This window comes from Macaca mulatta, chromosome 9 (assembly GCF_049350105.2).
Source record: "Macaca mulatta isolate MMU2019108-1 chromosome 9, T2T-MMU8v2.0, whole genome shotgun sequence".
Lineage (NCBI taxonomy): Eukaryota > Metazoa > Chordata > Mammalia > Primates > Cercopithecidae > Macaca > Macaca mulatta.
This window is the reverse complement of record NC_133414.1, coordinates 15,123,701-15,195,789: the sequence shown is the minus strand read 5'-3', so window position 1 is coordinate 15,195,789 and position 72,089 is coordinate 15,123,701. Positions and strand designations below refer to the sequence as shown.

Sequence of the window (72,089 nt, the reverse complement as noted above, 5' to 3'; positions counted from 1 at the left end):
GGGAACCAGAGGCAAGTCTGGGATCATTCAAATGTGGAAGCTCTTCCAGGAGCTGGGAGTGAAACGTCTCAGGAGCGGACACCACTCTCCTGGTACTGGCACCTCAGAAATGTGGGGACTCCACAGAGCTCGGATTCAAACGTCTGAGGAGGGGCACCGGCTGATGGTGCTGTGATCTTCGAGTGGAGCGATGACGCTGTTCTACGAGTGTGGAAAACTGCACCCTGGAACCCACTATTCCTCCAGGAGTGAAGAGCCACTGCTTAGCTTCTGGAGAACCACGGCTGTGCCATCGTTGTTAGAAACAGAAAGCAAACAGAAAGGGGGAGCTCCCTTCTTCCCGCCTCCAGGTTCCAGTCTCTCGTGTCCAATCCTGGTGGACCCTAACAAAAAGCTCTCCAGCAAAGGACAGATGTGGTTTGCAGAGTCTCATGACAAAGCAGAGTGTGAAGATATGTTTGGAGCTGAGACAACAGCCTCACAACCAGCACCCCTACTGACCAGAAATTGGGCCCTTATCCTCTCTGAGTCCTGGCTAGAAATTCCTAATTAAGGGATGAACAGGCTCTAAAATCTCAAAGAGACCTCTAAAATCTACTGCTATACTATTTAAAACAAACTAATTTGTAGCTTTTTAATTTTTAAAAAACTCTACTAAGGACAAAAACACAAGCACTTTTTTTTTGGCCCATGTTAGCGTAACGTGAGTTGCTATCTCAGAAGGAATTGTAGTAATAACACAAGTCAAAGCATATCAAACTGCTTTTCCCAAAATGATGAAATCACAGTCATGTATTTTCTCAAGTATCTTTCACATCTGTAACAGATATTCAGAAGACAGTTTAATTCTCTCAAAGTCTCTTCTTATTCTGATGGAGATTTAGAGAGAACGCAAAAGGAATCAGAGCTAAATGCTTTTGTCCAATAAATTGAGTGATTCAGAATCTTGATGACAGAGCAGAAGAACTCCTTTTGGCATCTGCTCTAGTCCCTGGTTGTCCTTGAGGTGCTTTTAACATCAGTTCCATCTGTGGCTTTTCTGTAACTGAAATCACAATGTACCAACATCCACAGAACCAATTCAAGTAAATGCTATCATACCTATTTTATCTTAGGAGATGTGGCAAAGTCCGATTTTATTCCAGTCGAAATGAACAAAGACCTCAGCACCATGGCACACTTGCCACAAGTCACTTTTGAAAGTGACTTTGAAAGTCAGTAAGTTTGACTTACTGATTTTGAAAGTCAGTAAGTTTGAGTAATGCATATATTGCTTAGGGACTGAGTTCAGCAAAATATAAGGGAAATCCAACTGTAGGAGCTTACCCAATACTGTTCTCATATAACATGAGGCCCAGAGGAAGGCAGCTGTGATGGTTAATTTTGTGTCAACTTGACTGGGGAATATGGTACCCAAATATTTGGTGAAACCTCCCAAACGTATCTGGGAGGGTGTTTTTGGATGAGATTAACATTTGAATTGGTAGACTGAGTAAACAGACGGCCCTCCTCGTGCACACCGGCATCATTCAATCCATTGATGGCCTGAATAGATAAAAAAGGTGGGGTAAAGGAGAATTAGCTCTCTCTACACTCCAGTCCGCCTGCAGACTGGAATTACACCATCAGATCTCCTGGTTCTCAGGCCTTTGGACTTAGACTAGAACTTACACCATTGACTCTCTTGGTTCTCAGGCCTTTGGATTCAGATGGGAGCTACACCACAAGCTTTCCTGGGTCTCCAGCTTGCAGGGTGCAGATCACTGGACTTCTCAGCCTCCATAACTATATCAACCAATTCCTTATAATAAATCTCTCTCCCTTCCCCACAACAACTTTCTTTCTCCCTCTCTATCACCTATCTCTGTTTTTCTGTAGAACCTTAAAAGAGCAGTTCACGTTTTATACAAAAAGATTTCATGATGCCATTAAAAAAAAAAAAAAAAAAAACAAGCTTTATCTTCTGCTCTGCCATCTTTAGCACATCTTCACTGTCAAGATTGCAGGATGGCCAGCAAGCATCTACGCATCATGATCACAGGCAAAGGACAAAATATGTATGTCAACTAAGTCTTTCTCTTAGAAAAGCAACAGGTTTCCAGGAAGTCCCACTCACCCACTGACTTGTATCTGTATCTTCTTGGCAGGACCACGTCACATGACCAACCCTAACTGCAAAAGGTCCTGGGAGGACAAGTTGTTTTAACTGTGCATATTACAGTTCTAAACAAATTAGGGCTCTGTTAGTAGAGAAGGAGAGAGAATGAAAGTTGGGTAAGCAACTAGTAGTGTCTACACCACACATATAGAACATGAACTTGCACAACAAAAGAAGCAAAACAAAAGTAGCCATGTCTCAAACGAAATAATCCAATACAACATTTAACAAAAAAAGAGCAAACATTCACATAATTTCCTCTTCTCACAAATCTTACACTCTTAAACATGCCACTATGATGACATCATTAAACAAGAGAACAAGAGAAAGAATTGTTATTTAAGCTTGACATATGATTTGATTTTTAAAATCTATCAGGCAAAGATAGTTGGCAAAGGTTATGTCAGTATCTGAGTCAGTCATAAGATTATTTCTCCAATGCATAAAAAGTAACCTGGCACAAAGGGAGGCCACCGAGGGAGAGGTTTATTTGCAATACAGATATCTAGCCAGAATACAGAAAGTATTCAAATCAGAAAGTATCATACCAGTGAGAAAAAAGCAGGCAATTCAGTAGGGGAAAAATGGACAAAAGTTAAGTATTGAACAGGAACTTCACAAAAGATAATATCCAAATGGCCATTAAGCATATAAAGAAGGTACTCGACTATATTAGTCATTAGAGAAATGCAAATTAAGCCACAATGTGACAGCATTCTGACTACCAGAAGGGCTAAAATGAAAATGACAGAGGATATATCAAGTGTGGCAAGGAGGCAGAGTAACTGCAACTCTCAAATCTTGCTGTGGGACTACGTATACTGGTATAAGCCCTTTGGAAAACTCTTTGACAGTAACTCTAATGGCCAAGTTTATACATACCCTATGTCCCAGAAATTTCATACCTTGGTATATATTCTTGTGAACAGAAATATAGAAATTTATATTCACCAAGAAACACATATAAAACATACATGCAAAAACCAGAAACAACTCATGTGTCCATCAACAGTAGAATAAATTGTGAGAGACCATAACTACACATAGTGGGGATGAATAAGTATCAGAACCCCTACGCTGGGTCAAAGAAGTCAAGCACATACTGTTTGATTCCATTTATAGACAGGCAAATTTTTTTTTTTTTTTTTTTTTTTGAGACGGAGTCTCGCTCTGCCGCCCAGGCTGGAGTGCAGTGGCCAGATCTCGGCTCACTGCAAGCTCCGCCTCCCGGGTTTACGCCATTCTCCTGCCTCAGCCTCCCGAGTAGCTGGGACTACAGGCGCCCGCCACCTCACCCGGCTAGTTTTTTTTTTGTATTTTTTAGTAGAGACGGGGAGACAGGCAAATTTTTAAACACAGGCAAACGAGGTTCTTTTTTTGGAATGATGAAAGTATCCTAAGACTGTGGTGATGGTTGTATAACTCTGAATATACTAAAAACTTTTGTACACATTAAATGGGTACAACTAATGGTATGGGACTTACATGTCTGTAAAGATTTTTTTTTAAATTATGATGTTAGAAATTAGGACCATGGCTATGACTAGAAGAGGGCATGAAGAGATTTCTGGGGAGTTAATAACAGTTACCTTTTCTGATTTGGGTGCTAGTTACTTTGTTTACTTTGTGAAAAACCTATCATGATGTGGTACTCTAGTGATTTTCTGTATGTATGTTATACTGCCAATAAGAAAATTTACATTCAAAGAAATGTAATTTACCACTGAGTCTTAGGAAATAATTTTCAAAGGGCCAAACCACTGTCCTCTCAACAGACACTTGATGCGTAACACTAGACTCCTTGCAACTCTTCTTGCCCCAAACCTATCTCATACTTAATTAATTACTTAATTATTTTTGGGACAGGGTCTCAGTCTGTCACTCAGGCTGGAACGCAGCGGTGTGATCACTGCTCACTACAGCCTCGACCTCCTGGGCTCACACAATTCTTCCACTTCAACCCAAGTAGCCGGGACAACACGTGCGCGCCACCACACCCGGCTAATTTTTGTATTTTTTGTAGAGATGAGGTCTCACCCTGTTGCCCAGGCTGGCCTCAAACTCTTGAGCTCAAGCGATCTGCCCACCTTGGCTTCGCAGAGTGCTGACATTATAGGTGTGAGCCACCACACCCAGCCAAACCTATCTTGCACTTTAACTGACCTCCCATTTATTTTGTAATACCTCGTTTAATCTTGCTTTATCCAACAATGTGCAACCAACCCAAGGTGATCACCTATACATACTGCCAATTTTCTAACAGATGGCTTACGAGTTGCTTTTCTCGATTCTTCCATGGACGTCTCCTCATTTTAAACTTAAGAATTACATATTACTGCAGAAGTATTGAGCATTTTGAAGTACTTAAGGTTCTATAATCTGCTAAATTTCACACTAACCTTGAGAGTGTTATCTCCATATTAAAAAAAAATAAAAAAAGAACTATAGTCCTTTTGTCCCAGATTCATCTAACAGGTCATTTCCTTCTTTAATTCTACTGATAATTGCTTTAATCAGTGGTTTTTCAAACAACTCCATTAAAAAGTGGGCAAAGGACACGAACAGACACTTCACAAAAGAAGACATACATGCAGCCAACAAACGTAAGAAAAAAAGCTCAACATCACCGATTATTACAGAAACGCAAATCAAAACCACAATGAGCTACCATCTCACACCAGTCAGAATGGCTATCATCAAAGAATTAAAAAGTGATAGACGCTGGCGAGGTTGCAGAGAAGAAAGGAACGCTTTTATACTATTGGTGGGAGTGTAAATTAGTTTAACCATTGTGGAAGACAGTGTGGCAATTCTTCAAAGACCTAGAGACAGAAATACCATTCAATCCAACAACCCCATTCCTGGTTATACAACCAAAAGAATATAAATCACTCTATTATAAAAACACATGCACGTGTATGTTCACTGCAACACAATTCACAATAGCAAAGACATGGAATCAACCCAAATGCCCACCAATGATAGACTGGATAAAGAAAATGGGGTGCATATACACCATGGAATACTACACAGCCGTAAAAAGGAATGAGATCATGTCCTTTGCAGGGACTTGGATGGAACTGGAGGCCATTATCAAACTAACACAGAAACAGCAAAGCAAATACCACGTGTTCTCACCTGTAAGTAGGAGCTGAACAATGAGAACACATGGACACTCAGGGGAAACAACACACACTGGGGCCTGTTGGAGGATGGCAGGTGGGAGGAGGGAGAGGATCAGGAAGAATAGCTAGTGGATGCCGGGCTTCATACCTGGGTAATGGGATGATCTGTGCAGCAAACCACCATGGAATATGTTTACCTATGTAATAAACCCACACATCCTGCGCATGTACCCCTGAAATTAACATAAAAGTTTGAAATTTAAAAAAAAAAGATCAGTGGTTTTCAAACTGCTGACCACCATACATGAATGACCTGTCAACCAATTCTGAGGATAACCACCAGCATATTTTTTAAAAGAAACACAACAGATTAGAAAACATAAGAATGTGCCTTGCACAAGGTACGGCCGGAGGCTTTGTTTCAGGTAGATGGGCCTGTGTACATGTAATACTGGGTCTCCACACACTTGTTTTGACTTGTGGTCCAAAAGTTTCAAATTCTACATCTTTTACACTTCTACTTCCTAGGATGGCCAAACTTAGAAACGCAGGCTCAGACTGCAACGCTCATGGGTCCTAACATCGCCTAAGTCTGAAAGGAAAAGCAGTTGACAGCAAGGGCAATTTAGTTTTGGCAAGTTGTAAAACTGGGAGTTGAGAAAGGCCAGGACAGCGGTTGCAGGAGTGACTCTTGACTGTCCCGGCCTGAAGCTCAGCGAATGAGTCTGAGATCACCAAAAGGCAGCTTGAAACTTCTCAGCTGCTCTCGTCAGTAAAATTATGTGTTAAACTCGAACACTGTGAGAAAAAGTTGAGGAAGTTGGTGCTTACAGACAGGGAAGAAGAGACTCAGAAGGAAGTGGCCAGTGAGAGTGACCATTAGAGGCAACACGAGGATTCGTTTAAGCAAGCTGTATAAAGTTTACAATGGGGGAAAATAAATAATCAGTGCTTTCATGATAAATTGTTCTGGTCAACGTAAAAATACATTGTTTAAATGAGCACGTTTCTAATATTCTGAATGGGGTCAGCTCACACCACAGCTGCACGGCTGGCCACACTGCCCTCCCTAGCTATTCTACACCACCAGAAATTATTTTTAAATTTCAAATGATTTTAAGGTTACTGTTAACCATTAAAGGACTAGCGTGTGGTTATGGTTCAGCCAATGGAACTGCAGAGTCTGTGATGAAAACCAGTTGCCATAACAGTGTTCCCATAGCAACCCTCTGGGGACTGGCGCTGGCTCTTGCGCTCTGGACAGCTGGAAGCTCTTACATCAATACACCGTGAGAAAGTGCTTTTCGGCTCAAGACTCCCAATATGACACCATACCATAGATTGCTATGGGATAAACTTATTCTTTAGGGACTTCATGGGAGTACACCGAGGGAAGGAGGAGGCACAATCCATTAAGTTATGTTCTACCAGATATGTACACAAAGGAAAGAGGCAGAGCTCTGCTTAATGCTCCCTTTCATTGAAACTGCCCCACTTCGTTCTACCATCCTTCTGTGTGAAGCATTAACCTCACGGGGTGGGGTGGGCTGGGGTGGGGTGGAGATGCGAAGGCAGGCACATGTGGCTGAAAAGGAGCCAATGAGATGAATCCCTGAACTCAAATCTATCAAAGACATGGAAACACTAGTGTTTTCCAACCTGCTTTCTTTCCGGATACATAATAATTACTTTCTAACAAAAAGATGGTTGCATTTCCAAGTTATTTACTGAGATCAAACCCTAGAGCGCTCTAAAGTGCTGGTAGGTCAGGAAATCACCAGAAGGCAGAGATTAGCATTAAAAGTCATACTGCTATCAAGCCTGTTTCCGAGTCCTCTGAGTTCTCACCGAGCGCTCTGGCCCCAAGGCAGATCACTAAGTTCCATTCTCAGCGACAGCTGCCTGCCTAGCTCTGGTCTCTCAGGACCGCTCCCATCCTCCTACGAGATCTGGACAGTCCTCTGTTTCTTTCTACGTGTCAATTATCTTTGGCCTCAGCTTTACTTTCCTAATTGTCCCCCAAAGACTGAAATCACAGCCACAGCCTCCAGATTGCTCCAGGCTCTGTGTTGCAACACTGAAAACTACTGCTCTGCCTTTGCAATTGGCAATGACCCTCCTAGGAAATGCACTATTTACTTCTGAGGGGAACTCAGTGTTTTATTAATTTTGAATTCAGAGACATAACTCTGAATGGATAGGAGTCTGGGGAGGAAGAATGGGAGAAATTTATCTAAGGACTGTGATTGATTTTAAAAGGTATGTCTTTATTGTTTTATAAACAACTACAAACAGAAATATGTAGTGTCTGCTGAGCCAAATTTTCACGATTTGGAAACTGGGGAAGGGCATTTTTCTATATATCCTCATGTTATTTGCAGTCATCTGAAGATCTTTAATTTCAGGGGAATGGAAAACTTCTCTGAGGGGATCTACATCTTTGAATGTGCTTCCCTCCATGGCAGCCCAAAATGGTCAGTCACAGCCCTGTGGAACAGGTTCCTTTTTTCTCTAAACCATCTAACCACACTGACCAATTTTAGGAGGTACTGGTGTCACATGACGGTTTCTTCTTTATGTGGAACATTAACTGCAAAACGGAAAACAACAAGAAATTAATGAACTACTCTACTATGTGACCTGACAGTGAATACAGAAAAAGTAATTTGGGGAGTACTTATTCAACAATATTTATAAATAGGTCCTATATAAGACCACAAGACGAAAATCTAGATTGCTGTCATATCTTACGAAAGTCTGCCTCTCACTTGTACTGGTAAGTTACACTAAGCTCTAACTGATCTTTTTTTTTGGGGGGGGGGAGGGGGGACAGAGTCTCGCTCTGTCGCCCAGGCTGGAGTGCACTGGCGCAATCTCGGCTCACTGCAAGCTCTGCCTCCTGGGTCCACACCATTCTCCTGCCTCCTGAGTAGCTGGGACTCCAGGTGCCCGCCACCACGCCTGGCTCATTTTTGGTATTTTTAGTAGAGACAGGGTTTCACAGTGTTAGCCAGGATGGTCTCAATCTCCTCACCTTGTGATCTGCCTGCCTCCCACAGTGCTGGGATTACAGGCGTGAGCCACCACGCAGGGCCAGCTCTAACTGATTTAACAAGAAAAGGTTTCCAAATGAGGGAGTGGGAGGCAGGGAACCCCAATTCAATTCCAGACAATGGACCTCAGCCACCACCATGCACGTAACCAGCAGAAACGATCCTGTCTAGGCACAGCAGAAGACCACAAGTGGCCAAAACTGGCTTTTGAACCTTCCCAAGAGGGGCCAGAATAGACCGCTGTGAATCTACACCCACCTACTTGGCAGCATCTAGTCCCAACACATCCCCGGCCCTTCTCAATGCAGAACTGGCTGAAAGCAGGAACAGCCACAGGGTTCAGACACAGTAAATACTTAATCTACGTTTCCATGATTACTGCTGTTGCTGCTAACACCATCACTATTACTGTTATTGTTTTGTGAGTACACATTGCCCCTAAACACAAGGCTCCCAAAAGGGACTCTGGCTCCCCTTTAGTGATAACAGTGACACAACTAATATTTATGAGCTCTTATTATTTGCCAGTATGCTGAGCATTCTGCTTGAACAAAACAGTGATGCTACGAAGCATGAACCTATTATTACCAACTACCATCAAAGACGAGGAAGCTGAGGCTTAGAAAGATCTAGTTGCTTGCTAACATCATATAGCGAGCAGGTGCTGAGCTGAGACCTGAAGCTGGAAGTTCTGACTTTGAAGCCCCCGCTCTTACCTCCATCCAGCACCACCACTCCACCTGCTCCGGAAGCATCCACTCACCCATGCTGCCACGTGAATGGAGGCCTCTCAGGTTCTAAAGCATAGTAACAGGTCACAGTGATATCCGAGTATGACATTGTACAACATTAGAACGAGCCCTCACTGTGGAAAACCAAGGCCAGCACAGACTCTGGGGTGGGGACATCAGTACCAGCACCTTCCTCCTCTGATGGCGGGTGTGACTGGAAACATAGTCCGCCCAGGTCTACCAGCATCATCACAATTTCCCCACTCTCCCAGGCACCACAAACCACTGTCCCAACTTAACCTTGATGCACTGGGGTTATTTCGTTTTGAACTTAGTTTGCTATGATACGCCATCTCTGTTTCTTCAAACTTCTATTTCCTGTTAATTGCATCTGTCCTGAGAGATGACAAATACTAAAATTTATACTCTTAGAAGACAAAAGCAAGCTCTGAAATGTAAGAAAAACAACATTTGGATTTTACAGAATCCCAGACGGCCGAATAGGAACAGCTCCAGCCTCCAGCTCCCAGCGTGAGTGACACAGAAGACAGGTGATTTCTGCATTTTCATCTGAGGTACTGGGTTCATCTCACTGGGGCATGTCGGACAGTTGGCGCTGGTCCACAGGTGCAGCCCAAGCAGTGACAGCTGAAGCAGGGCGAGGCATTGCCTCACCTGGGAAGCGCAAGAGGGAAGGGAATTCCTTTTCCTAGCCAAGGAAATTGAGACACACAGCACCTGGAAAATCGGGTAACTCCCACCCTAATACTGCACTTTACCAAGGGTCTTAGCAAAGGGCACACCAGGAGATTATATCCCACACCTGGCCCAGAGGGTCCCACGCCCACGGAGCCTAATTCATTGCTAGCACAGCAGTCTGAGATTCTAACTGCAAGGCAGCAGCGAGGCTGGGGGAGGGGCGCCCACCATTGCAGAGGCTTAAGTAGGTAAACAAAGCCACCAGGAAGCTCGAATTGGGTGCAGCCCACCACAGCTCAAGGAGGCCGGCCTGCCTTTGTAGACTCCTCCTCTGGAGACAGGGCATAGCTAAACAGAAAGCAGCAGAAACCTTGGCAGAGGTAAATGCCCCAGTCTGACAGCTTTGAAGAGAGCAGTAGATCTTCCAGCACGGGGGCTGAGATCTGAGAACAGACACACGCCTGCTCAAGTGGGTCCCTAACCCCTGAGTAGCCTAACTGGGAGACATCCCCCACTATGTACAGACCAACACCTCACACCTCACACGGCAGGGCACACCCCTGAGACAAAGCTTCCGGAGCAAGAATCAGACAGCAACACTCCCTGTTCAGCAGTATTCTATCTTCTGCAGCCTCCACTGCTGATACCCAGGCAAACAGGGTCTGGAGTGGACCTCAAGCAAACTCCAACAGACCTACAGCTGAGGGTCCTGACTGTTAGAAGGAAAACTAACAAACAGAAAGGACACCCACACCAAAACCCCATCAGTACGTCACCATCATCAAAGACCAAAGGCAGATAAAACCACAAAGATGAGGAAAAAGCAGTGCAGAAAAGCTGGAAATTCAAAAAATCAGAGCGCATCTCCCCCTCCAAAGGAACGCAGCTCATTGCCAGCAACGGAACAAAGTTGGATGGAGAATGACTGTGACCAGTTGAGAGAAGAAGGCTTCAGTCGATCAAACTTCTCAGAGCTAAAGGAGGAACTACATAACCAGTGCAAAGAAACTAAAAACCTTGAAAAAAGAATGGATGAATGGATAACTAGAATAATCAATGCAGAGAAGACCTTAAAAGAACTGATAGAGATGAAAACCATGACACGAGAAGTACATGACAAATGCACAAGCTTCAGTAACCGACTCGATCAACTGGAAGAAAGAATATCAGTAATTGAAGATCAAATGAATGAAATGAAGCGAGAAGTGTAGAGAAAAAAGAATAACAAGAAATGAACAAAGCCTCCAAGAAATATGGGATTATGTGAAAAGACCAAATCCACATCTGATTGGTGTGCCTGAAAGTGACGGGGAAAATGGAACCAAGTTGGAAAACACTCTGCAGGATATCATCCAGGAGAACTTCCCCAACCTAGTAAGGCGGGCCAACATTCAAATTCAGGAAATACCAAGAACGCCACAAAGATACTCCTCGAGAAGAGCAATCCAAGACACATAATTGTCAGATTCACCAAAGTTGAAATGAAGGAAAAACTGTTAAGGGCAGCCAGAGAGAAAGGTCAGGTTACCCACAAAGGGAAGCCCATCAGACTAACAGCAGATCTCTCGGCAGACACTCTCCAAGCCAGAAGAGAGTGGGGGCCAATATTCAACATTCTTAAAGAAAAGAATTTTCAACCCAGAATTTCATATCCAGCCAAACTAAGTTTCATAAGTGAAGGAGAAATAAAATCCTTTACAGATAAGCAAATGCTTAAAGATTTTGTCACCACCAGGCCTGCCTTACAAGAGATCCTGAAGGAAGCACTAAACATGGAAAGGAACAACAGGTAACAGCCATTGCAAAAACATGTCAAAATGTAAAGTCCATCGATGCTAGGAAGAAACTGCATCAACTAGCGAGCAAAATAACCAGCTAATATCATAATGGCAGGATCAAGTTCACACACAACAATATTAACCTTAAATGTAAATGGACTAAATGGTCCAATTAAAAGACACAGACTGGCAAATTGGATAAAGAGTCAAGACCCACCAGTTTGCTGTATTCAGAGACCCATCTCACATGCAGATACACACATAGGCTCAAAATAAAGGGATGGAGGAAGATCTACCAAGCAAATGGAAAACAGAAAAAAGCAGGGTTGCAATCCTAGTCTCTGATAAAACAGACTTTAAACCATCAAAGATCAAAAGAGACAAAGAAGGCCATTACATAATGGTAAAGGGATCAATTCATCAGGAAGAGCTAACTATCCTAAATATATATGCACCCAATACAGGAGCACCCAGATTCATAAAGCAAGTCCTTAGAGACTTACAAAGAGACTTAGACTCCCATACAATAATAACGGGAGACTTTAACACCCCACTGTCAACATTAGACAGATCAACGAGACAGAAAGTTAACAAGGATATCCAGGAATTGAACTCAGCTCTGCACCAAGCAGACCTAATAGACGTCTACAGAACTCTCCACCCCAAAGCAACAGAATATACATTCTTCTCAGCACCACATCGAACCTATTCCAAAATTGACCACATAGTTGGAAGTAAAGCACTCCTCAGCAAATGTAAAAGAACAGAAATTATAACAAACTGTCTCTCAGACCACAGTGTAATCAAACTAGAACTCAAGACTAAGAAACTCAATCAAAACTGCTCAACTACATGGAACCTGAACAACCTGCTCCTGAATGACTACTGGGTACATAACGAAATGAAGGCAGAAATAAAGATGTTCTTTGAAACCAATGAGAACAAAGATACAACACACCAGAATCTCTGGGACACATTTAAAGCAGTGTGTAGAGGGAAATTTATAGCACTAAATGCCCACAAGAGAAAGTAGGAAAGATCTAAAATTGACACTCTAACATCACAATTAAAAGAACTAGAGAAGCAAGAGCCAACACATTCAAAAGCTAGCAGAAGGCAAGAAATAACTAAGATCAGAGCAGAACTGAAGGAGATAGAGACACAAAAAACCCTCCAAAAAATCAATGAATCCGGGAGCTGGTTTTTTGAAAAGATCAACAAAATCGATAGACTGCTAGCAAGACTAATAAAGAAGAAAAGAGAGAAGAATCAAACAGACGCAATAAAAAATGATAAAGGGGATATCACCACCGACCCCACAGAAATACAAACTACCATCAGAGAATACTATAAACACCTCTACACAAATAAACTACAAACCTAGAAGAAATGGATAACTTCCTGGACACTTACACTCTCCCAAGACTAAACCAGGAAGAAGTTGAATCCCTGAATAGACCAATAGCAGGCTCTGAAATTGAGGCAATAATTAATAGCCTACCAACCAAAAAAAGTCCAGGACCAGATAGATTCACAGCCGAATTCTACCAGAGGTACAAGGAGGAGTTGGTACCATTCCTTCTGAAACTATTCCAGTCAATAGAAAAAGAGGGAATCCTCCCTAACTCATTTTACGAGGCCAACATGATCCTGATACCAAAGCCTGACAGAGATACAACAAAAAAAGAATTTTAGAGCAATATTCCTGATGAACATCGATGCAAAAATCCTCAATAAAATACTGGCAAACCAAATCCAGCAGCACATCAAAAAGCTTATCCACCATGATCAAGTGGGCTTCATCCCTGGGATGCAAGGCTGGTTCAACATATGCAAATCAATAAACGTAATCCAGCATATAAACAGAACCAAAGACAAAAATCACATGATTATCTCAATAGATGCAGAAAAGGCCTTTGACAAAATTCAACAGCCCTTCATGCTAAAAACTCTCAATAAATTCGGTATTGATGGAAAGTATCTCAAAATCATAAGAGCTATTTATGACAAACCCACAGCCAATATCATACTGAATGGGCAAAAACTGGAAGCATTCCCTTTGAAAACTGGCACAAGACAGGGATGCCCTCTCTCACCACTCCTATTCAACATAGTGTTGGAAGTTCTGACTAGGGCAATCAGGCAAGAGAAAGAAATAAAGTGTATTCAGTTAGGAAAAGAAGAAGTCAAATTGTCCCTGTTTGCAGATGACATGATTGTATATTTAGAAAACCCCATTGTCTCAGCCCAAAATCTCCTTAAGCTGATAAGCAACTTTAGCAAAGTCTCAGGATACAAAATCAACGTGCAAAAATCACAAGCATTCTTATACACCAGTAACAGACAGAGAGCCAAATCATGAATGAACTCCCATTCACAATAGCTTCAAAGAGAATAAAATACCTAGGAATCCAACTAACAAGGGATGTAAAGGACCTCTTCAAGGAGAACTGCAAACCACTGCTCAGCGAAATAAAAGAGGACACAAACAAATGGAAGAACATACCATGCTTGTGGATAGGAAGAATCAATATTGTGAAAATGGCCATACTGCCCAAGGTAATTTATAGATTCAATGCCATCCCCATTAAGCTACCAATGACTTTCTTCACAGAATTGGAAAAAACTGCTTTAAAGTTCATATGGAACCAAAAAAGACCCTGCATTGCCAAGACAATCCTAAGCCAAAAGAACAAGGCTGGAGGCATCACACTACCTGACTTAAAACTACTACAGTAACCTCAAACTACTACTACAAGGCTACAGTAACCAAAACAGCATGGTACTGGTACCAAAAGAGAGATATAGACCAATGGAACAGAACAGAGCCCTCAGAAATAATACCACACATCTACAGCCATCTGATCTTTGACAAACCTGACAAAAACAAGAAATGGGGAAAGGATTCTCTATTTAATAAATGGTACTGGGAAAATTGGCTAGGCATAAGTAGAAAGCTGAAACTGGATCCTTGCCTTACTCCTTATACGAAAAGTAATTCAAGAGGGATTAGAGACTTAAATGTTAGATCTAAAACCATAAAAACCCTAGAAGAAAACCTAGGTAATGCCATTCAGGACATAGGCATGGGCAAGGACTTCAGGTCTAAAACACCAAAAGCAATGGCAACAAAAGCCAAAATTGACAAATGGGATCTCATTAAAGAGCTTCTGCACAGCAAAAGAAACTACAGTCAGAGTGAACAAGCAACCTACAGAATGGGAGAACATTTTTTCAATCTACTCATCTGACAAAGGGCCAATATCCAGAACCTATAAAGAACTCAATCAAATTTACAAGAAAAAAACAAACAACCATATCAAAAAGTGGGCAAAGGATACAAACAGACACTTCTCAAAAGAAGACATTCATACAGTCAACAGACACATGAAAAAATGCTCATCATCACTCGCCATCAGAGAAATGCAAATCAAAACCACAATGAGATACCATCTCACACCAGTTAGAATGGCGATCATTAAAAAGTCAGGAAACAACAGGTGCTGGAGAGGATGTGGAGAAATAAGAACACTTTTACACTGTTGGTGGGACTGTAAACTAGTTCAACCATTGTGGAAAACAGTGTGGCGATTCCTCAAGGATCTAGAACTAGAAATACCATTTGACCCAGCCATCCCACTACTGGGGATATACCCAAAGGATTATAAGTCATGCTCCTATAAAGACACATGCACACGTATGTTTATTGTGGCACTATTCACAATAGCAAAGACTTGGAATCAACCCAAATGTCCATCAGTGACAGACTGGATTAAGAAAATGTGGCACATATACACCATGGAATACTATGCAGCCATAAAAAAGGATGAGTTCGTGTCCTTTGTAGGGACATGGATGCAGTCAGAAACCATCATTCTCCACAAACTATCTCAAGAACAGAAAACCAAATACCGCATGTTCTCACTCATAGGTGGGAATTGAACAATGAGATCACTTAGACACAGGAAGGGGATCACCACACACCGGGTCCTATTGTGGGAGGGGGAGGAGGGATAGCATTAGGAGATATACCTAATGTAAATGACAGGTTAATGGGTGCAGCACACCAACATGGCACATGTATACATATTTAACAAACTTGCACGTTGTGCACATGTACCCTAGAACGTAAAGTATAAAAAAAAAAAAAAAAAAAAAAAGAAACAACATTCGAATTATACCAGTAATAATATTTACATTCAAATTCTATTGCAAGACAGCAAAAGTTCAGCAACATTTAAGGACTATAAAGTTTCATTCAATGGTCCCATGTTTTTGAAATATATAAAAATATTTTATATAAATATTACACAAAAGACATATGAAAATTATAGTATTTTACTGAAATAATTAAGTCCATCTTCAAATGTTTCTTTTTAATCTAACCACAACTTTTGGGTCAACTGAAAAAAAGGTCATTTTAAACCCCCTTCTGTTGTCTACAGATTTAAATTGTGAGGAAAAGTCTTTAAAACTTAATTTTGGACTAATTAAATGAAAGCAAGAAAGAAAAATCAGCTTGCAGTCAGTTATGAAATGAAGGCCAACACAGTTCTTAAAACCAATCAAGAGTTACATCAAGGAGAACTCAGAGATTGGAAACTCCAGTTTTCTTCTTTCCTCATTCCTGTTGGTAATTCCAGAAGTCCACAGCCTGCTTCTGTACGTTTCTTACTGTTATTAACACACCATGCACAGATCTCACAGTGCATTGTACTCCACACATTTGGATGGGTCTGTAGGAAAGTGTTTCTGGCAAATGGTCATTAACCTCTTCAATCCCTAAGAAAGTAAGGAAAACAAAGGTTGGTTATGACATGGTTAAATTATTCTTACCTGCCTTCCTCTGAACTCACATCAGTTTGTCAATGCCCCCATTAAAGCACAGCAGACCAAAGCAATTTCACTCAGATGTACGCCTAGAGAAATTTTTCCTGTGCACCTGCAGATCTGCACAAGAATGTTCATCAGAGAACTGTTCATAGTAACAAAACCGAAAAACTGGAAACTCAAATTTCTGCCCATAGAAGGACATATGAAAAATATTTTAGTGTGCTCACAAATGGGATATCTTACAGCAGTAAAAATGAATTAACTCTAGCTACATGTAACAATTCAGCCAGTCTCAACCAGGTTCCAATAGAGAATTAAGCTCTAACTGCCCAGCCTAAGGCATCCATTCTATGTAATGAGATAACTTCTCCCTTATGCATCTAAACTTTGGGAGACTATTTATGTATCATGTTTGGAGGACTCAGAAAATACACTCAAATTATTTTGTGTGTTCTGTGGTCAAGATGAGGGGCTCTGGCTGGGAAAGGCTGATGCATATGAATCTTAGAAGCAATGTTGAAAGTAAAAAGCAAGGGGCATGAAGTGTTACTACCTTCAGTGACACCCTTCTCATAAAATTCCAAAACAAGTAAAAATATGTATTGCTTAGAAATACACACGTAACATGGTAGAACCGTTTTTCAACAAGAAAAGAAATGACAAACTTAAGTGCAAGGTAGCGGTTACTTCCGGAGTATGGAAGGAAAATACCGTTTCAATGGTTTTCAGAATGTTCTAGTTCTTAAACTGGGAATAAGGCTTTTAGACATTCATTTTATTACTTACTTCATAACTCGTGTTTTACATGTATTCTTTTGTATGCACCAAATATTACACAATAAAATCATTTTAATTATGTCAGTAAAAACTGAGTACATTCCAAGTGTGACCTGGCCATTCTTGCAGGATTCACTAGAAGCAGTGACTGCACTACTTTTGTTGTGTATCTTGGCAACTGTAACCAAGACCCTTGGCTGTTTTTATACAACTACAAGACACACACCTAATTCCCACTGATCTCACAAAATTCAAGTACCTTCTGTCTCTACAGCAGTTTGGCCAGTTCTCCAGTGATATTTTAAGCTGATGACAACAACTGTCACTATTCAATTTCATCCTGTCTCTTTCAACTCATGCTTCGGTCTGTGATCTTTTAAAATCCTTGGTCAGTTAGCTTTAGTTATTCTTCTTAGCTTTCTCATCCACCACTCAGTAAACATGTCCTCTAAGTCATTATCCAAATATTCAATACCCTGTACAAACAGGCCAGGGCAAGGGCAGGGACCTGAGACACCCCGCGACCGAGCTCTCTCCAAAACGATCTTGGGAACAGTCTGTAACCAGCAATGAATCCTATTTACTGTGCCATCCATTAACACACACATTTCCTTGTTTACAAGAAAAGACTTTGCCAAAGGTCTTACTCAAATCTATGTAACTTAACACCTGTTAAGCTCAGTAAAATCACCAAAACAAACACCACCACAAAAATCCCTGCAAAATCTCATTGGTCCCATAGTAAGCAGACAACATAAATATTAATCATAGTCAGAATCCATGTGTTATGTGTCCATGGATTCAATCAACCCTGGCTAAAAAATATTCGGAAAAAAACGGCAGCAAAAAAATAAAAAATAATACAAATAAATATCATATAATAACTATTTAAATAGCATTTACATTGTGTTAGGTATTGTAAGTAATCTAGAGATGATTTAAAGTACACAGGAGGATGTACGTAGATTATACGCAAATACTACGTCATTTTCTATCAGGGACTTGAGCATCCAGATTTTGGTATCTGCAAGGTCCTGGAACCAATCCCTGAGGATATTAAGGGACAACTGACATACTTCTATGAATGGAGCCATAATCTAACAGATTCCACATCAAAGAAACAGGACTGTGAAGTATATAAAGTCCTTGGTAGATTCAAGGATTGCCCATATTATGAGATTTAGGAATTAGGGGTGTGGAGGGAGGTTATCTTTTAACTGATTCACAAGAAGGGTTTTTGCACACGTAATTCACTTTGCTCTTTTGTTGTTGTTGTTGTTGTTGTTGTTGTTCCCTATGTAATCAGGTATTTGCTTTGGGATAAAGACCATTCCGTCACATAGTCCAGCTTCTCCTGCTACAAATTCTAATCATGTGTCTGCAGAACTGTGATTGGTAGCCATGGAAATACAGGTGATAGCACTAATTTGGCATCTTAAGGTTCCTGAAGGCATAGGTGAGGAGAAGGGCAAAGTCAGGCAAGAGAACACCCTGATGAAATACAAAGAGCTGCACTCAGCAGCAAAGCATGGCAAGGATTGTTATGAGCAAGCAGAAGGCAAACTGATGGTTTGCCTTGGAGGTGGTTTTCCCCATGTTAGAAGAATTAGAATCTTAGGTGTGTGCTCCTTACAGAAGACATGTGTGATGCCTATTTATACCCACTAAGCAGATTCTATGGTTTAAAAACATATACTAGTGTTCTCCTTGAAATCTTAGCTGCCACAGGTTGTGAAAATCAATCGTTCTAGTCATAAGTAGTTACCACAGAGCACTATGATAAATTTTTGTAAACAAGTTTGAGAGTGCATGGCAGAGATAGGTGTGTAATCTCAGGACAGCATATGGTTATTTTCCAAATGGAAACAAATCTTTTCAATGAGACCCCTCAAGATTTCAGTTTCAAACTGCTTATGGATGCTTAAGCCAGTAAAACAATGAGCTGCTTAGCTTAGCTTATGGCAAATGGCTTAAAAACTCGCGGTATTTTTAACTGGCTTTTATTTTTATAAAGGCAATACCCTTATCTAACAAATGTTTATTCAGTGCCTACTATTCTAGGCTGTTCTAGGCTCTGGAAATACAGCAGCGAAGAAGTCAGAAAAAATCCCACCCTCCTGAGATTGAATTGTGGTAAGGGGAGCCAGGCAAGAAACAAAATAAATTCATAAAAAAGAAAACATTTCAACGATGCTAAGTGCTTTGGAGAAAATAAAGCAGAGAAATGGGGTATGTGGATGTGTGGTGCAACCTGAAGGACTTTGGCTTGGACTTTGTGAACTAGGAAGCCACTGCAGGGCTCTGAACAAGAGAGCAACACAATCTGACTATATGTGAATGGGATCAGTCTGGGGACTGCTGCTAAGAAACTGGAGAGGGGCAATAAGAGAAGCTCAGGGACCAGAGAGAAGACACTAGAATAATCCAGATAAGAAGTGGTGGCTGGACCCAGTGGCAGCAGGAAAGGTGGTGAGAAGGGATCAGCCTCCAGACATACTTTGAATCTAGAACCATCAAGCTTTGACATGAATCAGATATGGGTTGTGATAGGAAGAAAAAAGTCAAGGATAATTCCAGGTTTTGTGTGTATGTTGTTTGAGAAAAAATAAATAAATCACACAATTCTTGCATTGAATAATAGCAGTCCCCTACCTCACTCTTTCCAAATCCTAATTCCAGCTCTCCAGCAACCCTTTTCAAACCTTTTAAGTGTTTCCTCTGGTATTTACTGCCATATTTCTAAATACTATACTGACAGTGCTTGGTTTTTCCATCTCAAATACTATTGGTATCTCCTGACTTCGTATTATGAAGCAGAGGATCTCACTATTACACTATTGTCCACTGGCCTCACATATGCACGAACACGCCTAAAAAGCACTTTCTCCCCCATCCTCCCCAAACCACAATTCTTAGTGAAATCAATATTCAGGTTTTTGGTTTTTTTTTTTTTAATAAAGGCTACACAAATATCGTTCAAAGCAAACCCACATAACATATGATGATGATGACCTCTCCTCTCATAAGTTTTTTTCCTCTTTTTGTTTTGCTTTTCTAATCCATTCTCCAACCCTCACATGCCCAAACATCACTCGGTACCTGATCAGACACACCAGGGAATATAAGCTCTTCCATTTCTTCCCGGAGTCCTTCATCCCTCTACTCTAACCTGGACCCACCTGTACTGCTACCATCCTGGAGCATGACATCCCTGCACCTCCAGCCTGGGGATTCCTCTCGCCTTGCTCTGTGCTTCATCTCAGCTCTTGGATCTTTTCGTTTGGGTGGAGGACATCCTCAGGTAGAGTCAAGACTGCCCACATTCCAATCCCAATTCTACCACTGACTAGCCGTGTGACCTTGAGAACTCACTTCTCGATGCCTGCTTCCCCACTTACAAAACAGGGAAATGTTAGTGTCCATCTCATATTGTTGCTGTAAAGTGCTGAAGGGAAGCGGAGAGTAAGCACTACATAAGTGTCAGCTATGACGATAATGACTGCAGAGAATGTGTGCATGGGAGATGTTATTAGCCTGTACTTATCCTTCACTTGATGGTTCAGAAAGGAAGACAGCCAGGCGCGGTAGCTCACGCCTGTAATCCCAGCACTTTGGGAGGCCAAGGTGGGCAGATCACAAGGTCAAGAGATCAAGACCATCCTGGCCAACATGGTGAAACCCCGTCTCTACTAAAAATAACAAAAATTAGCTGGGTATGGTGGTGGGCACCTGTAATCCCAGCTACTTGGGAGGCTAAGGCAGGAGAATCTCTTGAACCTGGGAAGCAGAGGTTGCAGTGAGCCGAGATCACACCACTGCACTCCAGCCTGGTGACAGAGTGAGACTCCATCTCAAAAAAAAAAAAAAAAGAGAGAGAATTCTGAGTTGGACATTATTTCCCTAGCTATTGCAAAGATACTGCTCTACTGTCTTCTAGCTTCTAGTGCTATTAGTGAGAAGTATGATAGTATTTTAATCCCTGCACCTTTGTAAGTGACCTTTTCTCTGAAGTCTTTGAAGTCTTCTCTTTAGCCTTGGCCTTCCGACACTGCATTCTTTTGTGCCTTGATGTGAACTCTTCCTATTCATTTGCTCTGTGTTAAGTGAATTCTTTTCATTCTACAAACTCATGTCCTTCAGATCTGGGACATTTTCTTGCATTAATTCTTTATTTCCTATCTTTCCATTTCTGTTGGAATGGCTACAAACCTTATAGATTGACTCTGATTTTCTTATCTTTTCTGCTTTTCATATTTCCTCTACTTTATCTTCTAACCCACTAATTATTAAATTTTTGCTGATAAAATTTTTTGCTGATTTTTAAGAGTTCATTTTGATTCTCAGACTTTTTTTTGTAGCCTAAGCAATCCTCCTACCTCGGCCTCCTGAATAGCTGAGACAACAGGCATGTACCACCATGCCCCACTAACTTTTTTATTTTTTGTAGAGAAGCGATCTCCCTATTTTGCACAGGCTGGTCTAGAACTCCTGGTCTCAAGCACTCCTCCCACCTCAGCCTCCCAAAGTGGTGGGATTACAGGCATGAGCCACCACACTTGACTTCTAAGGATATTAATTATTCTCATTGAAGTTTTTTTCTGTTCTCTATAATTCTGTTTCTCTGAAGATCTTTTCTTCTGTGTGTGTGTTTTGTTCTCTGTTTTCTTTTTTTTTTTTTTTTTTGAGACGGAGTCTCGCTGTGTGGCCCAGGCTGGAGTGCAGTGGCCCGATCTGGGCTCACTGCAAGCTCCACCTCCCGGGTTCATGCCATTCTCCCGCCTCAGCCTCCGAGTAGCTGGGACTACAGGCGCCCGCCACCACGCCCCGCTAGTTTTTTGTATTTTTAGTAGAGACGGGGTTTCACTGTGTTAGCCAGGATGGTCTCGATCTCCTGACCTCGTGATCCACCCACCTCGGCCTCCCAAAGTGCTGGGATTACAGGCTTGAATCACCACGCCCGGCCTTCTCTGTTTTCATGTTGGGGAATTTCTCCAAATGTCTGATGGATCTTAGGTGAACATTCATGCTGATGAGTAACGCACTACAGAGCTGAATGGAAAAACTCCCTGAATAGGTGGGGCTTGCCCATAGGACTGCATTTTCAGATGACAGGGCAGCAAGCTGCTTTTTTCACTGAAGGAACACTTAAGTGTTAGTAACTTAGATCCTTTCTCTTGGGTCAGTTTCACAGAGCAGAATCCTCCAACTTACTGAGGGGTAAAAGCCTGGCTGCCCGCATCAGAGGAAACCAGGAATTAAAGGTGCCATTTATTAAAGGTGTCAATATTACATACTTCCACTTAATTTTCCTGTTTTCAGTATGGCATCTTACCCTTCCTGAGCAGTACATATCCATCCAAAAGTAACCCAATTTTCTGCTAGAGTGGGAGGAAGGCGGGGAGCTCCACTTGGGCAGGGAACCTCTGGACTACTTATTCTAATTTAAAACCACTCCTTCTTTTCAGCCTTCTCCCATGGCCTGGCCTTTGAGAAGTGCCTAATATCCCCCATGTCCCGAGCTTTTCTAGTTTCTACAGTGGGAACTGATTGGTTCCTTAATGACTGCCTCCCATACAATATTTAGCTATATTCATTTTTCAAATATCATTATATTTATAGGAAAATGTTCTGCATTTAAAAGCCTAATTGGTGAGGCCAGGTGCGGTGGCTCACGTTTGTAATTCCAGCACTCTGGGAGGCCAAGGTGGGCGGATCACTTGAGGTCAGGAGTTCAATATCAGCCTGGCCAACATGGCAAAACCCTGTCCCTACAAAAAGATAAAAAAAATTAGCCAGGCATGGCGGCACACACCCAGCTACTCAGGAGGCTGAGGCATGATAAGTGTTTGAACCTGGGGGATGGAAGTTGCAGTGAGCCAAGATCATGCCACTGCATTCCAGCCTGGGTGATAGAATAAGACCCTGTCTCAAATAAATAAATAAATAAATGTCTAATTGGTGAACTGTACATAAAAATGATTAAGATGGTAAATTTTATGTATGTCACAATTTTTAAGTCTAAATAGAAGTAATATAGAATGTTCCAGATATGATATACAAATATCAGCTACAGATACAGTTTGGTTAATCATAGTATGATATAGGATATATCCTGGATAATGAAAGTTCTTTATATCCAGAGAAATCAATAAACCATTAAAACAATGAACCTGCACCCACTATAAAAAGATTAGCAATTTTTTTATTATTGCAGAAAACAAAAACTATTTAAACCAAACCAAACTAAAATCACAATTATTTGCCTTGATTTGCCTCTTTAATATATCATTAGAACTTGAGGAAGATATTTTGTTTATAAGTAATCTTTATATTTAAGTATAAAGACATTCTGTTAAATCAATTATTTCTGTACCTTTCGCTAGTCTACACTATGAGACAAAGACTTAAAGAGGAAAGCACAGATCCATTTAGTGGTGCATCCTAAGAACGTGAGGAATATAAAAATAAGATGAGTGACATTTTCCACCCAGCTATTTAAAATTCTGTCATAAACTGCAAATGTTCTAATAGAGTAATAAATTAATATGCAATACTTAAGTTAAAAATTAATCCTAACTTCATACTACAGGAATGCTCTTTTGACCTGAAATGTGATGTTCAAAAAATGTGTACTTAGTAAGTACATTTCTATCATTTCAACTAACATCTGTAGTAATGCATTAAAAGGCCAATACTTCAAATACTGTCTATGGGAACTTGTTTTTTTCCCTTCTTCTTTTTTTGGGACAGAGTCTTGCTCACTGCAACCTCTGCCTTCCGGGTTCACACCATTCTCCTGCCTCAGCCTCCCAAGTAGCTGGGACTACAGGCGCCCACCACCATGCCCAGCTAATTTTTTTTTTTTTTTTTTTTTTTTTTAGTAGAGATGGGGTTTCACCATGTTAGCCAGGATGGTCTTGATCTCCTGACCTCGTGATCCACCCGCCTCAGCCTCCCGAAGTGCTGGGATTACAGGTGTGAGCCACCGTACTTGGCCTATGGGAACTCTTTTCACACAAATATATTGTTAAAATTGAATTCATCCAAACAACTCATTCTGGACTTTTAAGTTACTGATCTGGGTTCAGCCACTGGGAATGATAGCAGATAGGGGCAACTGTATGTTGGTTCTAAGAAGCCCACTGTAAGTATTAAACATACAAAAACTTCAGTATCTGGAGGACTTACCAAAAAACTAAAGGAAACAGATAGCTTGGGACTAACTCAAACTGCCCGCATAGTTTACGGTAAGAAACAGACTCTGCTGCTCTTGTGTTTTACTTCTCTGTATTTTTGTTTTCTATACGAGAACAAGTTTCCAGTGCAGAGGTTCATTTCGCAGAAAGTTAACACAAAATTACAAACAACAACTCAAAAATTAAGTAAAAATGTACTCCAAATGATTAATTTGAGGGAAGATTTCATTTATGTGCATAACAGGCTTTCACAATAGAGACTGGTCTGGCTTTTCTTCCAATGATGTGGTTGAGAAATTTAAGATTTAATACCCTACAATAAAATGCCCCTTTACCATCAACTAAGCTGCCAGCTAGAAAGCAGCATGGCCCAGTTTAGATCAGCATTTCCCCAAATCTGTTTCCAAAACACACTAGTGTTCTGTAACATTAAAAGGTATTACTATGTAAAACATAAATACTAGGAGTATTTTTCTCCAAAAATGTACTCTTTTAATATGCCAGGAAGATTAAGGAGGTAGACAGCTGTCAACATGCAACAACTCGCCTTTGGGAAACAGCTTATCATAGCCCAGAATGCCAGGCTGTGGCATGAAGCCACTTGACCCACAAGTCTGTGGCATATATTAGAGCACTAAGGCATGGGAGTGTTTACCAACAGCTATGATAGTGTGTGCAACATACACATCAAGCTGTGATCACTTATTGCAGTAATGAATGTTTCTGTTGTACCAGTTTTGGTAATACGTGAACACACTACAAACTCACAAATGTTCCATGGACAAATAAATTTGGCAAATGCTAGTATAGATGAAATATGCCAAAACCTGAAATATGGATTGAAATAACTGACATAAAATATTGGAATGATGTCTTTACTAGGAACTGTATAAACGTAAGCTTACTGAAAACAACGTGCCAGGGAATAATATTATAGGATATTTACCTTTTGTAATAGCAAAAGCTTCACAGAAATTATTTAGAAGATTATTATTCCTTAATCTTCTAACCTCCAAAGGAATCTGTCACACAATGCACAGATCAATTCATCTACACATGTCGAGGAGGATGCCAGCAGGAGAACTGGTAATGTGATGATAGTAGTTTTGAGGATGTTACAAAGGAGTGGGCTGGACTTAGGACCAAACAAGACACAGTACAGCATCCTAGCGCTGACAATCCTGGGACACTGTGGCTAGCCCGAGTTCTGAAAGCAAAGGAGGAGAGTGCCACTGGAACCTAGGGAGGGTAGCTGCACGGAGACAGTCACCCGAGAGAAGCGACAGCCTCAGGCAGAGGGATGCAGTCACCCTAGGGGCCCCTCCAGGGAGGAAGTTGGGAAAATCAATACCCTAAACTCATTCTTCTCCAACCAACAAAATGCCTTCTAGTCCCTCTCATCGTCTGCTCCAGTCAGAAGCCACAGGGCAAGAGTGCCTATCAGTGTCGCTAGTAAAAGTCACGTTTGCAGGGAACACAGTGAGGAAGGATAAGAGTGGCTCTGGTAGGGCAATGGCTCTCTGACTTGCGTTTCACCTCATCTTTTTCTCCTGTCTAGCTTCCTTCCCTCATTTTTGACAAATAAAGAATGCCCAAGATGTGAACTTCTTCAAGAGCTATCTGGGAATGACTGAATTTTAAAGTCTCTAAATAATCAAGAGCTTCCTATAACCTATATAAAAGAAGCTTTACCCAAAGTCTGGGCCAGCGGTTACATCTCTATTTGGAAGAATGAACAAAGGCCTTAAAGCTACTACCACCAATTTCTATCTAACCCTAGACTTGAAGCAAGCTAATAAGCTATAGAACTTCCCTTTCATCTGCCTGGAGAGAACCCTCCCTGTGGTATATTTAATTTTTGTGAGAAATAGAGTACTTCAAATAACTTTCATTGTTTAAGTTCCATAAAGGTTTGCATAAAACCAAAAGATGAAATCTATGTTCCAGTGAAACAGCCCCTTGAATTATTTTCTATATTTCATAAAACATATTTTTCACCAGTATTTCTAAATAAAAAATTATCTCACACATTTTAAGTTTCCATTTACATGATGTCCAAAAACAAGCAAAACTAACCAATAATGGTACATGTTAGAATAATGCTTACTTCTGATAGGAGGAGGAGGATTCAGGCTGGCAACAGGCATGAAGGAACCTGTTGGAAATGCTCTAACTCCAGATCTTGTTTTATAGCTTGACATAGATGACATGTTATCAAGAATTATTGGGCTATGCCATTAAGGTTAGTAGACTTCAAGCACTACAATGTTTGTTGAGGCATTTTATACTGCAATTTAAAAAGAAATAATTATTAAATGATTTTCCTAATTGCCTCCTCAGCAAATATCTTAATGTAAAAAAGGTTTGGGGTTCATACATTTACTAGGCAGCAAACTGTGGTTGTCAGCCCATTTGCCTCTTTTCTACACAGTTTTACTGGAACACAGCCACCGGCTGCTTTTGTGCCTTAGCTGCATGGGTGAGTAGTTAGAGATGGCAAGAAGTACAAAGCCCAAGATATTTACTATCTGATCCTTTAAGAAAAATTTTGCCAACCCTAGACTTAAACTTCACATAATAAATTGTCTTTTTTCTAGGAGAATTCAAATTAATCTCATTCAGATACCAAAGTAACAAGAGGAAGATTCTTTAGACAGCTTAGTAAATTAGTAACCAAGTAAATTGCAACCAAGAATTTTACAAAACTCTAACATAGGGTGGCCACATTCTTCTGCTTGAGTTACACTATGGGTTTAGGACACAGATCACAAACTGGCATTCTGTTTAGACTTACACAAAGTTAATTTTTTTTTTAGCTGATGCCAACATTTAAAAATAGGAGAGTTTTTTTTTTTTTTTTTTTCAAAAACCAACATTTTGCTTCTCATTAAAAAAATAAATGGAAGATCCAGCAACACTGGGATCATATTCCTACAAGGTAACAATGAGCTCAAGTGACTTCATCAACAGAGAGGCCAAGCATCACTGACACTCAGTATCGCTTCTGCATCATTCATTTCTCTTACAGCACAGTTGAGAGGAAAATGAAATGCGGCTTCTAGTTGCACCTACATAAGGAGTAGGAAAGTGGAAGACAGACAGAGGCAGAGATTTCTTTAACACTCAGCTCACTCTTTATCTTAGTGACTCTTGGGCACATGAGTTGAAACTTGAGGTTTAAGCAATGGCCTCTAGGGAAAATGGCAGAAAAGAATGAGAGGAATCTGGCCCGAAGGGCCAAAAAGGGCAACGGTTTACGCCTCCAGACATCAAGAGGTGGGTGTCTTCCTCTATCTCCCACCTTGGGACAATTCTGCCTATTAAAAAGCTTTTTACTATTTTTTGCAACTTCTTGTGAGTCTATAATTATTTCAAAATAAAAATGTTTTCTGAAAAAGCTTTGTCTTACACTGACTAAAAATCTGTCCAGTTTCATAAAACGAGTTTAATCCTCTTCCATCAGAAAGTTCTGCCATTTTCTATAGCAGGAAGTCCCCAATCCCTGGGCCTCAGGCCGGCACTAGTCCGTGGCCAGTCCGGAAATGGGCCACACAGCAGCAGGCGAGAGAATTAGCACCTGAGCTCTGCCTCCTGTCAGATCCATGTGGCATCAGATTCTCACAGGAGCGCAAACCCTACTTTGAACAGCACATGTGAGAGATCCAGGTTGCATGCTCCTTACTAACTAACGCCTGATGATCTGAGATGGAACAGTTTTATCCTGAAACCATCCCCCTGACCTCCTCGATCCGTGGAAAAATTGTCTTCCATGAAACCAGTCCCTGGTGCCAAAGATGTCCGGGACCGCTGATCTAGAACTCCTGCCCAGATTCTCACCAAGAGTCTCCTTTCCCAAGGACTAGAAAAAGAACAATTATTATCACCTCTCTTGCTGTATCATGAATTCATTCAATTAGCAAATACTTACTGAGCACCCACCATGAGTCAGATACTGTTCTAGATTCTAGGGGTACAACACTGAACTATGTTCTTGCCCTGGAGAACCTACACTAAGTTATTAGGTGGCCATATCATACTACCAATTTTATTACACTAAATTTAGTCCACTAAATTCTCTCTATTTTTTCTTTTTTGACAGGGTCTTGCTCTGCCACTGATGCTGAAGAGATGCAATCACAACTCACTGCAACCTTGAACTCCCAGGCTGAAGAGTTCCTCCTGCCTCAACCTCCCGAGTAGCAAGGACTACAGGCACACACAACCATGCCTGGCTAGTTTTTATTTTTTGTAGGAACGGGGTCTCACTATGTTGCCATGCTGGTCTTAAACTCCTGGCCTCAGGCAATCTTTCCACCACAGCCTCTCGAAGTGTTGGGATTACAGGTGTGAGCCACCATGCTCAGGCTCTAATTCTTTTTTATATCCACTGCCCAAATTATAAGCTTAAGCAAATGGGTATATGGATCCAATTTTCTTAATGCTAATCCTTCCTTACTAAACACTGTATTTTTAGACTCTTCCCTTCTCTCTAGTCTGTCAAGAACTTCTAGAATAGCAGTTTCTTTTCCACCTTAACATACACTCTATCCCTTCTAGTTTCTTGTTGTCTGCAAACCTGATAAACCCATCCCTCGGTATAGTCATCCAAGTCAGTCATTAAAAGGTTGAACAGGACAGCACTGAGGTCCCTAAGACCCCTGACATACATCTCTAGCATCTACCCTAAGAGACATGAGTCCATTATTTAATGCTCCGTGGCTTCCCTCTCTCAGTGAGCTATGAGTCCAACCTGATTTGCCCTATCCACAAGAATATCACCGGGTCTGCATCAAACCCCTTGCTAAATTTCAGATACAGTATGCTCACCGATATTCTCTAATCACCTAGTGGGCAAAAGAAGAATTTTTTTTAATGGGAAGAGAACAGATAAAAAGGAAGAACAATGGAGTAAGGACAGGTCATTACATAGCTTCCAAAATAAACCAGAATTCTTGAATAAATGCTAGGTATACTTAAAAAAAAAAATCACTCTTTGGGGAGGTGAAAATCACATCACTGTTTATAAGAAATGTTGTCTTTCAGGCAAATGATTTAATCATATGAACTTTTATACACTATACCTTTGGCCACAGTATAGATGAACACAATTAGCAAATTGAATCTTTGGAACCTGTTTGCTATTGTTAAAGCTAAGCAACTTTTTTTTTTTTTCCAACTAAAAGCTTCTGCCTTTAATACACTCACTGGTGGTTATTAAAAAATGGAAATGTTTTTGAATTTCCAGAAGTATATTTGAACTCTGTAAAGTATACAGTTCTCATGAGGGAGTCCGATTGAAATCATATTTTAAAAAGCTATTATATGTGACTAAGGCATAAAGATGACACAAATTAACATTCAGCACTTGGAAGTGAAATAAAAACAAAAAGATAATTCATGAATATGGTAATGACTGTTCTCTGGCACAAAATCTGAAAGCACTTTATGCATTTTAAGTGAACTTCAAATTTTAAGTAAACTTCCAGAGTATCATTGTCAAGTTTTAGAACTATCACCCAGCAAGTCATTTTACAGACACAATCTGGGATTTATGACAATTTGGCAAACACTACATTATAGTTGATTTTCTTCCCACTAAGGAGAAAAGTTTAGCCCAACAACAGTACCAACAAGTTTATGTGAAGCATGTACAACTTGAAGAAAATAAACCATCAGCACTTTAGACCTATTCACATGACTAGAGAAGTGTTGTTATATGCTACATGCATTAAAGTCAAGTCTTTACTCTCCATACATTTTGAACCCAGCAGATGTTAGATTTACCTTGAAAGCAACAAAGAAGGATTTATTGTGAAATACTCTAAGTTTGTTGCCCTTCAGTATATTCCCAAATTTCGCTGATGAGCTCAACTTTTACTTGCTAATACATGTCTTTTAAAAAAAAAAAAAAAAAAAAGCAAACTGCAATAGTTTTATTTCAGCGCTAAGGTAATTAAAGCACAATACTTCACCCTGTCTTCCAACATATTTGAAAGTTGAAAAGTTTTTACTTTATTCAGTGAAGGTGGCTTCAATGTCACTGCTGATCAAGAGGGGACTTCCATCCTATCATGCTGTGTTCTATCTGCTGTAATTCTCTGCCTGATTTCCAGACTTAGAGTTTTGGGAATTAGAGAATATTCACTTCCAGGGCAATTCCCAGCCCTCCACATTGCTTACCTGAATATATTTCCGCTGAGTTTCGTCATTTAAAACATGTGCAACATGCTTGGAAAAAATCTTTTCTCTGCCAGTTCTAGCATGGATACCAACCATAGTGACACCGATGGGCCAAGGCGCATTTCCAATGGCCATCTGAAGATAAGCATCATTTGCCTGAAAGGAAAGTGTAAGAAGAAATCAGAAAGGCAGAAATGTATTGGCTCAAATTCTTATTGAAAGTATTTCACAGCCCTTTATGATGTAATTTTCATCCACCTTTTGGGCACATCGAAAATATTACCATTACTGTTATTCAAACAAAACAGATTAAAATATAGGGTAACAGACTGCCCTGCCCAGGACCACCAATGTCCATGGAAAAACAGAAACCAAAGGTAGGTTGTGAGTAAAAAAAAAAAGGCAAACATTCCTTTGCAACCTTTGTGTGCTGGAAATTAATACATCTCAGATCTGGAATTACCAAGTAGGCACTTCGATGCACTGATGAAAATTCTAGTTTTGGTCTCCTTAGTCTTCTCCATAGGTGGTCATGTAGAAGACAGGGGCTAAGTAGTTTTTTATCATCCAACCCTATACAATATCCACTCCCTACACAGCATCGTGGCTCCCCGAAGGCAGTGGGGGCTCGGTATGTGGGGACCACCACACCAGGTCTATAACATGTGTAAACAGAGAGGAAACACTGGCCCTCCAGTCGAATAGCTGAAAGATGAGATCGCTCCACTTTGCCCCTCACCCAACCTCCCACCTGCCAAGAACCTTTAAAGAAGAGCCCCCAAAAAATGAAGATAGAAACCAATGAAGACAAATGGCTCTTTTTCCTAACCAAGCTGGCTAGCTGTGAGGAAGAACGAGAAACACAGAAAGCAAATAAATTCTAAAAGACCTCCAGGTTTAAGAGAAGCTTATAAAGCCAGGCCTCAAGGAGATTTTAATTTTAAAAAATCAGACACCTATGAGATTGATAGGCAGAGTTAATATTTTTTTAAATCAGATACTACAGACAGGATAGCTGGAAGATCATTTTCTACCCTAAAGATAAATTTGAACTTGCTCTGCTCAAAGGATTTTATAAAGCTTAATTTTAAAAGGGCATATGTACATTTTTATCACTAATTTTCATGTGTATAAATTTTAACATTGGATCTTAACTGATAAAAATTTCAATATTTAGTTTCCCCCAAATTCCAAAGAAATTGTCTAAACAGGTTATTAAAGCTTCTTGGTTCTTTCTGTAGTTTATACGAAACAAGCTTGCACTTGCACTTAGTTCTGATATGTGATCACAAGAAAAGGCAGTAAGAAGAAAGGCATCCATTCTAGCAGGCAGTGATGTGCATTCTTCCTGCAGTGACAGTGACCTTATCCATCCACGCCAATGCAACCATCCTAAGTAAGAATCATGCAACTGACAGAAACTAAGAAGAAATTTATAACTGTAAGGCAAAAATATTTCCTTTAAGAAAACTGGCTGGCTCTTAAAAAGAGTAAAATCACTGCAGGAACCTCATTAGACTAAGGCTCTAATCAAGTAAATCATGCGGTCACTCGGGAACGCCAGAAGTCCCCTGTTACGTGAGTACACAGATACAGCACCGAATAAGCAATGTCATTCCGAGTTCCCTACCGCTCTGGCACTGTCAGTGGGGTTGCTGCACTGAAATGCTCTACTCCTAGTGTCTTGGGAGGCACAGCCACAAGAAGCCTCCCTCAAACTCTGCCCTTTCCTCATCTCCACTACTGGTGCATTGGGCCCTTCTCTTCTTGTTCCCCTGTACTAACTGACAGTCCTCCTCTCACCCCTTTCTAAACTCTACCTCAGGGAGCCCTGGACACCAGCACCCTTCCCCTCACCACCACCTCCCAGAGCCCATTCAGGAGTATAGACATTGGGGCGACGGAGGGGAGTCTTCCCCTGCACGGGTCTGCAGCACTGAAATGGGAGAGATGAGTCCTGGAAGCCTTGCTTGAACCATTTCCCCAGAGAAACAATTACAAAGAGTGGTTAAATTCCACTGTACCATCAGTACAACACTTCAGCTATATTACAGATTAAAGGGGCTTTTATAGCCATCCTGGGAAACTCATCTATACAACGTTGTTTTTATGGGAAAAACATAATCAGCCATTTACAAAACTTTGAAATTCAATCCCATTCATAAAATGAACGCTGCCTATATACAGTTCATGCTCCGAAGAACCTTTAGGCCTACTTTCAAAATGACTAAGAGCATACAGATGAGGTCTGTATTTCCTTAGTCAGGTTTGTTATTCAATACCTAACAGTAAAGCTGGCAAATACAACAGAAAATAAAACGCTTTTTACTACTAACTCATCTCATATTTATTCTTAAATCTACTATGTAAAATCCTCCTATCCCAAATGAGCATTATATTATGTACATAACCTAGATATACTCTTAACAATTTCAAAGAACAGCATGGGAATGTACCTTCACATATTCTCTCTGCAACATGAATTTAATAATATCCGTTATTGATTCTTTAATATCAGCAGGAAGATTCTGAAAAAAAAAAATAAGAAGAAATTTTGGAAGCTACTATGTATAGTGAAAAAACAGAATGCATTTATTCTCAATTTATACTGTATTTTTTAAGTCAGTTAAAAAAGTATTTTCCAAGAAACCTCACCCTTTTCCGTAGCTTTCTGAAAAGTGGTCTGAGGTAGGACTCGGTCTGTTTCTGGGTCGCACTGTTCAGTTTACCCTGCACACTGCGTTTCACATAATCTTCTCTGGCATTCAATTCTTTAGCCCAAACGCCAAGAAGAAACTGTTGAAAGGATGGGTAAGTTTAGACTACAATGCCACCCAGTGGTTCAGTAAATTTAAATGCTCTCTAGCACACAAAGACAGAATACAATCATCCTTAAAGTAAATGTCTTGATTAAAATGCCACCAAACAATATAGAATTAATAAGCTAGTTCTGCTTATTCGTCATGATAATGCTTTGAAGTAGTACCTTTGGCAAGTCACTAATTTCCCTAGTCTACATCTCTTCCCAGCTCAAGGTAATTTCCTTCTCTCAAAAAAGAACTATCAAGTTTCACAGTTAACTATTTGACAGGAAATAAACTTGTATTTGTATTTGTATTACATACATAAAATTCAACAAGTTACAAGTTACAAAAAAACTGGACTTTCTACATATGCTGTAGAGACCATGATTAAGTTTAAAAACCACTCAAGCACCTGACTAAAGGAGAGGAAGGAGAAAGAGAAACAGAAATACAGAAGCCAAGACCCAGCATTCCCACCTCCACCCCTAGAGAACTACCTCGTGGCCCTCGGGTTTAACTGTATAAAGGGCACCCTTTCTGGGAGTAGGAAACAGAGAAGCCTGACGAGGATGTTTTCCTCTAGGCACATCATCTATGCATATCCTATAAAAGAAGAGGCCATCATTCAAAGAGGAAATTCTAGTTCATACTAGTTCCTATGCCCTATCGAGTTCCATGCCGTATCCTCAATATATTCAGAATCTTGATGACTAATATGTTGTATCTAAACTGTACATACAAGAAAAAGCATTCATTGCATGTAAATCTCTTGGTCTGAACACAGTTTGTGAATAAACATTAAAATATCTGGGATTTGTTCACACTCTACCTAGACCACTAAAGAGAGAAACGTTGAGAAGAAAGTTGGAATCAGCAAGTCATAGCAAAAACAGGCAGTTATCTGTAGAAATGAAGAAATGCACACTCTCTGAAAGGTTACAAAAAAAAACTAAACAATTAGCTGGGCGTAGTGGTACATGCCCTACTACTCGGGAGGTTGATGAGCCCAGGATTTCAAGGTTACAGCGAGTTATGATGACACCACTGCACTCCAGTCTGGGCACCAGAGAAAGACCCTTTCGCAAGAAAAAAAAAAAAAAAAAAAAAGCTAGACCCCTCTTCTTCCTTAGGTTATCTAAAAAAAATAAGAAATTCAGCTGGACACTGTGGTTCACACCTGTAATCCCAGGACTTTGGGAGGCCAAGGCAGGGAGATCACTTGTGGTCAGGAGTTCAAGACCAGTCTGGCCAATAGGGTGAAACCCTGTCTCTACTGAAAAAAACATATATATATACATACAAAAATTAGTCAGGTGTGGTGGCATGCTACTCGGGAGGCTGAGGCAGGAGAATTGCTTGAATTCGGGGAGCAGTGGTTGCAGCAAGCCGAGATTGTGCCACTGCATTCCAGCCTGGGCAACAGAGCAAGATTCTGTCTCAAGAAAAAAATAAGAAACTCTACCAACTTCTTATTAATTCTGCTGTTGTGATTCTTTTCTATGTGTTTACATTAATGAGCCAGCTTTAAAAAACATGCCACAAGAAAAGTAGGCCAGGCACAGTGGCTCACACCTGTAATCCCAACACTTTGGGAGGCTGAGGTGGGTGGACCTCCTGAGGTCAGGAGTTCAAGACCAGCGTGGCCAACATGGTGAAACCCCATCTCTACTAAAAATACAAAAATTAGCCGAGCATGGTGGTGGGCGCCTGTAATCCCAGCTACTCAGGCGACTGAGGCAGGAGAATCACTTGAACCCAGGAGGTGGAGGTTGCAGTGAGCTGAGATTACTCTATTGCACTCCAGCTTGGGAGACAAGAGCGAGACTCTGTGTTAAAAAAAAAAAAAAAAGCCACAAGTAAATATGCATTTTCTCTCACTAACTGCTATATCTAGTGCATAGCGATATCATAAACATCATGTATGTGCGAGAAATGTGTATTGAGGTTTTCCCGTTCCAGCCTTTAACCCTTGGTAATCCAAAAATATAAGAATAGTTCGTAAGGATCCAAGGCATCCTCCTCCCCTGGCCTAAGACACGCACCTTGAGGAATTTGGTGATGATGTCCATGTCTTTATGATCATCGCCTTTCCCTAAGGACTCTCCCAGCGCCTGAAGAAAAACAAACAATACTTCTGTTCATTAATACAAAGCAACAACTACACATATATATTACCAACACCAGTCTAAACATGGCTGTTGGTCACACATGCTGTTCAATTTTTACTTAAAAACCTGATGGAATTTCTAGATAAGAAATCAAAACCAAAAAACATGGATTTGCCACTTAAACTTGGAGAGCATGTTATCTTTTATGAAAAGTCAAGAGGTGGTAATGAATGTGAGATTTCTTTTCGGGTGGGGGAACAAAAATGTTCTAAAATTAGATTGTGATGATGGTTGCACCACCATGTGAATATACTAAAAACCACTGATTTGTATATGTTGCATTGGTCAATTGTATGGTATGTCAATATCTCAATAAAGCTGTTTTTTAAAAATAAATAAATACACCAATGGGGGGAAAAGCACACAACTGGTTGCCCATACCAATTATTTTAGTAAAATTTAGGGACCATAGACAGGTATTGGAGGAAGGAGGGGATTAAAATGACATCTTCCTCAACTATGATCTCATTCAGAGGGACAGCTACACGTGCAAGAGTCAGGAATTAAAGGAAACATAAAAATAACAGTTTATGTTTCCTTAAGCATTAAGAACTTTAACCCATATTTATTTTACATGTTAGACACTTACATGATACAAAATTGCTTTTTCATTAAGATTATACATTAACACTCCACAAGCAGCACTGTGGCAAAAATTAGACAGCAAGATATTGCCAAGCATTAGCAGGGCTTGAAAGACACGAGGGCCTCACACTGCTGGGTGTAGACTAGGACAGCCATTCCAGAGAGCAACTTGGCAGTACTTCGACAAGTTAAATATACATATATAAATCCCACAGTCCCATTTTGTTAGGCCATCATGGTTATGCACAAGACTGTTCATCAGAAAGCTGTCTGTGGTAGGAGGGAGCTGGGAACAATCTAGCTGTCCATCATTACAGGAGAACAAAAAGTCAAATGCAGTGAATGGCATAACACATGGAATCCTATGTAGCAATTAAAAGCAAAGGATTCAATGTACATATAGCATCAAGGATGGCTCTTAAAAACATAGCGCTAAATGAAAAAAAGACAAGTAAAAAACAGAATAAAGAATGTCACAGCATAACATCATTTCTGTAAATCAAAAATACATGCTCACAAAACACTGCAGGTCACAAAAGCAGCAACAAACAGAAGGATGTGCATCCAACATATTAGAATGGGTTCCTTTTGAAGGCAGGAAGTAGGGGAATGTGAGTGGAGGATGAGAAAAAGGGGAGTAAATAAATAAAAGCAGGGAGTAAATAAACAAAGACCAAAGATGACAGTGTGCTCTGCACTCAACAATCTGCCCGACTCGGCCATCTGCTCCACAGGAAAGAAGAGTGCCAGCGATGTGCTGGGCTTGGTATAGAGATTACCTCTAACTCTTCAATTGTGGTATTTTCTTCATGAACTTTCAGATCATTCTGTGTGTCTTCCTCTCCAGGCTCCTGACCACCGACGATTTCATTGAGGTACTGCTGATCAATCTTGTCCAAGGCTGCTTTCAGATCATTCCTCAATCCCTAAGAAAAGTAAAAAAGGAAGAACAACTGTTACAAAATTTCACTGTTGTTTCACCTTTGATTTTTCATTAATAACTGCAAGTATTTTTCCCCCCACAAGAAGAGTTCAGCAAAAGCAGGAACTCAAATGACATCAATTTATCACACAAGTATCATTACTGTTCGTTTAAAGTTAATTCTTATGGACATATTTAAATTAAAACAATGCATGAACAATGGCCAGTCTGCTGGTCAGAAAAAAAATACACGTGAGTGACGAATCCAAATAAGAATCTTCATAAATGCTGTAATTTTCTAATGAGGCTTAGTGAAAGTGGCAGGTCTCCATTAGAGTCCCCAAGCCATTTGCCCAGCTCATTTACAATGTCTAACCTCAACTACCGTGAACTCCCAAAACATTCAGAAATGTCAGTGTAATAAAATTGGTGCCTCATCTATATCCCAGGTTCTCAGCTATGTTTCTAGCAAACCAGCAAATTCACATTTTATGCACGTATGGTTCATGACCATTTAATGAAAAATGGAAGCCTCATCTTCCTAAAAATGAATGAGAATCAGCTGCAAGGTTTAAGAGCCAAGGAAACATGGCCGTGAGGCGGCTATAGGGTAGGTTGAGAGTGAAGGCTATCTGGGTTCAAATCCTTGCCACATACTATTAAACAGCTCTTCAACAGTTTGCTTAACCCCTGTATGCCTCAGTAGCCTCACCTACAGAATAGGAGTAACGGCACCATCTACTATGTAGGGCTGTCATGAGGATGCTATTTTTTATTTCAGTGAACAGTTACTATGTGATGAGGCTGTTCCAGAACCTCGCAAACATCAACTCAAATAAGTAAACTAAGAAATGGATGATGTGCTTTTAACAGTTACTGGAGCACAGTGCACATTCAACCAATGTTAACTCCTAACGTTCTTACACGGAAAGCATCTGATCATTGTCTACTGTCCCTTCATAAACACAGAAGAGAAACATTCAACTCAAAACACTTATAATTTCTCAAGCACTGACTGATCACCTGCTGTGTATAAAGTATGACGCCAGGCGTTCCCAGAGGTCACCTCGTTGAATTCTCAGCGCATCCCGGTGAGCCAAGTATCACTGCCTCTGTTTTACCAATGAGGATTCCAAGGCTCAAACAGATTAAAAGACTTGCCAACGGTCACATAATTGATGATTATAATCCAGGAATGGAATCCAGACCTTGTGCTCCTGTGCTTTCTCCTCAAAACCTCTAGATGCACGGCACAAGACTTGGCATACAAAGGTAAAACAGCCTTTGCCCACCAGGAAGAAATAAATATGCACACAACTCTAATAATAGTAAAAAAACAGTAAGTACCCTAACAAAGGTTTACTCATAGGCGCATGGAGAAGGAAACAATTAATTCTGACTGGGATCAAAAATAGATTCCGAGAAAAGATGTGGTCATTGAATTGCCTGTGAAAGTATAAAAACAAGATTTCAACCAGAGCATACAAGACAGAAACACAGCAAGCAAAGGAAAAATGATCATTACAGACACAGCGGACTGAAGGCAACTGCTAGTGTTGTGGGGCTGGAATGGCAATGCTGGGAAGTGAAGCAGGAAAGTGGTTTGGCAACGAAGAAAGCAGTGAGACAGCCCAGGCTAGCAAAGAGGGAGCAGGTCGGGGAGCGGGCCTGGCCAGCCCCAGCTATTCCCGCCATTCAACTGAGATGCCAGGAAAGGGGCAGGATATCAGCTTAGAAGACCAGTCCAGGAGAGGCCTCAGATGACTTCAGCCACAGCCTTCATCTCCCTGCAATCACAAGAAAGACCCCAAGCAAGATACTGCCCAATCCAGCCCAATCAAACCACAGAACTGGTAATTAAGACAATAAGAAATTATCTTAAGCTACCAGGTTTCAGGGTGGCTTGTTAGTCACCAAAAACAGATTCTGTAATAATAAATTCTTTACAATAAACAAACACTAGAAAGTTTTGGAGTAGTCTGTTACATAGTCATAGATAACCACACCTGTTTCTCAATAATTCAGAAAGCAAGTAGATAAAAAGTTAGCAAGGCCACAGAAGATCTGCACAACACTATCATCATTGGCATTTGTAGAACTGTATCATGAAAGCAAAACAATACTTTTTTCAAGAGCCTGTGGAATAAACCATATGCTAAGCCATAAAACAAGATCAGAGCCTTAAATGTAAAAGCAAAAACTATAATACTAAGCTTCTAGAAGAAAATAAAGAATATCTATTTGAAACCTTGGGATAGGCAAAGATTTCTTAAGCAGGACACAAAAAGCAATGACCATAAAAGGAAAAATCAATAAATTGGACTTCATCAAAATAAAAAACTTCTGGGCCGGGCACTTTGGGAGGCCAAGGCGGGAGGATCCCTTGAGTCCAGGAGTTCAAGATCAGCCTGGGCAACATGAAGCGGCCCCACCTCTACAAAAGTTAAAAAATCAGCCGGGCTTAGTGGCGCACACCTGTGGTCTCAGGTACTTGGAAGGCTGAGGTGGGAGATCGCTTAAGCCCAGGAGCTAGAGGCTGCAATGAGCCATGACCATGCTGAACTCCAGCCTGGGTGAGAGTGAGACCCTGACTCAAAAAGCATGTGTGCGTACACACACACACACACACACACACACACACCCTTCTGTTCAGCAAAAGATTCAATTAAGAGAACAGGTAAGCCATAAACTACAAAAAACTAGTCACGAAAAATATTCGTATATCTGACAAAGAACTTCTATCCAGAATATATAAAGAATTCCTATAATCCATTAACAAAAAGCATGTGTGTGTATATATATATACACACACACACACACACACACACACACACACACACACACCCTTCTGTTCAGCAAAAGATTCAATTAAGAGAACAGGTAAGCCATAAACTACAAAAAACTAGTCATGAAAAACATTCGTGGCCGGGTGCGGTGGCTCAAGCCTGTAATCCCAGCACTTTGGGAGGCCGAGATGGGCGGATCACGAGGTCAGGAGATCAAGACCATCCTGGCTAACACAGTGAAACCCCGTCTCTACTAAAAAATACAAAAAAATAGCCGGGCGAGGTGACGGGCGCCTGTAGTCCCAGCTATAGGGAGGCTGAGGCAGGAGAATGGCGCAAACCCGGGAGGCGGAGCTTGCAGTGAGCTGAGATCCATCCACTGCACTCCAGCCTGGGCGACAGCGCGAGACTCCCTCTCAAAAAAAAAAAAAAAAAAAAAAAAAGAAAAATATTCGTATATCTGACAAAGAACTTCTATCCAGAATATATAAAGAATTCCTATAATCCATTAACAAAAAGACAAGTTTATTTTTAAAATGAACAAAAGGCGCTTGTAATCCCAGCTACTTGGGAGGCTGAGGTGGGAAGACTGCTTAAGCCCAGGAGGTTGCGGCTGCCATGAGCCATGATTATGCCACTGCATTCCAGCAGTGACAGAGTGAGACCCTGCCTCAAAAATAAATAAATAAGGAGAGACTTCAATAGACACTACACAAATGAAGACAAGTCTATGAAAAGATGCTCCTCATCTTTAGTCATCAGGCAATGTGATTAAAGCCACAATGAGCTACTACCAGATACACAAGAGAATGGTTAAAATTAAAAAGACTAACAATACCACATGCTGGGGTTTGGAAATGACTGGCAATTCTTATGAAGTTAAGCATACATCTACTCTTACTATCCAGCAATTCTACTTCTAGGTATCTCCCCAAGAGTCGTAACATATTTACCCAAGAAAAATAACATAGTTCCAAAAAAAGATTTGCATAAGAATGGTCTAGCAGTTTTATTCCTTTTTTTTTTTTTTTTTTTTTTGAGATAGAGTCTCGCTCTGTCGCCAGGCTGGAGTGCAATGGCGCAATCTCAGTTCACTGCAACCACCATCCTCGTGGGTTCAAGTGATTCTCTTGCCTCAGCCTCCCGAGTAGCTGGGACTATAGGTACACGCCACTACACCCAGATAATTTTTGTATTTTTAGTAGAGGCGGGGTTTCACCATGTTGGCCAGGATGGTCTCGATCTCTTGACCTTGTGATCCACCCACCTCGGCCTCCCACAGTGCTGGGATTATAGGCGTGTGCCACCGCGCCCAGTCAGCAGTTTTATTTCTAATAGCCCAAAGCTGGAAACAAAGTTTGATATATTCATACAACTGAGTATCACTGGAAAATGAAAAGGAAACTAGTGGTATCTGCAATAACATGGATGAACCTAAACTGTTATGCTGAGCATAAGGAGCCAGACACACAATCTATGAGTCTATCTGTATGAAATATGAGAACAAGCAAAATTTATCCATGATGCCAAAATTCAAATGGTGGCTGCCCAGGAGGGGACGAGGAGAAATATGGGGATTGGCTGAGAAGGGGTACTGGGGAAATTTCCTTTTTTCCTTTTTTCTCAACTTTTAAGTTCAGGGGTACAGGTGCAAGATGAACAGGTTTGTTACATAGGGAAATGTGTGTCATGGTGGTTTACTGCACAGATCGTCCCATCACCCAGGTATTAAGCCTAGCATCCATTCGCTATTGTTCCTGATGCTTTCGGGGGAATTTCTTTGGTGACAAAATTGTTCTATTTCTTTATAAGGGCAGTGGTTATATGCTTGTATGTATTTGTCAAAATGCATTAAATGTTATACTTAAGATATGTGCTTTTCAAAAAATTAATGAAAACTTCCATTCAGCAGCAATAATCTGCCCACTTTATTTTCCCATTGTTGCCTACAATAATGCAATTAGTCAAACTCTATTCTAGTGAATGCAGTACAGTCGTATTTTTCTAGCTTTGTTCTGTCCTCTTACCTTGTTAACTTCTGGTGTGAGGATCTCTATTTTCCTTAAACGCTGAAAAGCATCATAATCAGTTTCTCCAAATAGTCTGATTGGTTCTCCTCTTTCTCTCAATCTTCTGATTACCTACAAAGTGAAACAGATACCCAGTAAATTATTTAACTTTTTTTTTTTTTTTGAGACAGTCTCACTTTACCACCCAGACTGGAGTGCGGTGGCGTAATCTTGGCTCACTGCAACCTCCACCTCTCGGGTTCAAGCAATTCTCCTGCCTCAGCCTCCCGAGTATCTGGGACTACAGGCACACGCCAGCACACCCAGCTTATTTTTGTATTTTTAGTAGAAACGGGGTTTCACCATGTTGGCCAGGATGGTCTCAATCTCCTGCCCTTGTGATCCACCTGCCTCGGGCTCCCCAAGTGCTGGGATTACAGGCATGTGCTACTGTATCCAGCTATTTAACTTTTGAGAGAGGAAAAAACTAAACATCTCAAAAACAATTTGTATATTATACCTTAAAAGCCAAGCCTGGTGTTTAACAAAGCTAATTACCCAAATACATGCTTCTGTGTAAAGTATAAATTCCTTCGAATATTTTAAATCATTTCAATTAAGCTAAACAAAGTTGTTTCCAAATCAAACAGAAAATCAAGTACTTTAGTTAAAAATCTATTTTGACTCAAAAGTCACTGTTATTAATTTTATTACCAAATAGCTCCTAGAAAGCGATCTGACCTCTGACTCTACAATTCAAGTCTAAAGAAAGCCCCTCATATAAACCACCTGCCCCTCATATAAACCAACTCTTCCACTGCGAGATTAAAACAAAATTCTTTTTTATAAGAAAAGGGGCATGTATGTAGCCCTCATTTTACATCATTGTAACTGTTCTTAGTCTTCTTTTAAAAACAATGGAAAGACAAATAGTAATCCCTACGCCAGCATATTCTTGGTGATCAAACACTTGTTTTGAAATGTAGATGCAAAAAGTAAGCTGTTTATTCTTTAATTTTCCATGAATAGATATACTGTATTATCATCACACCTTAAGTAACCAGGAAGTTTAAGTCGTTTAGCTCAGTGCTTCGATAGGACCAATCTGTGCAGCAGGACACACAGGAAAACACTAAGATAGGAGGGAATGACAGCATTTATAGAGGAAGGAAAATCAAATCTGAAGCCAGGTGATAACTACCATAATGGAGAGTCCGCATTGTAATACCACCATCAAACCAAAAACTTCTCCCTCAGAAAAGAGAGAGTTATAATCTGCATATGCAGAGCTTTTAAGATGCTGAAAACCTATTTCCAAACTTGGGTGATGGTTATATGAATATTTATTTTGTAATTATTCATAATGATTCATACATGTGTAACATATATTGCCCTAATGTGTTTCATACACTTTATATACATGCTATATGTCATTTTAAAAAGGAAGAAAGAAACAGAAAATGTAATAAAGATTAGTCCAAATTTTTTTTAAAAGCAGTAATAAGAAACACCAAGAGCTTTACCTGGGAGCATAAACAGCATCACACCCAAAATCCATTGGGAGGGCTCTCACTGGATTAACAGAAGTTTGATATTAAAACAAATTTAACAGGTCATCTAGCACTATCTCCAATCAATGCAGAAATGACCTCACAAACACCCTTGTCAGGTCCTGTCTGACAAACGACACGAATCACATTTCTTCGTGAAACATCCCATCCCATTGTTTGGACAGGTATGTTTTGCTTCTCAAAACTGATACCTACTTCCCTCAAACTTCTACCCATTTATCCCAGTTCCACTTTATGAAACTACAGAGAATATTCCGATTTTCCAAAATCAGAGCTACTTTCATTGGATTTCTAAAGATATCTCTAGTAATTCTTCTCTCCAGCCTCAGTATTCTCAATTCCTTCACCTCATCTTCACATGATGGTTTCTAGAGTCAGTCATCATTCCCCTGAAAGTTTCCTCTTGTGCAATGTCTGTCATAAGCATGTGGTAATGTAGAACTAAAAAATAATACTGCAAACATGTCAACCTGTGAGAAGGACAGAATACATAAGCCTTTGATCTAGACACTGCATTTCTATGACTTACATTCAGCCCTATCCACAACTACAGAGGTAGAACAGGAAGAGACTACTCAGGACTCAAAGATGAAAGATGACCCTAAGTCAGTCAAAGACAAAAAGAACCTAAACAGAAAAAAAGAAAGGGAATGTGAGCTAGTTATTACTGCAAAACACTGCTTAAGATTGGGTGCTATACCTTAGGCCACGTTGTGAGGAGTGCATAATATTTTTCTGGTTATCAGTTTAAATAGCTAACTCTCATCTATCTGGAATTATATAACAATGGTTCTGTCTAAAGGCAAGGTAATAAACTACCTGACTTCAAAGTTTCTTTCGGTGCAAGAATTCTATTATTCAAATTTTTTAAATAAAGAAGCTGAAATACACCACCACCACCTCCCCACAAAAATGACACAGAGACTAAAGGGACATCACTGAAAGAACTTAAGCCTCTGAGTCCTCTTTTACTATTTCAATACATGCTCCCTGAGCAAAGGCAGGAACTTCTTCCCCACATCATGTCTAGTACTTAACTGATGTACCACTATTAATCAGTAACAATGGTTTAATAATGATGGATCTCACAAAAAGAACAACTTCTTAAAACTACTTCGTCTTTTAACTCAAGCTTTTCAATGTTTAAAGATAAAGTAAATTCTACGCCAGGTGCGGTGGCCCTTGCCGGTAATCCCAGCACTTTCGGAGGTGGAGGTGAGCAGATCACCTGAGTCAGGAGTTCAAGACCAGCCCGGCCAACATGGCAAAACCTCGTCTCTACCAAAAATACAAAAATTAGCCAGGCCTGGTGGCACATACCGGTAGTCCCAGCTACTCAGGAGGCTTAGGCTTGAGAATCTCTTGAACCCAGGAGGTGGAGGTTGCAGTGAGCCTAGATCATGCCAGTGCACTCCAGCCTGGGAGACACAGCGAAACTTTGTCTTGAAAAATCAAAAAGTAACAGAATTCTAAAAAATATAAGTGACATGAAATTTCAAGTATTTTTCTGACTATGAAGTTAATACATGCTCACTTAAGATACAAAATTAAAATACAAAGAAAATTATATTTTTTATATCTAAAGAATGAGTTCATAAAGGTAGTGGGAAAAAAACATTAACATATCTTTTTTTTAACTCTTAGGAATAGAGGAAACCTTTCTAAGCATGATGCCCAAGACAAAAAAAAAAAAAAACACCATAATGAAAAAGACTGATGTCACAGCATAAAAATGTAAAACTTCTGCATGGCAAAAAACAAATGATACACTGATAAATATATATATATGCTATGTATATCTGATACATACACACTATGAACACAGGTTAACACCCTTAACATATAAACATGTTGATCTGCAAATCAGTAAAGACAAATTTCACAATATAAAAACAGCAATTCCACAAACGAAGAGACATTAATGACCACTGAACATGTGACAACATGTTCAATTCTAATCATCACTAACAGAAAGTTTCACGTTAACACAAGGTACCTATTTCACCCATCAGTTTGGCAAAAATTTAAAGGAATAATACTGCTTTCAGATTGGCAAGGCTGCAACATTTTTAAAATAAACAGTTGACAGAAATGCTAGGAAGTCTGATATACTTACAGTTGGAATGTAAATTGGCACAGCTTCTTTGTAGGACAATTCCACACACCATCGAAAATTACATAGACACACTCTCTGACCAGAAATTCTTTTCCTAGGAAATTACCCTACTGATAAACTCATACAAATATCAAGACATATGTATAAGGAAGTTCACCTCAGCACTGTATGTAAAGGCAAACAACTGGAAGTAATTTATCAGTAAAGAGCTAATTGTAATAAATTGCAGAACTACTACTAAAAACACCACCTAAATTTGTTGAGTAACTCATGATTAAGTACTGTTCTCTTCATGTATTACCTTATTTTATCATGAAAGTCTCCTGAGGTAGACCCAATTGTTACCCTCATTCAGACATATGGAAATCCAGAAACAGACCAGGTAACCTGCCAAAACCACGTTTACTGTGAAAAATGTTCATACACACACACCCCCCAACATAAAATGGCCTTCAAAATGTATTTTTAAGTGAAAAGACTAAGGTACAAATGCATGTAATCTCATTTGTGTGAAAGGGGAAAAAAGGTATACACATACACACTGATGCTTGTACAAGTGAAGAAATGCGTAGGAGAAGGACTGATGGGGGCAGAGGGGAAGTGGGGGAAAATGGAAGATAAGAAAAAGGGAAGAAATGTTTGTTTTACAGCCTTCTGTATTCATTTGATTTCGTTATATCACATGAATGTCTTTAAATTGCATGATTTTTTTTAAGTAAAATAATAGTTGATACTGATCAAGGTATAAACGGACACTATAAACACCACAGCTAGGAGTATAAAGTGGCACAACATGGCTAATACCTACAGAGCTATGTGGTAATATGTATCAAGTCTTAAAAATATACATAGTCTTAAAACATATATATATATACACACACACACACACACATAGTCTTTGACCTAAAAATCATGCTTCTAGAAATGTTTCCAAAGGAAATAATCACACATTATAATGTATGCAATGATGTCTACATAGCATGTTCATCTTAGTATTATTTATAATAAGTATTCTAAATGATCATCAATAGATGATTTTTTAAATATTATGGTGTGGCCAGGCGCGGGGGCTCACACCTGTAATCCCAACACTTTGGGAGACCGAGGCAGAGGATCACTTGAGGTCAGGAGTTTGAGACCAGCCTGGCCAACATGATGAAACCCCATCTCTACTAAAAACACACACAAAAAATTAGGTTGGTGTGGTGGCGCATGCTTGTAATCCGTTACTCAGGAGGCCAAGGCAGGAGAATCGCTTGAACCCTGGAGGCAGAGATTGCAGTGAACCAAGATTGCACCACCGCACTCCAGCCTGGGTGACACAGTGAGACTCTGCCTCAAAAATAAATAAATAAACAAACAAACATTATGGAGCAAACAAGCAATGGGAAATGACACACTCATTCAAAATTATGTCAATCTCCATATTTTAATCTGGAGAGATGTATTATTAAATAAGGGAAAGGGAAGTATGTTACAAAATACTATAATAATTAAAATAATTTAAGTACAAATATTTAGCATAAGTACATTTAATTACACTTATTTTTGAATATATTCATGTTTATTTTTTAAAGTTCAGAAGGATAAGCTCTAAAAAAGATAATAATATCAAGAAAAGAAGCAGTGAGTAATTTAGAACTTCATGAAGAAAACTAACTGCACAGCATTTTTAGGTAAGTCATTTTACACAGGAAAGAATGACATTTAACTTATCGGAAAAGCTGGAGATAAATGTAAATACCGTGGAGATCAGATTCTCATGAAACAATCACAAATAAACTTACCTCTTGCCTAGAAAGCGTCATAGGTAATTTTTCCTCTGCCAGTTCAAGTTCTAACACTGGATTCGATGAAGTTAATGGTTTCTGGTCCTCCTCTTTTGGCTGTATCTATATTAATAGCCAAAAGAAATGAAATTCAGCTTTAAAAATATAGTTGATATTTATCATTCTATTACCTTAGCTATTCACCGAAATTAAATATGTTTTCAACACTGAAGATTTTCTAATATTCCTCTGAGCAAAGAGCTCATAATAAACGTGCATGCTTGTAAAACAGAGTCAAACATATTCACATCAGGGGCATCACAAGTCCAGAGCATGCACAGAGGAATCAGCATCCTTGCTATAAAAGAGTGACACGACTCACGCCTGTAATCCCAGCACTTTGGGAGGCCGAGGCGGGTGGATCACGAGGTCAGGAGATCGAGACTGTCCTGCCTAACGTGGTGAAACCCTGTCTCTGCTAAAAATACAAAAAAACTAGCCAGGGGTAGTGGCGGGCGCCTGTAGTCCCAGCTACTTGGGAGGCTGAGACAGGAGAATGGCGTGAACCCGGGAGGCTGAGCTTGCAGTGAGCCAAGATCGCGCCACTGCACTCCAGCCTGGGCGATGAGCAGGACTCCATCTCAAAAAAAAAAAAAAAAAAAAAAAAAAAAAAAAAGAGTGAGACGACTGTCATGATTTCCAAAATCCAAATTTAACAGGGCTGAAATTTGCACTTTCTTTCTCCCCAGATTCTAAAGACTGTACTTTTTCCTGAAAAACAATCAACTTGCTCTTCTTCTTTAAATTGTCTTGCAGCGTTATTTGATTCTTGCTCAACTTCAAAGTGAAGACAAAAGAAAAGAATTTCTTTCCAACAGCAACCTGTGAAGCTTCAAGCTCTAGCTTTTCCTATCCTGCTTTTCAAAACGTATTATTCCAAGTGTATGAAAATCACTGTTGGACATACAGAAAAATTCCTAATGCTACACAGAGTTGGTCCACAAACTGAGGTACCAACCTTGTAGAAATATAAGGAAAAAAGCACCTCTCTATTAATGCCACCCAGGGAAAGAGTGGGCATTCCTGTTCATATGAACCTGTAGGAAAAACAATCTCTTCACATATTTTCTCAAATTTGTTGCTCAAGTCTCAGTTTAGGAAAACTGAATTCAGCAATTTACAAGCCCCTTTGTGGAGTCTGTAAAAAGATACTGAAATGTGGTTTCCCATCTGACCATAAGATAAATCCACAATGCTGAAAGTGGGAGTAAGATCAAAAGAACATAAAAGAAGATCAACATTAAGGAAGAAACTCACGTTAAGAAAGGCAATATGGTGAAAATTACATAATTCATGATTCTATAGCTTACAGTTCAAGCTTATGTTTACCATAACTAATTGATATTGAGGTAAAATTAAGGTAACAAACTAAGCCTTTCTATTTTCACAGGTCAAATCAGCATCAAGCCTTAAAAAATGCTAACTCATTTCTACAAAAGAATAAAAGTAATGAATACTATGTCATTACTACCAAGACGGAAATCTTTAAAAATCTTTAGAAAGAAACACCTGTGCTTTACTTTTCAAATACGTTTCAAGAAAATGTATTTCTCTAAAAATCTCAAGATTAAAAACACATTTAATTATACAATGGCAGTTAATAGCTCTGGGGAAAAGATCTAAGTCATTTCGTCAGCTGGACTCAAAGTTATAAACAATTATCTTTACAGTAATTTTTTTGCTTCAGGGCTTTCCTCTATATAAACAAACAAACAAAAAAAAGCACACTAAACAAAAGTAAAAACTGCCACTATATTAAGTTACTTTCCTACCTTATAAAATAGCTGAAAACGTTCAAATTTAGGAATCTGGGAATGCCACAAGCCAGCAGAGTAAACCTATGTAAGTGATTCTTATTCCAGACCAAGTGTGTGTAAGACAACACTGGGCAAGGCAAAAATGAGAGTTCCTTTCTGAATATCTATCTACTCAATGGTTATTAACTTAAAACTTATTTTCATTTCCTAATTAAGCAAATAAATACCTTTACGGAAAAAAATCAAAATACAAGTATAAACTTTCCCATATTTTAAAAACATGTCAGAAATATAATTACATTTTAAAATATTTTTTAAGTCACTTCTTGGTATCTTTTGAAAACTACATTTTTCTTTAATACTTGTCTTCTCCCAGCACTACAAAATCAAACCAAATGCATATACATACCATGTGCATTCCTCATGCTTCCTTCTAAAAATGCTATGCAGGATAAATCCATTTCCAGAACTTTCCCCATTACATGCACAAAAGTATTATCTTATATTGATATTTCACAAGCAAAAGGTTAATTACAAGTTTATGATTTGGCAAAAGTATTTCAATAGAACCTCTGAGCTTTGAGTTAAAAATTAAGCTAGATATAGTCTTCTTTTAAAATAATTTAAACATAACTTCTCCACCTTATACCCTTTAACCCCTCCCAATAAAACCACAACACATTATCAACTAATTTCTTCTAAAATATACAAGCAAAGCCTTCCAGACAACTCATTTGTTTCTAAGAAATATTTCAAGATGACACTTTCTATCCAACAGACTAAACAGTGTTTGAAATGTGATACCTTATTACAACAAAGGCATATAAATATATACGGCTTTATACTTTAGGCGGAGGTTCTTAAGACCCGAAAGTAAGTATTAACAATGCAAACATAAAATCGATGGCTTAAAATATTCCGGAGAAGGCAGGGAAATTACCACCACTAATATTACTGTGGTTAGATGAATAAATGTTTTGAACTCTTTCCAAATGGACTGTTTTATTGGGAGAGGTAGGGGAGAGGAGTGGTGGTGGAGTTGAAAATAAGGCAGTCTCAGATTCAGGACTTAATTTAAAAAAAAAAAAAAAAATTCAAGCTTTGATCTCAAGCCACTTCATGCCATCCACAAAAAGCCAAACCATTCCAAGCCAAAAGTCATGCATGTATTTTCCTGAATTCAAGATTTTTTTTAAAATGCAAAAACAAAAACTCATACCTCTCCAGATGGCTTCTCATTTATAGGCTAACGTATAACATTGATAAATTGAACAGAGATCAATGATTGTCATTTAACAACAGCTGTATAAATTTAAACTCAGAAATATACAATTTAACATAAAAGCAGACATTCATACCTTGTACCCACATCTTTCAAAATATGCTTCCTCTTCTTTTTTGGCGAGCTCACTACGCTTGAAATATTTTTTATTTTCCTATTCAAGAAAAAAAAATTATGTCAATAATAAATCCTTGGGCAAAAGTTCATGTCCTATAGTCAACAAGTACCTTTAGAAACCTTTTGAAAACACTCTTCAGTTTTTCAAGAATTTGATAAAATGAATATTTTTTGGTTCCAGAGATGAATACATTGATTCCCCAAACACATCACCAACCCTCCACTATGACTAAGGGCACCGATGTGTGGTAAGTTCAAGTATTTTTCTTGCAGTATCAATCAGTAGGCAGGTTCATCCGCAAAGAGGAGACCAAGAATATTTTCCAAATGTTTTGATTTCTTAATGTTTGAGTTCAATGATAATTTCTTCAAATGGATTCATTATGAACCACATAAAATGGTGTATCTCAATTATTTTTTCCTAATAGAAACAAAATTATGACACATATAGACTACATTTGAAATCCCACCTAACAAGGGAATTCCAGTAGTGTAAGTTCTTTCTTGTTACCTGGAACCTTATTATATCAGTCAGTTCCTAAAATAATCTAGATATAGGGTGGTCTTGGTGAACCTTTTTATTTAAAAAAATGATTTAAGGATATTTGGGGGTTTTGTGCCTTTTTCTGGTTTTTTGTTTGTTTTGGAGACAGGGTATCTCTCTGTCACGCAGGCTGGAGTGCAGTGGCACAATCAAGGCCACAACTTCAACTCCCTGGGCTCAAATGATCCTCTCACAAGGTATTTGTTTTGATATGATTTGATGTAAAGAGACAAGCTCTAAGTCTTGTCTGTGGCTAAAAAGATGTCAGTCCTTTCCACATTATACACAAAATTATCCTTATTGTTACATCTACAGTCCATAATTTGGAGGCTTGTTGCTATCTCAGCTCTGCCTCTTGGATATTATTCCACTGATGGCTTTGTTCAAATAAAGATACTGCCCCCTACTGTATTAACAGTAATGATATAATAGTACCTCTGTACTACCTCCACACAAGTATTTAGCACCTCATAGTTCCAAAGCTCATTCACTCAGGCAGTGATCATCAATGGATGCTAAAACCTTATGAAAAAAGCTGCTGGTGACAATGGAAAGATCAGCCTGCCACCATTTGAACCCAATGTTCAAGCTTGACATCAGTAAGAGATTATGTATCACCTATGTTATACTACAGGAATTACCCAGCCATCGTCTAGGAAGTGTTCTTGTTAAATGTAGGGAACAGAAGAATTAACTAGGTGTCAATATGCCAGGAAGCAATCAGACAAGTCAAAGACATTTTACAAAACTAGCCCCAGTTTCTCCGGCAAGTCAATGGCATGGAAAAAATCGGCGAAGTTGAGAAAATGACAATGTTCTTCATTAAAAGAAACCAAGATTCATAATAAGCAAATTCAAGGATCGAACTTCATGTTGACCTGACTTGAAAAACCAACTGTAAAAGCAAATGTATGTAGGTATTTTAATTCAATTGGAAAATATATGAATGTGAGAAGAGTATTTGATAAAATTAACAAACTAATTTTAATTTTGTTGGGTGTGATCATATTTTGGTTTTAAAAGAACACGTCATTTTCTAGAGCTGCATGTTTCAGGGAAAGGATATGCAGAGGCTCATCATAAAATTTTATTTATTTTTGTGTTATGTGTAAAACTTTCAGGATAAAGTTTTTCTAAAAGTTCATCCGTTAACTCAATAAACATTTCCAGACTTATCTACCACACAACAAGCACAGCTTTACAGAAATAAAGATGAAGATATTATCTGGGGTAAGGAACCGATGGTATCATCTGAACATCAAAACTACCCTGAGTACGGTGGGGGCAAATAGTATTAACCCCTTTTTAGAGGTGAGAAAGCCGAGAATTAGGTTAGGTGACATTCCCAGAACTCAGCAAGAATGAGTAGTAGCAGCTAGAACTCTGGTCCTTAAACCCTTGGTTCTGATCTAGTCTTCCAAGCTACAGTTCTTCACTCCCAAAATATTATTTCGACATCTAAAATTGTTTTTGACTAGGTAGTATATAATTGTCATATTTCAAATAAGTTGGCAAACACACATTGGTATCCTTTCAGAAAAGGCTGATATGTAGAAAGAAAGGAAAAAATCTCCAGGCCGCAGGCCATGGTCCAGTCTTTTTGACTATGTTACCTGTGATGACCATGTCTCAATTCCATTGAACACACCTAACAAAATCTCAAGCCTAGAACATCTCAAAATGTGGTCCACAGAGGCTCTTTCAAAGGTTTTGCAAGGTCAAATTTATTTTCATGATATACTAAGACATTATGTGCCCCTTTTTCATTGCGCTCAGATTTGCACTGACAGTCCAAAAGCAACATGGGAGGAGGATTTGGGAAGGCAGACTACTGGCATCAGCATATATAAAGGCAATGCCTTCAAACTGTACCAGTAGTCACTGTATTCTTCACCAACATGCACTTGCAAGAAAATAAAGTCTAGTTTCTCTTAAGAACGTCCTTGACAAAGTGTAATTTTCCTAAATCTCAACCTTTGAGTACACAGCCTTTTAATAATCAGCATGAAAAAATAAAATGTATAAAGCACTTCTGTTACTTACTAAAGTAGAATGGTTTTCTCAAAGAAAAGCACTTGTGCAATCGTTTGATTAGTCAGATTTGGGTGTTTGGTAGACATTTTCTCAGAATTGAACAAAACAAGCTTAAAGTTAAAAGAAAACAATGATGGAATTTACCACCAATGATAAAATTCCAGGTGTCAACTGAGAACTGGAAAAGTGGAAAACTTGTACCCAGCACCATGAGCTATTTAATAGCTTCCCAATACTTGAAGCCTTTTCCAATGAAATCAGTGGTGATATTAATAAATGTGATTTTTAAATATTATCTAATGAAAATGTCAACATTAAGAAGATCCGCATAACTCACTGAACCATGACATTACAAAATCAAGATGTTACAAAATCACATGTAGGTAAAAAGATCCAATCGAAGAGCAAAATAGATCAGCAGGCTTTAATGGATGAAAAATTCATTGAAATGATTTCAGAATCCACATTGTAACTGCCCTTTAAGAAACCACTTGTGTAGTTTTGGTGTCGTATCAAGAAGAATATCCACAAATCTGAAAAGGCTATTAAAATACTCCTTTTCCCAACTACTTATCTGTGGATGAATTTTCTTCATGTACTTGAACAAAAACAACATACAGCAACAGATTGGAGGAAGAAATAGAATCCAACTGTCTAATATGCCAGAGATTTCTAAAACAATGTCACTTTTCTCACTAAAGTGTTTGTTTTTGCAAATATCGTCTTGTCATAAAAATATTTGTTAGCATACTATGGGTTTATTGCATTTCTACATGGAACATACATTTTTTAATTTCCTGGCTTTAATTTCTAATATAGTAATTATCAATAAATGTATCCTATGTAAATAAAAGCTCTCTGGGGCTATCAATAATTGAGAATGAGACCTGAGACCAGTAAGTTTAAGTCCACTTGGCATTCTCCACGCCTACAGCATGCTCAAAACAATGCTGGCAAAAACCACTTGGGCCTCAACATTGCCTATTGGTCCTAGGGTATTCATCCATTTCATTTTCTTTCCTATTGTCTACACTGACCATTCCACTGTCTCCATTCTCATGAACTTCCCATCCTTTCATTCTCCCCTCATTTTCAGCGGATGACTAAACCATCTCACTTTACGGAAGTGACCAGTCAGGAACTCCTCCAAATTCCTCCCAACTCCAGTCCTGACCTGGATCTGCTTTGGTCCTTTCATTTCACAGAGGAACAGAAAACCCTCCTTTGTCTAGGGCAAATCCCTTCCCAATTACTCCAGACCTCAGTTCCTCAGGGACTTCTCATCATCAATGCTGTTTTCTCCTTCACATATTCATCCTTCCCCTCTCTACTGGCTCTTGACAATTATCATTTAAGTATGCTCAAGACTCTGCCCTGGGTATCATTTACAGCAGAACCACATTAAACTGTTTAATCCGCGTCCACTTCCTTACCTCTATTTCTCTTTGCAGCCCCACAGCATATGGCCATCCAGTCTGTTTCACTGAAAAAACCTCCCTGGGATCATAAATAATGTCTAAGGTACAAATCCAAAGGGACTTCTCTGACTGATCTCATTCAGTCTTCAATTTAACTGCTCATTCCTTCCTTCTTCAGTAACTGTCTTCTCTTAGCTGACAGATTCTTCTTATGTCTTCCTCACTTACTGGTTTGCTCAGATTTTCTATTTCTTGTATTTTTTTGTACTTTTTAGCCATTTACTTCACTTAGATTTTCCAATGTATTAGAACTAGTGTATAGTTCTCCTTACTAATTTTACTTTCCAATGTCTCCCATATTGGCTCCTGCCATTCCTTCTGTTGGTCCTTCATTTCAGAATATTTTGTATAATGTGGGTTAGGGGTTATTGCTTATTCTTTGCGTATGGATATCCAGTTGTTCAGCATCATTTACGGAAAATATCTTTCCTTCCATTTGGTTTTGGTGTCTTTGTCAAAACTCAAACAATTGTGTAAGGGTGGCTCCATTCTGGGTGCTCTGTTATATTCTAGTGATGTAATTGTTGGTCTTTATGCCAGCACTATGCTGTTTTGATTATTGTAGCATTATTATTGCAGCACACTGTAGTATCTTGCATACAGGAAAGATGCAGTAAATACTGGAAGGAAAAAAAAGCTAAAAATTCTACACATAGCTCATCCTAATAACTACAACTAGTAAAACTACTAATTACTCCCCATTAAGTTTCTAAAGCAGCCTGGTTTTCCACGAGGTTTTTGCATTAAATGAAGACTCACCAATTCTAGGCTCCAAAACACTGGTGTTCTAGCAATGCAGATACCACATTTACCTCAGGGTGGTTATACCAGGCAGGGCATTTTAGGACAGGTGGTAAGAGGATATCTCAGTCACTTCTCTGCAGTTTGACAAAGAGGCACTCACAAGCTAAGTACTGATTGTTTCAACTATCACGGATTAACCACAAAAAGCTGGGACACCACTTGAAATGACCAAAGATGAGGTGTGTCTTCTTTCTGGAAGAACAATACCACACAGACAACTGTTTTCCAGCTGCAGATGCGGTAATGACAACAATCTACTGATCCCCAACCAGTGTTTTCTAAAAAATTAAAGGGACTTGTTCTTTCCCATCTTGCAAGATGGTGGGTGAAAAAGTTGAGAAGCCAGATACTAAAGAGAAGAAACCCGAAGCCAAGAAGGCTGAGGCTGGTGGCAAGGTGAAAAACGGTCACCTCAAAGCTAAGAAGCCCAAGAAGGGGAAACCCCATTGCAGCGCAATCCTGTCCTTGTCAGAGGAATTGGCAGGTATTCCCCATCTGCTATGTATTCCAGAAAGGCCGGGTATAAGAGGAAGTACTCAGCCGCTAAGCCTAAGGTTGAAAAGAAAAAGAAGGTTCTTGCAACTGTTACAAAACAGGTTGGTGGTGACAAGAATGGTAGTACCCAGGTGGTTAAACTTCATAAAATGCCTAGATATTTTCCTACTGAAAATGTGCCTCAAAAGTTGTTGAGCCACGGCAAAAAAAAAAAAAAAAAAAAAAAAAAAAAACCCTCAGTTGACAAGTGAGAAAACTGAGAGCCAGCATTACCACCAGGACCATTCTGACCATCCTCACTGGATTCCACAGAGGCAAGAGGGTGGTTTTCCTGAAGCAGCTGGCTAGTGGCTTGTTCCTAGTGACTGAACCTCTGGTCCTCAATCGAGTTCCTCTACCAAGAAAACACCAGAAATTTGTCATTGCCACCTCAACCAAAATTGTGATCAGCAATGTAAAAATCCCAAAACATCCCACTGATGCTTATTCAAGCAGCAGCAGCTACAGAAGCCCAGACACAAGGAAGCTGAGATTTTCAGTACAGAAAAAGAGAAATATGAGATTGATCAGAAAGCTGTGGACTCACAAATTTTACCAAAAATCAAAGCTATTCCTCAGCTCCAGGGCCACTTGCGATCTGTGTTTGCCCTGACTCATGGAATTTATCCCCACAAATTGGTGTTCTACATTTCTTAAGAAGAACCTAATTAAATAACTGATTAAAAAAAGGAGGACTGAATAAAACATGATAAAATCATTTGCGGTTGTGGTAAGATTTCATAAAACTTTTTTCACATACGTATCAGATCAATATATATAAATGCATTACCATGAACGCGGCAGTGAAAAAGTCTGAAAGTTACTGACAGGCACTATGATGCAGAAAGATAAAAGATATGAAGCAACTATTCTGCATGAAATGATAGAGCTGCAGATCTAAAGACTGTCTTCCCATGGACACAATAGAAAAGATGCCTAGTTGTGTGTGTTCCCTTACATCATGCAAGAGCACTCACCCTCAAGTTGGTCTAAGACTTGAGATCTATCCTGGCAGGCCAAAGGAGTATGAGAAGATCATGTAACCCTCTAAGTCTCAATTTCATCATCCATGAAAACAGCATTGCCTTGTGCACTAATTAACAGTTGTGAAGCTCAAATTAGATAGCATATAGCACTTTGAAAAATATAAATCACATGTTAATCTTTTTCCACTGCTTTCTTACATTAGCCCTATCAAAACTAGTTCTATGTTTGTAAGGTGAATAAATATCCATTCTATTTGTACAGGATAACAGAGCAGGCTTTGAAGTAGGAACAGACCAGGGTTCAAATCCAGGCTCTATCTCTTGCTAGCTGCATAATCTCATAGTCATGTAACTTCTCTTAGCTTCGTTTCCTCATCTGTAAATGGGAATAATGGTAACTTGTTGTACAAGTTAAATTAGAAAACATTCGTTGCATGATGCCTAACATTACTGTTAATAGAAACTACGAATGTCAGTTTTTCGTGTGTGTGTTTTTTTTTTTTTTTGAGACAGAGTCTCGCTCTGTCGCCCAGGCTGCAGTGCAGTGGCACAATATCAGCTCACTGCAAGCTCTGCCTCCCGGGTTCACGCCATTCTCCTGCCTCAGCCTCCCAAGTAGGTGGGACCACAGACACCCACCACCATGCCCAGTTATTTATTTTTTTTTTTTTTGGTAGAGACAGGGTTTCACCGTGTTAGCCAGGATGGTCTGGATCTTGTGATCCACACATCTCAGCCTCCCAAAGTGCTGGGATTACAGGTGTGAGCCACCGCACCCGGCTGAATGTCAGTATTTTAATTCCCATTTCATGACGCCCTTTGTTGGTCTGAACTGCTCTGTGCTTGGAAAAATCAATCTTATCTTCTGGCTGGAATTATGTGATAATTCAACCAACTACCAAATTAAAAAATGAAACACACCCAGGAAAAGTTTATATAAATTATAAATGACCCTGAAGAATATAAGGATTTTTTTTAAATGATCATTTTTACAGATTGGTCCACTTCAATGACGAAGAACATGATTATGCAAATATTCATGTTGTGAACCCTGAGGGTGGGCTGAATATTTTGTGATTCACTTTTCCCTTTAAAGCACTTAGATTTCAACACCCTGGCCCTTCCTAACATCAACTGTGCATTCCAATACCTAAAATACTCCCAACCACTCAGCAAAAGGTCCCTAAAGTAGACATAAAAACATTAATGTACAAATATGAACAAGCTTTTCCCCATACCTACCAAACAGCATTCTATTACCTCCACCTTTCTAATTGTTTTTAAAGTTCCAATGATCGTGAAATTTGCCATCTACCAAGCTAAGAACTTTAATTTACTTACACTACATCATATACATCAATTGTACACAACGTCCAAATATCTAAGTCAGATGTTCTGTGATGCACAGATTTCTATGGGTCCTGAAGACCCTCTGAGAGGACTCATGAAGTCAAAACTGTTTTCTATAGCAAGGCATTATCTGCCTGCTCGCTCGGATCTGCCTGCTGCTCGCATCTGCACTGTAGGTGAAAAGCAATGGTAAATTTGCTAAAGCCTTAGCAAGAATCAAGGCAGTGGCTTTAAACCGCCACTGTTACACCATAAAGTAAGGGAGATCATCTTCAGGAAGTTCCTAAATCATGTAATTCTTTTTCCCCCTTTTTAGTACCTTTTCAAAAGAGTCTTAGCATTCCCATCAGTGAAGAGCAGGCCCACAGACTTTTCATGTATTGAAGAAGAGGAAAGAAGGAGAAATAGAATTTAAAAATTGGGATTTACTATTAGAAAGGAACTTCTATTACTTACTTCTTTTTTTTTTTTTTTTTTTTAGAGACAAGGACTCGCTCTCTCACCCAGGCTGGAGTGCAGTGGCACGATGATAGCTTACTGCAGCCTGAACTCCTGGGCTCAAGCGATCCTCCCGACTTGGTCTCCCAAGCAGCTGGGACTAGACGTGCACACCACCACACCTGGCTAGAAGGAATGTTTTTGTTTTCTGTTCGTTTTTTCTTTTTTTTTTTTTTTTTGAGACGGTGTCTCACTCTGTCGCCCAGGCAGGACTGCTGTAGTGCAATGTCGGCTCACTGCAACCTCCGCCTCCCAGGTTCAAGTGATTCTCCTGTCTCAGCCTCCTGAGTAGCTGGGATTACAGGCGCGCACCACCACGCCCAGTTAATTTTTGAATTTTTAGTAGAGACGGGGTTTCACCATGTTTGCCAGGCTGGTTTCGAACTCCTGACCTCAGGTGGTCTGCCCACCTCAGCTTCCCAAAGTGCTGGGATTTCAGCGTTCCATGCTTCAATTGGGCACAAACCCTACGTAAGGCGACAGAAGGGAACTCTCAGGAGAACTGAGGCACGTCCGAAGAATGCTGACAGGTGGGAGTGGGGATAGGGGGCAATTAGGTAAACTGGAGGGGAACAGGGTCACTCGGGGGGAAATAGCCAAAGCCTCAGGTTTTCCTGCAGTTCCCACACTTGCATCCCTAAGGCTCCCGAGTAGTTACCGGAAGGAAGGCTGTGAGTGTATGTTGTCCTGGTCCTTGGCGTTTTGAACAAAGAATTGGACAAAACGCACAAAGAAAGTAACAAAACACAAGAATGAAGCAGCAAAAGCAGGGACTTATTAACGTGAGATAGCACTCCATAGGGTGCGAGTGGGCCCGAGCAAGCGGCTCGAGGCCCCGGTTACAAAGTTTTCCGGGTTTTAGGTACTCCTTCTGAGGTCCCTAACAGTTACCCCTTATCCGGATGAAGGGTTTGGTCCTGTGGCTAAAGACAGGTGAATTGGCGCCCTATGATGAAAGGATGGCCCGTGTTTGGCCCGCGGCCAATGCACGGCACGTTCCGTTCCCATCCGGGAGGCGGTGGGAAGGGAAGGATGCGGGGAGAGCAGCAGCCTGGAGCTACTGCTACTCAGTGATGGGAAGATGAGGATTTTCCTCTTGGTTTGGCTTTTGGACGTGGGCGTTAATTGGCCTCGGGTTCCCGCCCCCAGACCCAGGTGTTTTCCTTTTGATCCAGCTTTAGGAAGTCAGAACGAATGGGACTCAAGTTCCCTGGCCCCAGACTCTAGTCTCCAGCCTCAGAGTGAGACGCCAAGGGTTGGATCTAAAGGGGGCCTCCCAGGCATAGTGGCAGGACACTCGCTAAGCCCCTTCCCCGCCCCGAATCCTCTGAGTATCGTCACCCTCACCCCAAAACCCCGACACACACACACTCACTCTCCCATCCCGACCCCCACGACCACAGGGTCCTCACCACCAGCAGGTTCCTGTCCTCCACCAGCTGCCGCTTCCGAAGGATCTCTGATTTCAGAATGTCCATCTCACCGCCAGAATTTAAGCTCCAGTTTCCCGCTCCAGCTCCTCGAACCCAGCCTCACTCGGCCGGCGGCCGCGAACCCACTGAGTATACAGTACAACAAGCCCAAACACCTGAAGACAACAACTGACAGGGCCGCTTCCGGCGGAAGTTGGGATGAGCGAGAGGAGGGAAGAGAGCGGCCCGGGGCGCCTGTGGTGGCCAAAGCAGCTGTGTGTGAGTGCCCCCTGGCGGCGCCCTCCGGCAGGGCGCCTGTAGTTTCCCCTCGTAGAGAGGTTTACGTGAACGTGGACTGAAACCCGGGTCTTAATAGTACCCTCTGGACCTGCTAGTTCCGTTCCAAAAGCCTTCTCGAAGAACACCTCAATAATGCCAGTTAAATCAAGATCTTTATTAACTGGAAATTTACATTAGGGTTTCTGAAGTTACTTGCTTGCAAAATTAGTGTACTAAAGGATGAGAAAAATCTAAATAATAATACTAACTTGTAACAATAGAGTCAAAGAGCAGTGTTCATTACTACCCTGTTAAATTTCCTGTGAACTTAAACGACTACATCCATTTAAGGCAGTTTGGAAGTCAATTTATCTCCACTCCCTCTGTTTTAGATTGCTTACCAATCTTGGTGATAATTGAGCATTTACCTCAAGCTGACTAATCACTTTTTTGGTCACGTGTTCAGCAATCAAGATTTTTTTCAGTGACATGATTGGAGAGGTAATCAGAAATTCCTTTTTTTTTTTTTTTAAGTCCAACCCAAGGGAAAAAAAGTTAAATTGAAGAGGAAAATTATGTCAGAGATTTTTTAAGTCCCTAAAATTTGTTTACAGTGGACTTATTTTTTGTTTCATGTCATTGAAGCACGTTTAAAACTTGTTTTTGTTAAATCATAATTGAACAATATTTGACGTTTTGTTTTTCTTACTCAAAAAAGGTAAGAAATATCATTCTGTTCAGTCAACTGATAAGGGGTAAAATGCTTACAAAACAAAAAAAATGAACAATTGAATTGTTCCTTTCAATTTAGAAAGTCTTGCGGGGCGGCGGAGGTGGGGGGGTGTCGGTGATACTTCATCTAAAAGATATCTGAGGCCGGATGTGGTGGCTCACCCCTATAATCCCAGCACTTTGGGAGGCCGAGGTGGGCAGATCACCTGAGGTCAGGAGTTTGAGACAAGCCTGGCAAACATGGTGAAACCCCGTCTCTACTAAAAATACAAAAATTAGCCAGATGTGGTGGCAGGTGCCTGAAGTCCCAGCTACTCAGGAGGCTGAGGCAGGAGAATTGCTTGAACCCGGGAAGTGGAAGTTGCAGTGCGTGGGGATCGTGCCACTGCAGTCCAGCCTGGGTAACAGAGCAAGACCCCGTCTCAAAAACAAAACAAAATAAAATAAAATATACCTGACTTTTGCCAGAAATAAGCCAACATAGGAAAATGTCCTTGAACTAAATATGGCAACACTCCTGTATGAATATGGGTTTCCCAGGTCACTAATTCAATGAGCAAATAATAATTTATTAGCATTTTCCTGATTTAGGGATTAGGGATTCTTAGACACAAAAAAAACCTAAAGGGTTAGGACAGATGACAGTAACAGCAATGGAGGTTTACAGAGAACACGATGGCTGGCCAGCTGGGAAACTATCAGTGCAAACCAGAGAAGGTACCAGCTACAGTTAACAGCCTCCTCTTACATTTTAGACTTTCGTTGATTTCTATGTTTATGTAAACATGTGCACTCAATCCTGATTAAGGCCTGAGATCAAAGAGTGGTAGAGAGAAATACTTGAACAAGCAACTGACAAGCAAGCTTTTCAATTCAAAAGGGAGGGGAAAAGATATCCAGGAGCATTTAGAAATACTTAAAAGAGGCCGGGCGCAGTGGCTCACGCCTGCAATCCGAGCACTTTGGGAGGCCAAGGCGGGCAGATCACGAGATCAGCAGATCGAAACCATCCTAGCCAACATGGTGAAACCCTGTCACTACCACAAAAATTAGCCGGGCGTGTTGGCATGTGCCTGTAGTCCCAGCTACTCAGGAGGCTGAGGCAGGAAAATCGCTTGAACCTGGGAGGCAGAGGTTGCAGTGAGCCAAGATCGTGCCACTGCACTCCAGCCTGGGCAACAGGGTAAGACTCTGTCTCAAAAAAAAATAAAAGAAAGAAAGAAAAGAAAAGAAAAGAAATACTTTAAAGAACAAATCACCCTTGACCCTAAGAGAGACCATATTCATTTAAAAAAAAAAAAATGCATCCCATTTCATCACAATCGTTATTTAAAAAGCGAAATATTGGAACTTGGTACAGAGGCTCACACTTGTAATCCCAGCACTTTGGGAAGCCGAGGCAGGAAGATCACTTGAGCCCAGGAGTTCAAGGCTACGGTGAGCATTGATCGCACCGCTGCACTCCAGCCTGAGTGACAGAGTGAGACACTATCTCTAAAACAAAAATAAATAAATAACAAATAAAAATGAAAAATTAGAAACAATCCAAGTGTTCTAAATGTAGGAACAGTTAAATAAAATATGGTTTATACATACAACCAAATCACATGGCATCATTAAAAACCATGTTTTTAAAAATTCAGTGGGAATGCCCATGACACAATATTCAGTCCAAAAGTAGAATGATGAAACTTTATAGCTTATAGTCTCTGCTTTTTAACAAAAGCATACACATATGCTTTTTAACAAAAACATATAGACATAGTAAAACATTGATTGGAAGGAAACGTACCAAAATATCAAGTTTTTATCTGGACAGTAGAACAATTGGAGATTCTTATTTTCTGCTTTATACCACAATTTGGTACAAATCTCATAATATGGGGGGGAAAATTCAGGTATCAGTCTTTTTCTGTTTAATTATTATTTAGACTATTTATAAATTTTCTAGCATGTCTACTTTAAACATTGTATATGGTACATTTTGAAGAATACCTATAAAAGAAAGCAAAGGATCAGACAAAGAATTTTTAAAATTTCCATAGTTATTCCATCCAATATTTAAATATCTAATATATGAGCTCTGTACTACATTAGCTTCTGTGACCTAAACCAAAACATAGACCCTGCCCACAAAGAGATAGCCAGCTAGTTGGGGAATCGAGAAATAGATCTTGAAAAGTTAAAAAGTTAAATTATGTAATATTTAATAGTGTATATGCGGTTATAATTGCAGAAATTAAAAATCAGTCATCTTCTAAAAGAAAAAAGTAAAAATCATTATAGGACTGATGAGCTATTCCTCTGTAGAGGTAACTCATCCTAGGAAATTATGTGTCATTTCTGGAGACTGGAGGGAAATGCCAGATTGAATCAGGATCACCTGGATTTGTTTTGTTGTTGCCCTAAAAGATGAAATGTAACTTAAACAGCAAAGAAAAGCTCTGTGATTCAATACAGTGGCTCTCAATCCTTAACATGCTTCAAGATAACCTGGAGGACTTTTTGAAACACAGACAGCTGGTCCCCAACCCCAGAAACTATCTTTCCCTAGGCTTGGGGTAGGACCCAAGAATTTGCTTTTTGAACAAACTCCCAAGGGAGATGGATGCTGTTGATCCAGGGACCTCATTTTGAGAACTGCTGACCTAATACATTATTTTGTCATCCCCTGGGGGGGAAAAAGTGCATTTGCAGTCTGAAATGCAGTCTGCACGAGTCTTGAGAATCAGAGCAGAGCGGGAAGGCTGGGTGGGTGGTATCTGCAGCACGGTCACAGGCACCTCGAAGGGCGCCCGTCCACTCCCAGTAATGCTGCTTCTGCTTCTGGGAATTTCCTAATGGCAAGGGGTCAGGCTCCCTCCGGATCCAGCCACCTCTACAAAACTGCTTTGTAGGGTTAGACCACAGAGAATGACTGATCCAATCTGGGACAATCAGAGTCCCTTCCCCAGAAAACTAAAATTGCAATGGAGTGGATTCTTCCAAGACTCAGGATATTTAAAATGTTAATTCCAGAGTGATAGCCACTTCACTTCAACTGGGCTTGTGCCTACTGTCCCACAAGAGCCAATTGTTATATTTTTGAGAATTCTGTGTCAGTTGTCAAACATAGCCATTATTAAATATCAAATGAGTTTACTTGTAATCAAGTAAATGATAATATAAATGAAGGTAATAAATACACAGAACCTAATTCTTATTTTACTACATTTTTACTATTATGCTCTTGGAGTTATTTATGACTTGTATCTTTGTGGTTGAAATACTATAAAATGGTGGCTCCTGCAACCTCCTCCCAGTTCCAGGCTTGAGGACCCCACCTTGGTAGCTGGAAATCAGCCATAGTGACTGTATTACTCAGGGTTCTCCAGAGAAACAGCCACTAGGATATATAGGTATTTATCAGAAGAGATTTATTATGGGAATTGGCGCATGCAATTATGGAAGCTGTGAAGTCCCACAATCTGCCATCCGCAAGGTGAAGAACTGGGAAGGCCAGGGGTATAATTCAGTTGGAGTCTGAGGGCCTGAGAACAGGAAGGTGGGAGGTTGAGCTGACTGGGCTAGCATAAGTCCCAGAGTCTGAAGGCCCAAGAACCGGAATTCTGATGTCCAAGGGGAGTAAAAGGCTATGTCCAGCTCAAGAAGAGAGAGACAGGTCAGGCATGGTGGGTCATGCCTGTAATCCCAACACTTTGGGAGGCTAAGGCAGGAGGCTTTGTTGAGGCCAGGTGTTCAAGACCAGCCTGGGCAACATAGCAAGACCCCATCGCTAAAAAAAAAAAATTAATAAATAAATAAAAGAGAGATAGAATTCCCCCTTCTTCTTCTCTCCTGGCCCTCAACAAATTGGATGATGCCCACTCATTACTCAGTCCACCAACTCAAATGCTAATCTCTGCCAGAGACACGTTCACAAACACACCCAGAAATAATGTTTTACTGGGGATCTGGGTGGACATCCCTTAGGCCCGTCAAGTTGACACAGAAAGTTAACCATCACACTGGCAGTATTTACACCACAGAAACTGGCAAACTGTTGATCTATTTTTTTGCTGGCTGTCTAAACTTTAAAGTTTATAGAGAAAATGTTCACAATACAGATCAGGGTTTTTCAACCTTGGGCCCCATAATTCCTTACTGAGGGATGCCCCTGGCCTCATGTCATTAGACACCAGTCACATCCTTTCCCTAGTTGTGACAACCAAAAAAAAAAAAAAAAAAAAAAATTCTCTAGATCATCAAATGTCCTTTGAGAAACCAAATCTCTCTCTAGTGGAGAACCACTGATAAAAAATTAAATTTATCTACTTATTTATTGAGACAGAGTTTCCCTCTGTCACCCAGGCTACAGTGCAGTGGCACAATATCGGCTCACTGCAACCTCCACCTCCTGGGCTCAAGCGATTCTTGTGCCTCAGCCTCCCGAGTAGATGGGACTGCAAGCATGCGCCACCACACCCGGCTAATTTTTATATTTTTAGTAGAGATGGGGTTGGCCAGGCTGGTCTTGAATTCCTGGCCTCAAGTGATCTGTCGGCCTCGGTCTCCCAAAGAAAAATTAAATGTAAAAGTATTGTGTCTGTAGCCATTACTTAGTAAATAGGACCAAAAAAATGAGGAAATAGTCTTCTAGTATTTGAAAACTATCATCTGATTCAACTGAGTCACTCCTGTCATTGACAAACAAGTGAAGTTCTGACATACATCTTCGTTGTTTCACTTTTGTCTTATACATTGATTGAAGCCAAAATATCAGCCAGCATTCATGTCAGAGAGAGCTGGATGTGTTCATCAGTTATAACCATAGGTTGGCTAGGGATGCAGGAGTGTTGTGAAAATCAATGACAGCGTTCTGGGAGAATCAATGGGCTATACAGAATTTACAATAAAGAGTATTGTGCAGTTTATTATCATTTATAAACTGTGTCCTCTGCATGCTTTATGTCAGTAAAAATTATATGAATATATGTGCACACCTTTTTTTTCCCCCAAGAGGCCATATTTTAAATATGTCCAGCACAGCACTGACCATGATCCACCTCCCATATTGGTTGGTTACCAGAAAATTGTTTAGCAAAGAAACTTGGAATATCAAGAAAAAAGAGTGAAATAGATTTGCAAGAAGACACATGAAGAGTAAACCATGAAGAATAATCCCTGGGCCCTCCCCCGTGGATCTCCAATTCTCTAATCTGGTTCTTCCTAGAGTCTGGTTTGTATCCCGGTCCCAAAAAATACCACTGAATCCTTCTACCATATTTTGGCATTTTTAAGGTGCTCTTTTTTTTTTTTTTCTACATTTTAATGTTTCTGAATTCAGGATGCATCTTACAACCAATATGTTACAACCACCATAGTGATTCAGATATTCTCTTCAGGCCAATGCACCTGTCCCCCATCTGCTGGGAACAAGGGTTGCTGAGGGCACACAGCTACACCCTGCACTGGCATGACCCCAGGCGGCAAGGACCAGTCTCAGCTGCAGGGACCCACCTCAGCCAAGGTTACCACAGCTCCAAGGGGCATCCACAACCAATGACTGATGTGGAGATTCAAAAGCCTGACTCCACTGCCTCACCTCTACTCTAAAGGGTCATTCTATCTAGCTCCAGCGAGCGCCCCTGGAGCATGACAGAAGGTCTCAGTTGCAACTTCTTTGCAGTCCAGCTTCTCCCTCTGCCAAACCCAGCCTTCCTCATTTCCTTACAGATGCATCTCCAAGAGGATTCCCAAAGAAACACAACCGTTCGCTCGCAACATAAAGAAATGCTTTGTTCTGGACTCATGGATATGCTTGTCCATTTGGTAGGGAATTATTAAACTGGCATTCTAGTTTTTACATCAGTTATTTTTGTGGATATAGCTAATGAGAGTTACTCCCTGGCCTGGTCCAAGTCTGGTAACGCCAACAGAATTGAATGTAAGAATGTTAAAATTTGAACCGGGCACAGTAGCTCATGCCCATAATCCCAATACTTTGGGAGGCCTAGGTGGGTGGATCACCTGAGGTCAGGAGTTCAAGACCAGCCTGGCCAACATGGTGAAGCCCCGCCTCTACTAAAAATACAAAAATTAACCAGGTGTGGTGACGGGCACCTGTAATGCCAGCTACTCGGAAGGCTGAGGCAGGATAATGGCTTGAACCCAGGAGGTGGAGGTTGCAGTGAGCCGAGATCGCGCTGCTGCACTCCAGCCTGGGTGACAAGAGTGAAACTCTATCTCAAAAAAAAAAAAAAAAACCAGAAAAGAATGTTAAAGGTGAGAAGATCTTGGATCCTGGTAGATCTGCAAATATCAGTCAGCCCTATGATGCCCAGGCTGAGACTGACACCAGCTGACAACCCCCAGTGCCATCGTTTTTTCTTGAACACTCACAGTGATCAGATGGGGGGTAGCCCATATACCATAGCCAGTGCCCTTTTCTTGTTCTGTGCCATTTCTTATCTGCTGTTATCTGTCTTTCTATTGTCTTTCTCCCAAATCTTTTATACCATTTTATTAGTGGTATATTTGAAATAAAACAAAGTAAAGAGGGAGGTCAAGAGAAAAAGAGAATAAATTAAAAAAGAGAATAAAAAGAGATTAGATTAAGAAAGGAGGCTGGGTGCCATGGCTCACACCTGTAATCTCATCACTTTGGGAGGCCAAGATGGGCAGGTCACTTGAGGACAGAAGATTGAGACCATCCTGGCCAACGTCTCTACTAAAAATACAAAAATTAGCTGGTGTGGTGGCACGTACCTGTAATCCCAGCTACTCGGGAGGCTGAGGCAGAAGAATCACTTGAACCCAGGAGGCAGAGGTTGCAGTGAGCCAAGATCGCGCCACTACACTCCAGCCTGGGTGATAGAATGAGACTCTGTTTCAAAAAAAAAAAAAAAAAAAGAAAGAAAGAAAGAAAGAAGAAATAACCAAGAATGCAAAAGTACTTGAAGGAAATGTGAGAAATACTGCCTACAACTCAATGGCAATAAACTTGAAACCCTAGAAGAAATGGATGATTTCTTAGCAAAAATCTAAGTTATCACAATTAACCAAGAAAGAGTAGAAAACTTAAATAAGCAAATAGAACAGAGAGAAAGCAATGTGATTATAGACCTCCATTTATAAAGGCTCCAGATCCAGATGTTTTACTGTTGAGATCTATGCAGCCTTTGAAGAACAAATACTTCTAACATGGTTTGAGCAAGTTGTTCTCAAACTTTTTGGTCTCAGAACCCCTTTCCATTCTTAAAAACTCTGGAGGACCCCAAAAAGGCTTTGCCTGGGTTATAGCTCTTGATATTTGTCATGCTAGAAATAAAACCAGAAATTTTAAAAAATTAATTCATTTAAAATCATATAATGAACACATTATGTATTAATACAAACAACATGTTTTTGTGAAAAGCATAGTTAGTTGCAAAAATTTTAATGAGAAAAGTGGCATTATTTTACATTATTGCAAACTTCCTTAATGTCTAGCTTAGTGGAAGAACACAGGATTCTCCTATCTACTTCTCCATTCGATCTGTTGCGGTATATTATTTTGGTTGAAGTATATAAAGAAAATCTAGCCTCACAGAGATATGTAGATGGAATATAGAAAAGTATCTTAATTAGATTATCATGGAAATTCTTCTTTGATATTACATCCAAGCTTGACTAGCAGTCATTTTTAAGAATTAGTTGCAATGTGGAATCTGAAACATTAAAATCCACCAGTCTATCTTGAATTTTGGATGGATCTTTTACTCACACATGATTTTGTAACAGAATCCATTGGTCATTTGGAAAATATGAGTTCAGTGCTGTATGCAGATCTTTCAAATGTTGACACATTTTATTACACAGTATTTTAAAAATCACATTCATTAATACCGCCTCCTTTGTCTCATCAAAAAAAAAAAAAAAAACAAAAAACGCCTTTTTTGTTGTTTTGTTTTGAGACAAAGTCTTGCCCTGTTATCAGGCTGGAGTAACCCTGGCTCACTGCAACCTCCACCCTTTGGGATCAAGCGATTCTCCTGCCTCAACCTCCCAAATAGCTGGCATTACAGGTGCATGTCACCACGCCCAGCTAATTTTTGTATTTTTAATAGAGACCAAGTTTCATCATGTTGGCTAGACAGGTTTCAAACTCCTGACCTCAAGTGATCCGCCTGCCTCGGCCTCCCAAAGTGCTAGGATTACAGGCATGAGCCACCATGCCTGGCCAGAAAAGTCTTTTAATCCCTGGGAAGACATCAAGCTCATGGTGACAGATGCAACTTTCCAAAATGCTAATTTTTACTGAAAGCTCACTTTTATCACTAGCAACAAATATTGTCTGGTGTTTTCCTCAAATGACAGACTCACTTTGTTCATTTGCAAAAAAATGTCCACCAGAGAGTAAAAAGTAGTTCAACTATTGTGGAAAACAGTGTGGCAATTCTTCAAGTATCCAGAACTAGGAATACCATTTGACTCAGCAATCCCATTACTGGGCATATACCCAAAGGATTATAAATCATTCTACAATAAAGACACATGTGCATGTCTATTTATTGCAGCACTGTTCACAATAGCAAAGACTTGGAACCAACCCAAATGCCTATCAATGATAGACTGGATTAAGAAAATGTGGCACATATACACCATGGAATACTATGCAGTCATAAAAAAGTATGAGTTCACGTCCTTTGCAGGGACATGGATGAAGCTGGAAACCCTCATTCTCAGCAAGCTATCACAAGATCAGAAAACTAAACACCACATGTTCTCACTCATAAGTGGGAGTTGAACAATGAGAACACATGGATACAGGGAGGGGAACATCACACACCGGAGCCTACGGGGGGTAGGGGGCTGGGGCAGGGATAACATTAGGAGAAATACCTAATGTAGGTGATGGGTTGATGGGTGCAGCAAACCACCATGGCACGTGTATACCTATGTAACAAACCTGCACGTTCTGCACATGTATCCCAGAACTTAAAGTATAAAAAAAAAAGAAAAACACACACACACGTGAGATGTCATAAAAAGAAAAAAAATGTCCGCCAGATACCCAACTCTAAATAACCATAGTTTGTCTATTGCTTATTCTTTCTAGTAAAAGCAATATTCCATGGGAAAAAAAGCTAGTTCAGTTTGCAATTCAATGCACAATGCTTTTTCTAAAGCCAACCATCATACTTCTGTATGCAGCAGGGGTGCTTTCTGCGTGATTCCTGTTTCATCACATAGAATATTAAAAAGATGCTTATTCAAGTGTCAAGATTTAATAAAATTAATAATTTCTACTGCTTTATTGAAAGCATCTTTAAGTGAAATTGGCCTTTTTTTTTTTTTTTTTTTTCGTGGTCATATGGCAGTGAAGACTATGATGGCTGGTAAGGTTTTGTGCTGGTATTTTGGTTCATGCTAATGTTACCAGCACACTGGCTGTTGTTTTTCTATCTCCAGTGCAAATGTCAACATAGTGAAAAGGGCGAATAATGTTAGCGTTATTGTAAAAATAGCTTTGACCTCACCAATCCCCTCAATGGACCACACTTGTGAGAACTGCCGCTCTAAAATTATTCTAGACTACAGAAAAATTTGGAAAGCTCTCCAGGGCATTTTATGAAGCCATGATAAACTTCACACTGAAGCCTGATAGAGGACCAATGAAAAAACATATGTACACCCTCATTGCATTTATGAACATAGATTGAAAACTTGTGCCTACAATATTAGCAAATAGAATTTAGCAGTGCATTGGAAAACACACTATGGGCCGGACACCGTGGCTCACACCTGTAATCCCAGCACTTTGGGAGGCCGAGGCGGGCGGATCACTTGAGGTCAGGAGTTCGAGACCCTCCTGGCTAACACAGTGAAACCTCATCTCTACTAAAAATACAAAAAATTACCCGGGCGTGGTAGCGTGCACCTGTAGTCCCAGTTACTCAGGAGGCAGAGGCAGGAGAATCACTTGAACCTGGGAGGCAGAGGTTGCAGTGAGCTGAGATTGTACCACTGCACTCCAGCCTGGGCAACAGAATGAGACTCCATCTCGAAACACACACACACACACACACACACACACACACACACACACACACTATCAATAAGTAGGGTTTATTCCAAGGAAATCTACCTAAAACTATATCAACAAATTACTAGAGAAAAAATAAAGAATTATATTTTTTAAAAATCCCGAGAAGGCATTTAATACAATTTAGGGGTCATTATTAATAATAATAATAAAAACTCTCAGTAAAATAAATATAGGGAAATTATTTAAATATGATAAGATTACTTAATAATATTCAATAGTAGACTCCATTCTAAATGGTGAAATACTAAAACAATGAGATGTGGATCATCACTGTCACCATAATAATTCAATCTTGTTTTGGATGTTCTATGAGAGAAATAAGAAAAAAATAAGAGTAAGTATAAATATTGGAAAAACGGAGATAACGTTATTGCATTCTGCCAATGATTCAATCATTTTCCAAGAAAACCCTACAAGCCATTGACGTTTTAAAAACTAGAATTAACAAGGAAATGTAATATAGCTGTATTCAAAATAAGTTTAAAATTGATGTTTTTTCTGTGTATGCAATAATGAGATAGAGGTGAAAATAGGAAAATGTTACGTTTTAAAAGTATAAAATCTTAGAAATAAAGAACAAAAAAGTCCAGATTACATGGGGAAAGATTTATAAAACGTTACTGAAGGACATAAAGCAACACCCAGATAAAGGAACGGTAAAATATGTTACTGGCTAAGGAGGCAAAATAACATAAAGTCAAATTTCCAAAAAGTAATATAGACAGTCCATGTTTCAGTTATAATTCCTTTTTTTTTTTTTTTGAGATGGACTCTCACTCTGTCACCCAGGCTGGAATGCAGTGGCATAATCTCGGCCCACTGCAAACTTCGCCTCCCAGGTTCAAATGATTCTCCTCCCTCAGCCTCCCGAGTAGATGGAATTACTGGCGCCT

The 72,089-nt window shown here is 39.9% G+C and overlaps 1 protein-coding gene and 1 pseudogene across 2 annotated transcripts; one reads left to right on the top strand and one right to left on the bottom strand.

Annotated features, from left to right (window-relative positions):
• Window positions 1-15,866: 15,866 nt before the first annotated feature.
• Window positions 15,867-60,310, bottom strand: PRPF18 (pre-mRNA processing factor 18). 2 transcript variants are annotated; one of them, XM_015146470.3, is made up of 11 exons: window positions 60,117-60,310; window positions 50,436-50,513; window positions 50,297-50,323; window positions 47,279-47,383; window positions 41,823-41,936; window positions 36,867-37,013; window positions 35,377-35,445; window positions 33,186-33,326; window positions 32,987-33,058; window positions 30,531-30,686; window positions 15,867-16,326 (listed from the first exon to the last, which is right to left on the bottom strand). In XM_015146470.3, the coding sequence occupies exons 1-11, from the start codon at window positions 60,180-60,182 to the stop codon at window positions 16,246-16,248; spliced, it is 1,056 nt and encodes a 351-aa protein (XP_015001956.1). In that variant the 5' UTR covers window positions 60,183-60,310; the 3' UTR covers window positions 15,867-16,245.
• LOC107000043 (large ribosomal subunit protein eL6 pseudogene) lies at window positions 55,638-56,527 on the top strand (annotated as a pseudogene).
• Window positions 60,311-72,089: the final 11,779 nt, after the last annotated feature.

What these genes read in the sequence shown, in the direction of transcription:
- PRPF18 (XM_015146470.3), bottom strand. Translation starts at nt 60,182, where the DNA reads ATGGACATTCTGAAATCAGAGATCCTTCGGAAGCGGCAGCTGGTGGAG. An exon ending in TCACACCAGAAGTTAACAAG is followed by an intron (nt 37,014 to 41,822) that starts GTAAGAGGACAG and finishes TACTTTTCTTAG; the next exon opens with GGATTGAGGAATGATCTGAA. An exon ending in CTCAGCGGAAATATATTCAG is followed by an intron (nt 16,327 to 30,530) that starts GTAAGCAATGTG and finishes TTACTTTCTTAG; the next exon opens with GGATTGAAGAGGTTAATGAC.